Raw genomic sequence first — 72,089 nt, forward strand, 5'->3', positions numbered from 1 at the left:
TCTTTAATGTTTTCCCGATATTGTCAATTTCTCCTTTTTATTGGGATATCTTGATTGTAAACGTCTATTATGAGAAATCGTCTTTGTGGAAGTTGTTACCATGAAAACTTGAGAATTGTATCTTGTTCATGGAAAGTTTGCTGCAGTTTTCGTACTACGTTTCTTATGTTGCAGTTCTTAGAATTTGAATCCCAGAAATTATGACCACAGTCTATTAGTATGGTAGTTTTAATAGTTATGCATCATTTGTCTTAAAATTCTTTTGTTTAACAGACTAACCAGCGCAACAAGGCATCGAGGGAAAAAAAGGGATGCCAAGGGACTCTTGTTCTGTTATTGCACTATGGAGCAAAATGTTCTTCGTCGTGGGATCTTTGATCATGCTGCTAGCGAACACTCTGCTAAGGTCTACTCCATTTTCTCAACCTGGTGCATTTTTCCTACATTTACTGAGGCAGAGTGTGACCATGTCTCTTGTTGTAATGATGACGTGACTGATGCTGGTATGTCTAATGATCCACAAAGTTGCCATGGTAAGAAGAAGAAGAAGAAGTTGAAGAAGGCTGCTGGTCATTGAGTGTTGCTGGTTGTGGGCTGTTCTTTAAACACTGTTTCTTTAATGTTATCTTTCATGTTAAAACTTCTGGAGCTGTTAAAATTTGGTGATCTTTTTAGACTTGTGACTGTTTGTGTTGCTTATCTTGTTAGACTTGTGACTGCTTGTGTTGCTTATATAGACTAGTTGTGATGAGATTTGTTTATGCGTCTGCAAAAGTCTTCATAGTTATTTGATGTTGGCCTAGGATTGGCAATGGATCGGGTTTAGACCTGTCAAACGGGTCGATCAGGCGGGTTACGGGGCAAAATATGGGTCGGGTTCATTTAGAGATTGTAAAATACGGGTTTATACGGGTCGGGTTTATACGGGTTTCAAGTCGAGTTTTCGGGTTAAAACGGATTTGATTAACGCCTTTTTACAAATGTTTCAATCATATTTGTAGTCATTGACTCAATTACTTTGTTCCCTCGATAACCATTTTCTTAATGCAAGTCTAATTTCTCAAACTCTTTGAAAGTACAAATTTGCAGTAGGATTGTTTCTTCCTAAAAAAGCGTCAGTGGCCCTTTTAAAAATAATGTTAGTCTCTCACATATGTCACTGGCCATTAGGCACCACAAATTTATCCTTCCCACTTTTACAGACTTTCGACTTCAATCTGCTCTGAGCTTCCATTTCCCTTTCCTTGCCTAAATCGCTGACTAGTGACTGCAACTTTCCTTTGTTTTTTTTTTTAACTTGTAGGATGACTTCAAATCCTTATCATTGGTAAAAAAAATTGGAAAGATGTTTACTATGTAATGACAATGATGCAGTTGAATCATTTTTCTATGTTGTTCGAAGTTTTTTTGTTTTTTCAAGTGTGCACTCCCATTCTTAAACCCCTGGGTTCGCCACTGATTACAAGCATCTTCAAATTTGTCATACCTACTTGGTGTTGCTACACAATAAGCAATCACATTACGAACTTTCTTAATTGCTTTACCTATAGTTTGCAACCCGTCGCTGGCAACCAAATTTAATATATGTGCGTAACATCTCTTGAGTAAATGAGAGCCTTTCAAATAAGCTTATTAAGCTCTAGTTTCTTAGGGAGCACATCCATAATAGCATCGTTAGTTGAACAATTATCAACCGTAATAGTTGATACTTTCTCATCCAGATCAAAACTTTTCAAACTTGCCACAATAGCTTTACTAATTATGTCAGCATTATGTGGACATGGGACATACATGAACCTAACAATAATAATGAAATATTATTTAATTCTTATAAAACTGACACGACGTTAAACTTCTAATTAAATAAGTAAAAGTAAAAGTAAAGTAAAATTAACTTATGAGTATGTTTTGCAAGACCCATTCATCATCTACAAAGTGTGCTATAACGGCCATGTAACACAAGACTCATTTCCAGCCAGTGCTCTCATCAAAAAAGCTCTTTCCTCCTTATAAGCTCTTAGAATATCGGCCTTCAAAGTATTTCGAGTAACTACCTTAAACTCAAGGCTTAAACTCGCTGAATATCTCTTAAACCCTATGTGATGAACCATGGCAAGAGGATACTCATGCAACATAATCATATTAGATAACTAGTTTGAAAGCTCGTACTTCGTACGGGTTAATAACCTTGATTATTTTAAAACTAAGTTATAGAACATCATCGAATAGGTGTTTTGAAATTCAAATCCGGGTGTCACATAATTCTAAAAAAAAAATGAAATATCCTAATCCTTTATGGTCTCTTGATATGTACTTGATTTTAAGCATTAAGTAGCTTCTAAAACTTTGTTATCTCGAATTCAAGCAAAATTTATTAAACACTAATCATCATACACAAATTCTTATTATAGATGGACACTATCCGTCTATAATGAAAGACGGGCCAAATATAATACTATTTTTCTAATAGGACAAACAACAAGTGGGGTATTGGGGACAAAAAATTTCACCACTTTCATTGTATTTGACCCGTCTATAGCAATAGACGGATATACTCGTCTATAGCAAGACTAATTGATCATTATAAGTGTAAGACAATCGGGCCGCTTGGATAGCCCATATGATTAATATAAAGATAGGTGTTTCGAAGTTCAAATCCGGGTGTCACATAATTCTAAGAAAATGAAATATCCTAATCCCTTATGGTCTCTTGATACGTACATGATTCTAAGCATTAAGTAGCCATTAAAGCTTTGTTATCTCGAATTCTAGCAAAATTTATCAAGTACTAATCATCATAAGTGTAAGTCAATGGGGGCGCTTTGATAACCCTTATGATTAATACAAAGATAGGTGTGAAATTAGTGAATAGTATACATTTGCTTTACATTTGCTATATTTTGATAGAGATAATAAAGCAAATGTAAACTATTGACTGGGACGGAGGGAGTATATATTTTGTTTGAACCATATACCTACCCTTAAAATATGGACAATTTACTTACACATGTCATTCTTATAAGTTAGTCATTTCAAAAAAAAAAAAATCAATTAATAAGACCGTCTTACATAAACATAAACATAATAAACATAATATATATATATATATATATATATATATATATATATATATATATATATATATATATAAAAGAGTTTTTTCGAGCGATCTTAGAGCGTCCACATCATCAAAAATCAATTTAGGAAAGTATAATTTTGATGTAAAAAATAAAGTGGAAAATCTTTTAATTATTATAATATGTATATTTCCTAAATTATATTCAAGTGATATTTCCAATTTTTATATCAAACTTTTACATTTCATTTGGCAAAAAAATATCGTTAAAAAAATTATGAAAATAATATAATTAGCTTTGTGGTAAAAAATGCTATCATTAGAGTATAGATTTCATATTATTTGCACATTATAGATTGTTTTAAAGAGCTCTTAAGATTTTCTATCATTATCTACGATATGATATAAAAAATAAAACTAAAATTTTTACTAATAGAGCGTTAATGAGTCGTTATATGTACGATGTAGAGATTTTTATTTAATGATCGAGATTAAGTGGTTTTACCTTCAAAGAAAAATAATATGTATACAATAGTGATTTTTTTAATAAGAGACATGTATTTCTTGGTATGTTATATCTTTCACATTGAAAAATAATGTAGGCATGATGAACATAATACGCCTAAATAATTAAATTATATATCTCACATTGAAATAATAGCATACGGTAAGGTGATTCTATAAATATAAATAGGAGGCATCCTTGAAACTTAAGTATTAACCCAAAATTTTAAGGTAAAATAGAAGAACATTTCATTCAATCATCGTCTCATTACACTATAACAATAAGGAGCAATACTAATTATTTAGAATTACACATACAATTGTTCATCATTAAACTATTACAAAATATTACAAGTAATACAATATGTAGAAGTTGTGTAGAAGTGAGCTAGATAACCCGTCCACGAGACCACGAGTTAGTTAAATATGTAGAAGTTGTGTAACTGATGTGTATTTCATTAATTAACAATAACGTACATATATAGGAGAGGCAATACAATAACCTAAAGATACAAAAATTCTAGGGCAAGCAAAGTATACAAAATACAATAGGCTGGCATCTGTTCGTCCCCTCCCACCTCATAAGGCCATAAGTCCATTCTATAAATATAAAAGATATGTACTTTTTAGTATGTTATATGTCCCACATTGAAAAATAATGTAAGTGTGGTGAATATATTATGTATAAATAATAGAACTGTCTCATACATATACATTTTCTATATTATATAAAAGTGATGTTTATAATTTTGATATCAAAACTTTATATTTCATTTGACAAATAAGTATCGTATGAAAATTATATAATTAGATTGGGACAAAAAAATGTTATCATTAGAGTGTAGATTGTATTGTATTGTATTGTATTGTATTTTCTCATTATTAAATCGGGTTGATGTCAAAGTAGGTGCATAAAAAATGGTGTACTTAGTATGTTATTTGTCCTACATTGAAAAGTAATGCAAGTGTGGTGAATATACTATATGTATATAAATATTAGAATTGACCCACATCGGAAGATTACCATAAGGCAGGGTGATCTTATGATTATAAATAGAAGTCATAACCCAAAATCTTTTGATTCTCTTAAGTATTGTCGGAGAGAGCTCTTCAAAGAGTTTGTATTACTGTCTCTACAATAATGATTTCTAACCTAAGTTAATCTTTGGAAAATCTTTTAGTTATTATAATATATACTCTGTATTTCTTATTTTATATTCAAGTGATGTTTCTAATTTTTATATAAAAACTTTTACATTTCATTTGGCAAAATAATGTCGGTAAAAAAATTATGAAAATAATATTAGTAGATTCATGGTAAGAAATGCTATCATTAGAGTATATATAGATTTCATATAATTTGCACATATTAAAGATGGTGTATTTCATAGTATGTTATATGTCTCACATTGAAAAATAATATAGGTGTGATAAATATACTACATATAAAAAATAGAATTTTCTCACATCGAAATATAGCATAAGGTGGGTGATTCTATGATTATAAATAGTAGGCATCCTTGGAACTTAGGCATCAACCCAAAATCTTTTGAGTCTTTTAAGTATTGTCTTAGAGAGCTCTTAAAAGATTATATCATTATATTTTCTACATATAGATTTTATATGTCTCATATTGAAAAATAATATAGGTGTGGTAAATATACTACTTTTAAATAATATAATTAGAATTGTGTTAAAAAAAAATTTTATCATTAGAGTATAGGTTCCTATCATTTGCACATATTTTAATTATGATAAAAAAAATAGAAAATAAACGTCCATGGTAGCATGTGTAATCTATCAAAGTTCAAGGTTACCATGAGAAATTTCCAATATTATAATGATATAGTTAATTAAATTTTCATTTAAAAGAGAGAGATATCCGTACCAACAAAATAATAAATGGGGTATTATTTTTTAATTGTTATTTTATTGCCACGGCATCAAACATAACGTCCATTTAACAGCCTTTACATTAGGGGGTACCATGGGTAAAAAAATGGAACCTCAAGGGTACCATAGGCAGATTCTTAAAAGTAGGGGTAACATGAAAAATCTGACAAAATTAAGGGGTACCACGGGAAATTTCCATATCTCAATTATGTTAAATTTTTTTTGAAGAAAAACAACGTACAAATATTAATGGAGAGTACTTGATCATATTATTAAATTTAAATATAACTATTAGATATAATGAGTAGCAATTGTCTGTATTCGGTATTCGAGATCTGGTTGGATGTCGAACTAAGTGCAAAAAAGATGGTGTAATTCTGAATATGTTATTTGTCCCACATTGAAAAACAATGCAGGTTTGATGAATATATATTACGTATAAATAGTAGAATTGTCCCACATCAGAAAAAAAAATCCAAGTTTTGTGAATATATTACTTATAAATAGCAGAATTGTCCCACATCGAAAGATTATTATAAGGTGGGGTGATTATATGATTATAAATAAGAGTTAACCCACGTATATATTAATCTTTTATTTTTTTTGAAAGAGATATTTTAATAATATGTAAACAAGTCATAAGACATAGAATGTAAATATTAAACCCTTATAAAGTTTTTTTTTTGCATTATAAATAAGTTAATTACTCTGTTGCAACGCACGAGCATTCAAACTAGTAATAATATTAAGAATAAGAAAAAGAAGTTAAGTTTGGGAAGATTTTCAACATTATATCACTAATTATGGTAAATATGAGTTTTATCTCTAATTTGTCATAATATATTCTCAACAAACCTTCCCTAATTAGTTTATTATCATGTGCCATAAGGGCACATGTTAGAAAATCCGTAATAATAATAATAATAATAATAATAATAATAATAATTAATCTTCTAATTACTTATACATAGAGTTCATTTTTATGTTCTTTCTTTCACAAAGCACATGTAATGTATACTCCTATGATCATCTTATTGCTAACATTCCACCGTAAAGGCGTAAAAAATAAACCCGTCTATGTTTTTTGCCACTATAAGAAAACATGCAATTTATTGACAACAAAATTATAGTTTCTTAAATTTTAATTTTAAGCGTTAATAATAGAAACTCTTAAGAGCTTTCTTTCACAATAGTTAAGTAACTCAAAAGATTTTGGCTGGATTCTCAAGTGTCAAGGATAACTTATGTTTATAATCATAAGATCACCCTACCTTATGCATGTTAATCTTTCAATGTGGGGCAAATCTATTATTTATACGTAATATATTCATAACACCTCAATTATTTTTCAATATGGGGCAAATAACATACTAATAAATACACCATCTTTTTCACACCTAGCTCGACATCCAACCCAAATCCCAAAATACGGTCAATTACCACTACTACAAAAAATCCCTAAGAGACCGGTTGAAAATGGCCTAAGAAACCGGATTACAACCGGTCTATATCTTATTGGTGTTTTAGCTTAAGAGACCGGCTGAGAAGGTGGTCTCTTTGGTGAAATTGAAAGACCAGTTATTACCCAAAACCGGTCTCTTTGCTCTACTTAAAACACTGGTTGTTGGTTATAACCGGTCTCTTTGAGCGGTCATAAAAGATCCGTTTCACAAACGGACCGGTCTCTTATTTATTAACTAAAATAAAAAAAATACCATTCAAAAAAATTAAAAACAATAAAATTTCAATCAAAAATTACAATTACTAAAAATATTAAAATTTCAAATTACATTATCGCCATCAACTATCGGAGTCGATCAATTTCAAAGTTATATTTGGTTTCAAATAAACTGATACTTCATATATATAATTATAAAACAAATAAATTAAACAAAATAAAAAACCCTCTAAGTTGACTACGTCGTCGGAATATATAACTTGTACTCGAACTCAAATCCAATACAATGGCCTCGCTCCTGTACAAAGGGGGGAATACAAGTATTAAAAACATCATTAGGTATGAAAGATGAAAAAGAAAAAGTTTCCTCCATAATACCCAAAGAATACCATCAATAAAATTAAAAACCAGTAATGTCGTAGTCTCAGATCATCGTCGGTTGCTTAAATTCTTGTATAATATTACTCTCTTAAATGTTGTTTAAGATATGATAAAATCAAATAGTAGTATAGCTAATAGTCTAGCAGTGTAATGCGGCTTGGAACGAACTAGTATAGCAAATAGTATGGCAAATAATATGAAATCTAGCCATTAACATATCATAAAAAAAAAACTAAAGTTAAAAAATAAAATTAATAAATTAATTACCAAACACTTCATCAAATGTTTACACCATTCAACTATGAAGATCTAAACATCACACGAGATACCAAAATGGGTGAAACAATTGTTATTAGAAAATCCACCATTAATTTCAAAACCATAATAAAAACTAAACAAGAATCCGGTGAGTAAGAACACGGACCTCCCACTCGGACCCAAGAAATGAATCGGGCCTAAAACCCTAGACTGAGGTGACTCGGTGCAGGTTAAGGAATAGGTCCGAGATGGAGAACTTGGTGCAGGTTTGAGGGATCGGTTCCTCAATTAAATGAATTCCATTGTCTCAGATGCACGCAGTTGATATAAAATACAGTGGAAGAAAAAATGGCGGCCAAATGCATATTCGAGTTTCTTAATTTTTTTTTACCTAAAGATGAATTAGAAAGAGATGAATTAAAGAAGATGATTAATTAAAAAAAGATGGATTAGGGAATAAAATGAATAATTGTGGTAACATTTTCTTAATTTTTTGTTGTATATCCCACGATCCCACAGATTAATAATCGTGGACAAATTAGGGAAGAAAAGATATAGGCCTTTATTGGGCTTTATCAATATCTATCTATCTATATTATTAAAGGAAGCTTTTTTCGAGCGATATTAGAGTCTCCAAATTGTTAAAAAGTCTAATGCTTACATGCTACTTTATACAAGATAAAAATTGGAAAAGAAGATAAAAATTGGAAAAGATTATGGGAAAAAAATTCAGTTATTATTAAAAGTAATGCCTACTACAAAGTTAGCATAGTACGGAGTTCCGTTTTATTAAAAAATTATGGGAAAAAATTCAGTTATTATTAAAATTAGGAAAAATTACAAATAACCACCACGTATTTGCGTATTTTTACAAATTACCACCATGTATTTGTTTTTTTACAAATAACCCCCACACTTTCACGTATATTCCCCAAACACCACCGTATATTTGACCCGGGACTCATTTCTCATATTTTCCGACTCCTTAATTAACGGTTTATCTGAAATACCCATATTACCCTCGTGTTTTTCTGAAAATTCAACTAATAATCAATCCAACCCATATGTTTCTATGGAAATTCAATCTTCATCTTCTTCAACTACTTCTTCATAATTATAATTCCAACTATTAATTATTATTATCATTTTTAATCAACATTATTCAAAAATCTCTCACTACTTTCTCTTTAGTTCATCAATGGAGGAAACCTTCATACCTCCATTGATACACAAACAACAACATCCAGCAAAATCCTTATCTAATACCAATATTAATACTCAATTGATTCGTTGAATTCTAATCAAAACGTTTCTTCAAATTGGACTATTTTTAAGTGATCTGTTTATTTCGTTAAGACCATTCACAATCTGATTTTTTTTCGGTGTCGAAAACCCCGCCATCGTCGTCTTCTTCGGGGAGTTATGTGGTTCGGGGAGATGGGTCGGGGGTGTCTACTGCGATGTTGAAGGCAGCGTTGTTTGGGTCGGAATCTGGGTTGTTTTATCCGGGTAGAGCGAATAAATGGTCGGAAAACAATTGTGCAAACATAAATTCAGAATAGGAAAGCTCTGCCAAAAATTGTACAAGCTTGATTGCAATTGAATTGATAAAATTGTACAAACTTGATTGCAATTGAATTGATTTTTGGTGTTGGAATATTTTGGGCTCAACAATTTGGGAAAGTAGAAAAATAGCCATAAAGGAGTAAAGAAGTACGGAGTATGAAGTTTGGATGTTTGGTGCCTATTACTAATGGTGAAAGAAATATCGAGTGACTTAGAAAAATTGATTGAACAATGAAGTTGATTGTGGGAAATTGATCGATAAAATTAGGGATTTACTGATTTAGGGAATTGGGAACTTAGGGTTTGTGAGAAATAAGGGAGTATTATCATTTGTCCTTCCTTTTAAGTATGTCGAAAGTTTATGGAATCAAACACACGAGTTTTGTTACCTTTAGGAGAATGCTAGCCTAACAAATCAGTGTCCTTGAAACTCCACTCAATTTGGTAAAGACAATAATATTACGAATAAAGTTCTCAAGAAGAGATCAACTCATTTTATTTTATTTTTTGAGGGAGATCAACCCTCTTGGAGTTTTATTACTACATACCAAAAAGTTAGGACTAAAACTATCAACGTATGGCTTAAGATGAATCTTTTTATTTGTGTTAGTTTCATCTCTCTTATCTAACATAATAAATATTAATACAATATTAATAATACCATTAATCAAGGCTCTAATAAGATTATGTTTTATTTGTAATTAGTTGATTAAAATAGTAATCTCATATTGGAGTAGTACACCAAGTATCATATAGTTTTGTTTGTGAAAACATTTATTAGTTATGACATTATACACGACAGATGATTACAAATAGGCCCGTGCATCGCACGGCCATTAAATCTAGTCTAGTATATATATATATAAAAGAGGTTTTTTTCAGGCAATTCTAGAGACTCCAACTTTTTTAAAACACGATTTTTATTTTTAATAATAAACTCAGTTGAAGATAATTAATGATTTTTATTTTTAATAATAAACTCAGCTGAAGATAATTATTTTGAGCTAATCAACTAATCAAATAAAAGATATAGTAAATTACAAAAAAAGATAATAATATGATCAACGAATCTCACGCACCAAATCCCTCCTCCAACGGCTCTTTGTGTATAATGCTAACAATATATCTTTCCCTCATTTGGAATATCTTGTACATATTAGTTGACTTTTGGTAGCTATATATATATATATGTATATTCTATTCATGTAAGGACACAATTGATTGAATAATATAATCTTCCATTCTCTTATGCGTAATATTCTACCTACTGCTACTGCAATTCATAATATGGTATCAGAATACAGGAAACTTTTATAATTTTTTTCATCCTTTTCTTCAATCTTATTCGTTCTCTTCCAATCATGACAAATTCCACACAACAATCTTCATCAAACACCTCTTCCGTGGTCTCGATTGTTCAAGTCGAGAATCCGGGAACCAAGATCTCACATATCATATTCAATGGCAACAATTATGACGAATGGTCTCGTGCTTTCCGTCTCGCCCTTCTCGCAAAAGATAAGATGGGTTATATCGACGGGTCTATTGTCAAACCATCGAGACTGCGGATGACTTCAAAATTTGGCGCTCTACCAATGCCCTAGTCACGGCTTGGATTTACGCCACCATCGAGGTCGACTTAGCAAAATCGATCTCTTATCGTCCTGAAGCCAAACAGGTTTGGGACAATATCAGACAACGATTCAACCAAGACAACGAGGCCCGTATATATCGCCTCAAGACAGCCATTACCACATGTCGACAGGCTCCCACCGAGTCTATCATGACGTATTACGGTCGCCTTACCAGTTTGTGGGACGAATTGATGGAGCACGACGCAGTTCCCTCTTGCTCGTGCAAAACCTGTCCGTGTGATTGGGTAAGTATTTTTGATACTCGTCGTGAAAAAGATCGGGTACGTGATTTTTTAATGGGTTTAGATGATCGATTCGATAATGCTCGTTCTCAAATTCTTGGCATCACCCCCCTTCCCAATCTTAATATTGTCTATAACCGGTTACTTCAAGAAGAAGGGGTCCGGTCTTTATCGAAACAGGTGACTGACACTCGTCCCGAACCGATGGCCTTCGCTGCCAAGGCCAATCATGGCTCAAAATCAGTACAGGGAGGGGGTAGGGATTCTGATCGTACACCAAACTCTAATCATTCACATAATAATAATCCAAATAGACCATACTGCATTGTGTGTAAAAAGCATGGCCACTATCTACGTACTTGCTTTCGGGTTACGGGAAATTGGCCCGACTATTGGGGAGATCGACCCCGTGATCGAGTCTATATTGACCCGAATGCGACGGACCTAAGTCAGGCCGTCTTTGTTCCTGATCCTCGTCGAACCAAGCAGGCAGGCAGCACACTCAATTCGGCTGGCACAATTCCTCGTGCTAATATGGCTGCTGCCAACGGCTCCTCAAATGGTAATGGTGCTTCTACCTCTCGCTCTTCTCTTAACAATTTTGACAGGATCGATTTCAATACTCTTGATGCTCGGGAGCTCGAAGAAATAAGTCAAATGTGGAAGAATCGTAAAACAGAGAATAATGATCGTCTCAGTGGTAACTTTTCTACTCACTCTTGGATTATCGACACCGGTGCTTCGCACCATATGTCGGGTTGTCTTTCTCATTTTAGCAATTTACATTTTATTCGGCCTTTATCTGTCGGCCTACCTAATGGAGACGTGGCCATCGCCAATCGTAGTGGCGATATTCATCTTTCCCCTCGTCTTATTTTACGTAATGTCTTATACGCTGAAAATTTACAATGTAATTTAATTTCTGTTTCCAACTTATTACTAGATACCTCTCTCACTATACAATTTTCCCAACAACTTTGTTTAATACAGGACCGTACCTCGAAGATGGTGATTGGTGCGGGTGAACAAAGTGAGGGGCTCTATTTCTTGAAGGGCGTTCGGAATGACAAGGTACATGCGCATACCATTGGCAATCTTGACACCCTTGAACTTTGGCATCGTCGTTTGGGGCATCCATCCTCCAACATTTCTCGTTTTCTTCCTTTTATTAATAAAGCAAACTCTTCTCATTCAAATTTTTATAGCAAACATTGTGACATTTGTATTCGCGCCAAGCAAACTCGCGCCCCCTTTCCCTTAAGCTCAAACACTGCTGCTAATATTTTTGACCTTTTACATTGTGATTTATGGGGTCCATATTCCGAGAATGCGTCATGTGGGTCAAAATATTTTCTTACTTTAGTTGACGATTTTTCTCGCTCTACTTGGGTCTATTTATTGCGTCGTAAAAGTGACACTCAACAAACTCTCCTAAATTTTTTTGCTATGATTGAGCGACAATTTCATAAACAAATCAAAATTCTTAGAAGCGACAATGGCACGGAATTCCATTGTCTTGACAATTTTTTTCGGCAAAATGGTATTATTTTTCAAACCTCTAATGTTGACACCCCCCAACAAAATGGCCGAGTCGAACGGAAACATCGTCATATTTTAAATGTTGCTCGTGCCCTCCTTTTTCAAGCAAGTCTACCTATTCGGTTTTGGGGGGAGTGCATTTTAGGTGCCGTTTACCTTCTTAATCGTACCCCATCTACTATTCACAATGGTAAGACCCCGTATGAGATGTTATTTAACGAACCCCCGCCCATGTCCCATATCCGAACTTTTGGGTGTCTATGCTATGCGAGAAACATAAACCGTTCCCATGACAAATTCGCCCCTCGTGGTCGAAAATGCGTGTTCCTCGGCTACCCCTTTGGTAAAAAGGGATGGCTAGTCTACGATTTAGATACGGGTATCTATTTTTCTTCACGAGATGTCATTTTTATCGAACACGAGTTCCCATATCAATCTCTCAATCTTCACGACACACCATCCACACCCAACTCCTTCCTCGATGACACTTTTACACCAATCGAACATGTCATCATTTCCACACCTCCGCCCATCAATACCAATACCTCCACATCCACAACCGGCTCCACATCAGCCGCCACACCCAACTCAACAACCGAGGACACACCCGACTCAACACCCGAGGACACACCAGACAATCATCCCACCTCCTCGCCCTCGGTGACACACACTACACCCTCCTCTCAACCTCAGCCAACGACCACAACCGAGCCCATGGGAAAGGGCCACCGTCCTAAAATCCCAAACACCCGCCTGTCTGGTTACGTTCGCCCTCCCATAGGCCCCTCTACTCAACTTGTCTCCGCATCATCATCTTCATCAGGTACTCGATATCCTCTCTCCAATTTTCTTAAGTATGATAAATTTTCATCTAACCATCGACTTTTTCTAGCGGCCGTGACCGACAATCACGAGCCAAACTCTTTTAAAGAAGCTATGCAGGTACCACAATGGCGCGAGGCAATGCAAAGTGAGATCGATGCTCTCGAACGCAACAACACGTGGACCATTGAACCTCTTCCGCCTCACAAAAACGCTATTGGTTCTAAGTGGGTCTACAAAATAAAGTATCACGCTGATGGTTCAATAGAGCGCTACAAAGCTCGTCTTGTCATCATGGGCAATCGTCAAATAGAAGGGGTTGATTTTCAAGAGACGTTTGCTCCTACTATCAAGATGGTCACCGTCCGTACTCTCTTGACCATCGCTGCCGCAAAGAATTGGGATGTCCATCAAATGGACGTTCACAATGCATTTCTTCATGGCGATCTTGAAGAGGAGGTTTACATGAAACCCCCACCAGGTTTTCTTTCCAATTTAAATGGCAAAGTCTGTCGCCTTCGAAAGTCTCTTTATGGACTTCGTCAAGCTCCCCGGTGCTGGTATGCTACGCTCGCTTCCGCTCTCAAACAATATGGCTTTACCCAATTTCCCTATGACCACTCCCTTTTCTCCATCGTCAAACCCGAGGCCGAAATCCATGTTCTAGTCTACGTCGATGACCTAGTCATATGTGGAAATAATTCAACTATGATTCAACAATTCAAAAATTACCTAAGTAATTGTTTCCACATGAAAGACCTAGGTCCCCTCAAATACTTCCTTGGTTTGGAAATTGCAAGAAACTCGAGTGGGATTTATGTCTCACAACGAAAATACACTTTAGACATCCTTCATGAAACCGGCCTTTCGGGCTCAAAACCCGCGTCCGTACCTATGGAACCCAATCACAATCTCCCAGAATCCGACTCACCTGTTCTCAAAGATGCTCAACCATATCGACGTCTTGTGGGTCGTCTCGTTTACCTCACCATCACCAGGCCCGAGCTTACCTATTCGGTCCACATCCTAGCTCAGTTCATGAATTCTCCAAGACAAGATCATTGGCAAGCAGCCCTTCAAGTAGTGCGATATATAAAATCCAACCCCGGCCAAGGATTACTTTTTCGCTCCAATACTCACCTCCTTCTTCACGCCTATTGCGACTCTGACTATGCCGCATGTCCATCCAGTCGTCGTTCCCTCTCGACCTACATTGTCTTCCTCGGGAGTTCTCCAATTTCGTGGAAGACCAAGAAGCAAAATACGGTTTCCAAATCATCTGCTGAGGCCGAATATCGTGCCATGGCATATACCGTATGTGAACTCAAGTGGCTCAAAGGCCTTATTACCTCTCTCGGTATATCCCATCGCCCGCCCATTGCTCTTTCCTGTGACAATCAATCGGCTCTACACATTGCTCGCAATCCCGTCTTTCATGAACGCACCAAACACATTGAGGTGGATTGCCACTTTGTAAGGGACGAAATTTTGAATGGGCTTATCAAACCGAACTATGTCCCTACCAAAGTACAATTGGCAGATATTTTTACGAAGGCCCTTGGGCGATCCTCGTTCGATGACCTTCTATCCAAGTTAGGCGTAGTCAATTTACACGCCCCAACTTGAGGGGGGGTAATATGATCAACGAATCTCACGCACCAAATCCCTCCTCCAACGGCTCTTTGTGTATAATGCTAACAATATATCTTTCCCTCATTTGGAATATCTTGTACATATTAGTTGACTTTTGGTAGCTATATATATATGTATATTCTATTCATGTAAGGACACAATTGATTGAATAATATAATCTTCCATTCTCTTATGCGTAATATTCTACCTACTGCTACTGCAATTCATAATAGATAAAGATTGAGTTTTATTTTTGAATCCTAACTAAAATTGAATCCTAACTAAGATAAATCTCCAAAGAATCATACATATATATATATACAACTTTGTTTTTAATTGCATGTGCAACGTCAATCTCAATTCTTTCTGGTGAAGAGGACCACATCGTTGCACCACTAATAGCAAACCATTACAACGCCCTAAAATGAAGTATCCATGTGCAGCACCCGTTTTCTTAAATATACGACCGGTTTTTTCAAGAGTGTTTGCCTGAACAACTGTCAAAGAGCACCTCTTTTCTCTATTGCTGACCGAGTTCTTAAGGACTAAAAGTTTTTTATCCTTGTCGCAGTTAAGACGGCTATATTTAAGATGCAAGGATACGAAATAAGGATCATCAATAATGGAGCACCAATATTTACAAACGCACCTGAATCGGACTAGGGATTTCGCTGGCAAATTTGTGAGAATTTGAGTCAGTACTTCTGGTGGCATGTATTTGGATTCAGACGGCGAGAAATTTGAGTTCAAGATTTTATGAGGTGATTTGCAATTTGTTGTCATTATTGTTTCCGGATCAATAAGTTTTGCATCGAACAGCAAGAAATTGATGAGGGACAAATTACAAGCGATTGGGTGAACAGCAAGAAATTATCAGGGACGAACTATTGTTTATATACTGTTGCTATCTTGTGGTGGAAGCTTCAACTTTGCCTTCCAATCTTGTGAACTAAACCGCAGCAAGGAAGAACAATCAGTAAAAGACGTCACTTTTCATCTTACAAGAAAAACATATGAACAAGAAACTAAGAAGATAGTTCAGTCGAGGAGGATAATAAATACTGGCCAATAGCTAACTGCATATTACCCTCAAAAAAGGTATATGATCTGATAGGAAGTTCATCAAAGGTGAATTAACAATCTCCAACAAAAGTTTAAAGCGATGCAACATTACTGAAATGAAAAGAGTTCATCTCCAACCAAACGATACATTACATAAACCGAAAAGCACATTTTCAATACCCATAAGACATCAATGACAGACCAAAGATGTGTAATATACAGGCAGACATAGGTGCATAAGTAATATAATTAGCTTGATCACAGTCGATGCATTAGAATTCGAACCGTGTAAGTTAAGAGCCTATGAAAAAAATGTCAAAGATGATATGTTTACGGTTCTACTATCGATCTCTGAGGCAATCAAAGTGATTGAGATTTGACAAAAATAACTAGATACACCATGGTTCCCTATTTGTTCCACGTAGCTCATATATATGAGCAAGTAATTGCAAAAGATATTAAAATTTAATGTATATAGACAACGTTCTATCCTTATACGGAGTATATGTCTTAAATTTAAAACGGGTCAAATATTTTTGACATTTTCTTGGCAACTTTGCCATGCCATTTTGTATGTATTTAACCCAACTTAAAGTTTAAGACATAAATTTAGTCTTAAACAAGAATTTGTGATGGAGTATATGCTAACACTATAACACAAACTCTAGAATTCTCTATTCTTGCTAAGTCTAGGCTAACACAAATCACAGGTTGCTGAAATTGAGTTTGAACATAGTAAAAATATCAATTCTTATACCATACACCCAGGTGTATGGTACTTCCTACTCCCAATATAAAAAAAAAAAATTAACAAAAATTAAATAACAAAAGTCTTTCCATAAACTCCCCCACTACTTAACAGTTATCACTTTCCATAAACTCTTTCTTTCTTCTATTTCAAACTACGTCTTCCGTTTCTATCAAAAAAAATCGTCCATAAAATTTAATTTTTCATCCAACACAGTGGTTTTGTAATCTTGATTCGAGTTTTGATTAATTAAATTCTAACTTATCAGGTATGTGTTAAAATTACTTCGTGTTTTGATTAATTAAATTCTAATTTATCGGGTTTGCGTTGAAATTACATAAACCCTAAAAGTTGTATAATACCGTAAATTAAATTGAGTTTTTATATTCTTTTTGATTAATTAAATTCTTTTTTATATCTCTGATGTTATTTCTCTAATAATTTTATTTTTCGTCCCCTGCATCACCAGTAAATAAATCTTTTACTTACATTTTCCCGTCCCCAAAAACATAGTAATTCTTTCGAATTACTCTATTTACCATCTTTAGCCGATTTTTCAGTCGGTCCATATCTATTTTGGACATAGTCATTAAATATCAGTCTTAAATTTAAAACGGGTTAAATAGAATAGACGAGAATTGATCAAGCAAGAAATAGAATGCGTATTGAGTAAAGTGGGGATTATTTGACCCGTATTAATGTTAAGACGGAAATAATGCGTAAATGGGAGAATGAAGAAGAGAGAGACCTCTTTGAGTGGTTCAAGGCCGAAGGAAGAAGGAGGAGCAGATGGGTTAGTGTAGTATGCGTCGTATGTTTCAAGGCAAAGGTGTTTGGTCATCGTTTTGTTGAAATGGAAATTATTTGCCATTGTTATTGCAGAATGCACACCACTGTAACAATGGAGTTTGTTTGTCTTATTATTACTGCAATTTTAGGCAATTCATACATGTTAAATTCGAATACGGGTCAGACTACAAAATTTAGATAATTACCACACGACTTTGAGGCAAGGTTTGCTAAACTACTCAAACGGGCTGGATGGGTCGGCCGGTGAGGTTTGCTAGACCACTCAAACGGGTTGGATGGGTCGGCTGGTGAGGCGGCTCATACATGTTAAACTCGAATACGGGTCAGACTAAATATGGGTGGGTTTATACGGGTCACGCCGTCACGGGTCGAGGTAGAATCAGAATACATGTCAAAATATAGATTGGTATGGTATATTTCATTTGTCAAAAGCAATCATATTCAATAATAATAATATTATAATTAATAGGGTTTTTTGATAACTACTACCTTTCTACTACACTGTTTTAAGAACTACTACCAAAATAATTTTCGTTTAAAAACTACTACCAATAAGTTTGATTTTTATTAAAAATACTACCAAGTCTCATCCAAACCTCAATAAAACACAATCTTAGCCCTTTATTTTTGAGTTTTCATCTTAAGTTGTACATTTTATCCCTTTTACACTACCAATATTACCGTTTGCCAATCATTTTAGGGCAAAATCACTTTAACCTAGGTTCATCTAATTCACCTATCTAAGGTAAAAAAATTGCTTAAACTTTGTCAAAGTAAGTGGTTAAAGGGTTAAAAATTACTACTTAAGATGGAGATTCAAAAATAAATGGCTGAGATTGTGTTTTAATTGGTTTAGATGAGATTTGGTAGTATTTTTAAAAAAAACCAAACTTACTGGTAGTAGTTTTTAAACGAAAATTATTTTGGTAGTAGTTCTTAAAACAGTGTAGTACAAAGGTAGTAGTTATCAAAAAACCAATATTACTTACCATACTTATAGTGAAGAATTTATAAAAATTATATTAATTTAATAAAATATATAAACTTGATTTCTCAATTATTTTTGTAATTTAAAATATTTAAAATAATAATAATTTATAATTATTCTTCAAAGATAACATATAACATACTCCGTATAATATATGAGTATTAGTATTGAATTAGTCAAGACCTTTTTTTAACTCATTAAATATTTATTCTACGAAGAAAAACTTAAATTTTCCAGATGCAAAAAAAAACTACATTTGTACAAGCTCACTTACAAACAGAACGCTATTTAGTTACTCGTGCATGGCGATTATAACTTTTATATACGCAAATCATAAAAAAAATGTTAATTTATTTGTATATACTCATATTCTTAAAAAAAATATTTCAATGTATTTGTAATGTTAAGAAAGTAAACATAGCTTCTCAATTGCGAAGATACAATTAGAAACGAATCAATATTATAACCCGTACAACGTACGGGCACAAAATCTAGTTGCTATGAATACATAACGAAGGCTGTTTGCTATATTTCAAGAGACCAGTTATGATAGGTAACTGGTTTCTCATAATTAAAAAACTGGTTTTATATTGTGTCCGGTGTGTTAAAGATAACTAGTTTTAAACCCGTGCAAAATTGCACGGGTATGTATTTGGGCGGTATTAATGTTTTTGGATGTATTTTTTTTTCTTTTTGCATTTTTATTGTATTTGTTCGGAATGTATAAAATTATTTCATAGTATTATTTCATAGAATTTGTTCCAAGACGGAATTTGTCGCATGTTTGTACAGCCGGGATTCTGAAGAAATAAATACATTGCACACTAATGGGTCCCACCATAACATGATTTTTTTTTTAAAAAAAAAGTTGAATTAATGACGTGGCACGCCCTGGATTGAGTATTGTCTTCTGAATTAATAAAGATAAGATTTTAAGAGACCGGTTGTAATAAATAAATGGTCTCCTATATTAAGAAGTCAGACAACCCAACAGGTCTATTATTAATGATCCCTTTGAGCATTTATGTAGTAGTGTACTACTCATTATATCTAATAATAATTATATTTAATATTTAATAATATGAGCAAATACTATATGTTAATATTCGTACATTCAACATCCAATCCGATTAATAATGAGCAAATACTAACAAACTAATTTTATCTAGAGTCTAAAGTTTTTGCTCAATAAATTTTATGAACGAACTTCAGGGACGAAGTTCCTTTTTTGAGGGGTAGATAACATCGTGATATAAAAGTTCGTTTAAATCAAAGTTTCTTTGCGCGTCACCTTCTTTTCTGTGTTCATCTTTTCCTTCTATGTTGTCACGAAGTTAATGTTTGTACCCTACGTTAGAATTGGACGGTATATCTGGGTAATGTTGTCGCAAACCTTGTAGGGGTCAAAATCTTGTGCATCTTGTGTGTTTTGTAGTGGTGCATCTTATGTGTTTTTTAGTGGTCGGAGTCTTGTGCATCTTTTGTGTCATATCGAACTGCGCCTAGATGGTTATCCTCGCGGTTGGGACGTATGGGTTGAACATCGAGGACGAAGTTACTTTTAAGGGGGGAAGATTGTAACATCCACGATGTTTATCGACCCTTTTGACCGACCCTTTGTGACACCCTTAATTCTAGCCTTAATTATATACGTACATTCTACAGAAAAACTGGTAGGATATGTTTGTAAATGGTTCAACTAGTCCAAAAACCTGCAATTTCAAAACATTTTCTAACTAAACCATTCACAACCAATTCCAACTCAAGAAGAGTGTCAAAAAAAAACCTGCAACAACTGATAAACTAATTTACATACATAACTTAAGACGCGGAAATATAGTGATACAAACCCAAAATAGAAAAGGGAGACATATGTCCCTTCAAATTATATACAAACCAAAAGGGTAAAAGGTTTACTAATAGAATAGCCAAAACTAGGTCCAAGGTTCCTTGCTCACTAGCTCGTCTGTGACCCCCAACAAAGCATCAACAACCTGTCAATCGCATTTTATACAAACACGAAAGCCACAATTCAGTGGGGAGTAACTTCGAGTCCTCCCAGCCACGAATCGTCAAAATTAATGTAACATGTAATGTAACATGTAAACAATTTGATAAACCATTTACTTATCATGTGATTCATATAACAAATAGTAATCCAAACTTTATCAACTGTAACCGGCTTACATCTCACCTATTACAGTTCATAAAATCACCATACAAGAAAGGGCAATATATCAAAGACAGGCATAAGTTCTTAGTACGGTCAATAGTCACTTTGTAACTCAAGTCTATACCACGAGGTAGGGAAGGTAATCGAACCGGTATCTTGGCTCGGATTTACTATTAAGAAAACATGGCCAAGAGACAACACAACCCTAGCCTAAAATCTGCGCAGACCTAGACATGCGGATACACACCACCGCACCCAAGACCCACAACTTTTTTTAAAACAAAGTGAAGTGAGTACCCTAAGGACACCACCGAAGGGTTGGCTAGTACTTAAGCTGACCCCATACTATCAAAATTAGTACATGAGGTCATGCCCCAACTTGGATAAACATCCACTAGTCAGGAACACAAAGGCTATCAAGCAGTGAACATATACTCGTCAAAGACTATAAAGACCTATCTATGATGAAGGCCGAAATACTCACCTAGGACCTAGTCACGGCTAGTCCCGACTTGAATATTTTAGCCCACACCACCCAAGACTCACCACATAAGTCAAGTAAGACACCCACTTAACCTTAAGAGGGCAAAAAGTCCTACTTACCAACATAAATTCTAACATTCTATCATGTGAAAGCTATATAAATGTCTATTTACAGCATACAATCCCAACAGTTCCTCAATAAGAATTCAATACTAACTTCCAATTCTAGCAATTTTAACAATATTAAAGGCTTTAGGGGAATTTAGGGCCATTACTACAAAATAAGAAGCTATTTAAATTCAACTAACTAAATAAGAAGCTATTTAAATTCAACTAACTACACATGTGAAATAGAGATATAATAAATGGCCTAAAACAAGAAAAAGGCCGATTATCTAAATCATTCAACCGAATTTTTACCCGCAACCCCAGCCTGCGACAGTGCGGGTCAAATTGCGGTGACCAATCACTCAATTAACTGACATCGCATCAGTCAAAGGGACTAAGGCTCAGTTTTCGACACAATCAACAAAACATTACAATTATCGCTATAAAATTCATTTTGTAAACTATCCTAACATGTGATAACTATTAATATAAGCACAATTTTACCATTAACATATTTTTTTTTATTACTAGAATGATTCAATTCAAATTACTACCCTTTTGTTACTTATTCTATTCTAATATTAATTAGCCCGAAAAGACCAAGATTGTACGAAAACCCGCGAAACAAGCACGGACCGACCCGGGCCAACCGTGGGCCTGCCACGGCCTGCCACGGGCCTGCCACGGCCTGCCACGGGCCTGCCACGGCCTGCCGGCCTGCTGCCCGTCACCCTATACCTCTTAATTTTCCGTTTTTTCTTCATTTTAACTCGTTTTAACATCATCCAATCATTAATTAATCGTTCCATTACTCATATCCTAACTTAAACTAACCAAAAGGCTTAAATTAAGCATGCATGCAACCATATTTTAACATGTGAAAATTATTACTTAAACCAAAAATCACAAAACATCCAAAACAACAAAGATTGTGACGATAATCCGTCGAGTAACTCGAAATATGTTACCTTAAGCTAGAAAAAGAGCAATTAGCACCTCAAAACCCAAACCCTAACAACAACTAGCCGCTATCCTCTACGATATACGAGTCCCCGAACTCGTCTTCCAAATCTTCACCTAATTAAACAATAAAAACACAATAATTAAGCACAAATACCGAATTTCCGAAAATTGGTCTAAAAAAAACTTAATGAAAACTGAAATTAGAACATACTAAGTTGTAGATCGTGGCGAGGGGATTCCGGAAAGGTAAATTTCGCGAAAAACGGACAAGAAACGAAGGAGTTGTGACGATTTCTAGCTTAGAATTATGAGAAATGGTGTTTTTCTTATGGAGAAGATGAAGATAGGATAAATCAGAAAAAAAGAAAGAATAGGGGGGTGTGGTCCGCGTAAGGGAGGAAGGAAAGGAAGAAAGGAGGTGCGGGATTTTTAGTCGGGATTTTTACGAGTCGGTTTTGACTCGTTTCAATAATAATTAAATCCGTAAGTCAAACGCAAATTCCGTCAAGACCAAAGTCTTTAAACACGAGATTACAATAAAATTGAGTATTCATACGACCCATTACCAAATTCGTTTACCCAACGTTCAAACGAATTGTCATTCTCCCCCCGATACACCGTTATTTCGAAATAAAAGATTTTACACGGTTTAAACTATTTTTAAACCTTTCAAAACTATCAAAATAAATACTTTTCTTCAAAATATAATAAAATTATATTTCTTTGAATTATTTTTACTTTAAATACATAATGTCAAATTTTACTTGATTAATTAATTATTTTCGAAACATATTAACGGTCCGGAATTTACGGGCGTTACAATCACCCCTCCTTTTAAAAAGTTTCGCCCTCGAAACTTAGAAGGAGAAATTATAGTTATAAGAAAATATAGGTATCTTTTCAATGAAACGGTGATACTCTTGTTGATCAGACAAGAACATCCATATTCATATCAAGATATAAAAATATTTCTACACCAATAAATGAGAAAACCCATTATTGGGACGTCACCAACAACGAGATTTAACATTCACTAATGTTAAAACCATTGAAAATCATAAAAGCATTTTCAAACTTTCAGTTTAATATTCTATAGTAAGAATACTATCTTTACTAAATATGATTATACAAAGCTTAGAAACTCGGAAAAAGAGTAAGAAAAAGAATACCTTACGAGAATAATTCAGGATATTTAGCTAACATAGAAGCTTCAGTTTCCCAAGTCTCTTCTTCGACATTTCCACAACGCCAAAAAACACGGACTAGAGGTACAACTTTGCTCCTAAGTTGCTTGTTGGCTTTATCAAGAATCCGAATTGGCCTTTCTTCAACCACCAAGTTAGGCTCCAATTCAAGAATTTCTTCTTGGATTATATGGCTAGGGTCACTAATATACTTCCTCAATTGAGAAACATGGAAGACATTATGAACCTTGCTCGATTTGGAGGCAATTCTAAGCGATAGCAATCGGACCAATCTTTTCAATCACCTGAAAAGGTCCAATATATTTAGGGCTCAGCTTCCCTTTAACGCCAAACCGTTTCACCCCTTTCATAGGTGACACTTTAAGAAATACTTGATCATCAACCTCAAAGGAAAGTGGTCGACGACGGACATCAGCATATGACTTTTGACGGTCCTGAGCGGCTTTCATCCGCTCCCGAACGATCTTAACTTGTTCAATGGACTCGGTCACCAAATCAGGACCTAACATTGGAACATTTTGGGTTTGATCCCAACATACAGGAGTACGGCATTTTCTACCATACAGAGCTTCATATGGTGCCATTTTAATGGAAGCTTGATAGCTGTTTTTTTTTTTTTTTTTTTTGGTAAAAATGTGAGTGTAACTATATATATCAAGAAAACAATCCGTTTACAAAAGTATCAAAAATAAACGATCTCTACTGACTAATCTTTTATCAAAAACGAGTCCAGTCCCTTGCGTTTAACTGCTGATGCTTTCCTCTACTATCATAAAATTTTCGAATTTGTTGTTGCACCACTATCTTCATTTGTTCTGCCACTAGCACAGGCCTTACAATACTGAACTGGGTTCGAGCAAGGTTGCGTTGATGCCATACTGTGTACTTGTAGCAGGATAGTACCATGGTAAGAGCCTTCCAATTCACGCTGCTGTCTAGTACCCTCAGCATCTCATTATCAGTGGGAAATGGTCGTTTTATCCACTCTTCAACATACTTCTGAACTTGACAGCTGAATTTGCATTCAGCAAAAAGATGCTCCTTAGTTTCAGGCTGCTCTGCACAGAGGATACACAGGTCATCCTCACAGCATCCATACGAAAAGAGTTTGTCTTTAGTATTCAGACCACCTTGCATGATGGGCCAGGAATTGAAGGAGTGTTTGGGTACATTCCAGTCATTCCAAACTAATTTAGTCCACTGATGAGTAGGTGGTGATCCCATAAGCCATTCATAACCATGGCTAATTGTGTATCCTTTTTGATGAGGAGTCCAAGAACTTTCACTGAATCCACTCTTAATCTTCTCCTTCACCTTACAGCTTGATAGCTGTTGTTATAAGAGAATTCAACCAAAGGTAAACATTTCTCCCAAGAAGTTTGGAAATCTAAGGCACAGGCACGAAGAAGATCCTCTAAAGTTTGAATTGTTCTCTCAGTTTGACCATCAGTGGCGGCATGAAAAGCAGTGCTCATTAATAGTTTACTACCCAAGGCCTTCTGTAATGCAGTCCAGAAATGAGAACAAAATCGAGGATCCCGATCTGAAACTATATCTTTAGGAACCCCATGATAGCGCACTATCTCATCCACATAGGTACGAGCTAGAACTTCTAAACTCCAGGTTTCTTTGATGGGAATAAACCGAGCACATTTAGTCAATCGGTCCACAACCACCCAAATAGCATTCTTCCCAGTGGAAGTCCTGGGTAAAGCCATTACAAAATCCATGGAAATAGACTCCCATTTCCAAAGAGGAACATCCAAGGGTTGAAGTAAACCCCCGGGCTTTTGATGGTAAAAATAATAATTAAATCCGTATGTCAAACGCAAATTCCGTCAAGACCAAAGTCTTTAAACACGAGATTACAATAAAATTGAGTATTCATACGACCCATTACCAAATTCGTTTACCCAACGTTCAAACGAATTGTCATTCTCCCCCCGATACACCCTTATTTCGAAATAAAAGATTTTACACGGTTTAAACTATTTTTAAACCTTTCAAAACTATCAAAATAAATACTTTTCTTCAAAATATAATAAAATTATATTTCTTTGAATTATTTTTACTTTAAATACATAATGTCAAATTTTACTTGATTAATTAATTATTTTCGAAACATATTAACGGTCCGGAATTTACGGGCGTTACACCCTTTAACCATGGAAGACCCTAGGAGGGGATAGGCGAGAGGCTAAGGGAAGATAAATGTCTTACAGGAGTGGTTGCTCGACCTAGTAGAGACTACTCGATCGAGTAGTGTGAATAATCGACCGAGTAGGGCTTAATCGGCCGAGTATGATAGTACTCGACCGAGTATAGCTGCTGTTGACGCGTTATTCTAAAACGCAAGTTCGCAAGTCTTATTTCATTTTTTCGACGGTTCCATTTCACTATAACCCTAATTTATCCCTCTCTCACCTCTCATCCACCTTCCCCTACACTCTTATATAGCCTAGACTTTAACCATGGAAGGGGACGAGTTTACATATGAAGGATGCGTTCAAAGATGGCGTCGTTGTTGTGACACCCTTAAAAAAATAGCGTTATCTAATTACTTAAATGCGTAATTTCTACGGAAAAACTGGTAGGATATGTTTGTAATTGGTTCAACTAGCCAAAAACCTGTAATTTCAAAATATTTTTCTAAACCAATCACAACATTTCCAACGTTCCCAATAGACGGGTGTCAAAACCTGCAATTGCTAACAATCTAACTTACTTACACCGCTAAAGGTAAGAAAATACATAATGATACAACCCAAAATAGAAAAGGGAGACATATGTCCCTTCAAATTATATACAAAACCAAAAGTTAAAAGGTTATATACATAACCAAAAGATAAAAGGTTTCTACAAAAGAAAGCCAAACTAGGTCCAAGGTTCCTTGCTCACTAGCTCGTCTGTGACCCCAACTAAGCATCAACAACCTGTCAATCGCATTTTATACAAACACGAAAGCCACAATTCAGTGGGGAGTAACTTCGAGTCCTCCCAGCCACGAATCGTCATAATTAATGTAACATGTAGTAAATCATGTAAACAATATGATAAACCATGTAATTATCATGTAATCTAACCTATGACCCCTATACTGACCAAACTAAACTATCATGTGAATCATATAATTCAAATAGTAATCCAAACTTTATCAATCAGAACGGCTTACATCTCACCTATTACGATTCATAAAATCACCATACAAGAAAGGGCAATATATCAAAGACAGGCATAAGTTCTTAGTACGGTCAATAGTCACTTTGTAACTCGAGTCTATACCACGAGGTAGGGAAGGTAATCGAACCGGTATCTTGGCTCAGCGGTTAATATTAATAAAACATGGCCAAGAGACAACACAACCCTAGCCTAAAATCTGCGCAGACCTAGACATGCGGATACACACCACCGCACCCAAGACCCACAATTTTTCTAAAAACAAAGTGAGTACCCTAAGGATTCCACCAAAGGGTTGGCTAGTACTTAAGCTGACCCCATACTATCAAAATAAGTACCGAGGTCATGCCCCAACTTGGATATAAATCCACCAATCGGGAACACAAAGGCTATCAAGCAAGAACATATACTCGTCAGAGACTATAAAGACCTATCTATGATGAAGGCCGAAATACTCACCTAGGACCTAGTCCCACTAGTCCCACTTGAATACTTTAGCCCACACCACACAAGACTCACCACACAAGTCAAGTAAGACACCCACTTAACCTTAAGAGGGCAAAAAGTCCTACTTACCAACATAAATTCTAACATTCTATCATGTGAAAGGCTATATAAATGTCTATTCAGCAGATAAACCAACAGAATCCTCAATACAATTTCCAATTCTAACAATATTAACCAAATTAAAGGCTTCAGGGAATCTAGGGCCGTTTCTACAATATAAGAAGCTACTTAAATTCAACTAACTACACATGTGAAATAGAGATATAATAAATGGCCTAAAACAAGAAAAAGGCCGACTATCTAATTCATTCAAAATTTCATCCAACCGAATTTTTACCCGCAACCCCAGCCCTGCGACAGGTACGGGTTAAATTGCGGCTGACCAATCACTCAGTTAACTGACATCGCATCAGTCAAAGGGACTAAGGCTCAGTTTTCGGCACAATCAACAAAACATTACAATTATCCCTATACAATTCATTCTGAGCCTATTATTTACAATTTCATTTTGTAAACTATCCTAACATGTGATAACTATTAATATAAGCATAGTTTTACCATTAACATAATTTTTCTTACTAATATGATTCAATTCCTAAAGTGTACTCATACTAACTATGTCATTAATAAACCTGAAATGACAAATTTTGCATGGAAAACCGCGAAACAAGCAACGGACCGACCCGGGCCAGCCGTGGCTAGCCGTGGGCTGCCACGGCTCTGCCGCCTGCTGCCCGTCCCCCTACACCACCATTTTTTTCCATTTTTGTTTAGTAAAAGACCGTCTGAACATCAATTAATCGTTCCCAATTCAACTTTGTTAATTTAAACTAACAAAAGGCATAAATTAAACATGCATGCAACAAATTTTACATGTGAAAACTACTATTCAAACAAAAATCACCAAACATACAAAAACAACAAAGATTGTGACGATAATTCGTCGAGTAACTCGAAATATGTTACCTTAAGCTAGAAAATGAGCAATTAGCACCTCAAAACCGAAACCCTGACAACAACTAGTCGCTATCCTCTACAATATACGAGTCCCCGAACTCGTCTTCCAAATCTTCACCTAATTAAACAATAAAAACACCATAAATAAGCACAAATACCGAAAATACCGAAATTTCGTCTTAAAACAACTTAATGAAAACTGAAATTAGAACATACTAAGTTGTAGATCCCGTCGAGAGGATTACGGAAAGGTAAATTTCGTGAAAAACCGCTAAGAAATGAAGGAGTTGTGTCAAAAATAAGCTTGATTTTATGAAAATGGTGTTTTGGAACAAGGAAGAAGATGAAGGAAGGATGAAAATCAGAAAAAAAAAAAGAAAAGAAAGGGGAAGGGAGCCGGGTAAGGGAGAAAGGAAAGGAGGGAGTCGGGTTTGAGTCGGGATTTTTCGAGTCGGTTTTAACTCGTTTTGATAATAATTAAATCCGTAAGTCAAATGCAAATTCCGTCAAGACCAAAGTTTTTAAACACGAGATTACAAGAAAATTGAATATTCATACTACCCATTTCCAAATTCGTTTACCCAACGTTCAAAAGAATTGTCATTTTTCCCCCGATACGCCCATAATTCGAAATAAAAGATTTACACGGTTTAAACTATTTTTAAACATTTCGAAACTATCAAAATAAATACTTTTCTTCAAAATATAATAAAATTATATTTCTTTGAATTATTTTTACTTTAAATACATTAATGTCAAATTTTACTTAATTAATTAATTATTTTCGAAATATATTAACGGTCCGAAATTTACGGGGCGTTACAGTTGTCACCGTCGGTCTGCGTCACTAGGATGCGTCTCGGAGTCTTGCTTGGCTATTTGTGGATGCATTTTCATGGCTTGGCGATAAGGTAGGGTTTCCTTACTCAGTTACTGTTTAATTGATTTAAGATTGTATTGCGATTGTGGTAGTTGTTATTGTGATTATCTGTTGATCTTGGAGTTGGAGTTGGGAGTTGGAGTTGTGAGTTGGAGCTGATGATGTTCGCGTGGTGCGTCCTCGGTTGAGTGGAGTCACTTGCGGGAGTGGCACCACGCCCTAGTTTTGCCCTCTGTGGAACCCGCCACAGGAGGGGATGTGAACATTAATGGACAGAGTTATCGCCCGTTGATGAGTGGGGCTTAGGTGGGGATTAGCTGCGGTCCCCCACTGGCGGCGAGGATTACCTGTTGCGATGGGTAATATGGTAGGGCTACACACTTCGGTGTGTAGTCGCTTACGGTGCGAGAATGGGAGATCGGAAGTGGATGTTGATCAGCTGTTTGTTTTCTCTTGTACTTGTCTTACTTTGGTTAATCAGTATCTGACCCCGTGTTGTGTTTTCAAAACTGTGGTGATCCATTCGGGGATGGTGAGTAGTTGGTTTAGCAGGTACAGTTGGTATGTTTGCTGAGGGGCTTGGAGGGGAATCGAGTCACCACGCTACTGAGGGGCTTGGAGGGGAATCGAGTCACCACGCTACTGGAGTAGAATTCCCGACGCATGCGCTTAGTAATTGTCATAGCTAGCACCTTGTATTCCGTTACGTTGTCTTGTGTTGCAAAGATGATATTGTCGTTTTGTACCAAAAATAAACCTAATTATAACTAACAAAGAAGCTAGCGATAAGCAGGGCCGATCTCCACAGGGAGGCAAGATATCTGTTAAAGGGTCCGTCTATTTGGTCACAAATGGGGGGTTTGAATTTTAATTTCTAAACTAATAAAGGCTTAAAGGAAAGAGCAGTAAAGAAAGAGCAATAAAAGACAGAAAATGTAATAACGGTGATCAAATGAGAGAGAAGATGTCAGGGCTTCGGTTCACCATGCTAGTCTAGCGACTCAACTGTGAATAGCCTAGATAATCTATTGTGAGACGGATACATGAAAGGTCCTTCCGGTCCACTTTCTATCCTAGATTTCCACTAACTTAACTTCCGTTCTCGTCAGGGTAGTCTACTGTTCATAGTAGGTCTATTTAATCCAATCTTCCGATCCATGAGTAAATTTAGCCAGATTAAAGATAACTTAGAAGCGTGCACTCAACTAAGTCGGTATTATAATTAAATTGCCATGGGTACAGATTCTCATAAATAAATCATCTAGCCTATTCACTACATCGTCACTATCCTACCATGGATTCCCTAGTCCCAACATGAATGGATTTAGCTACTCATATTACTAATGTTGTCAATAATAATAATGATGAATAAACTAATTAGAGACATGATACGATAACAATGATTAAGCATAAAACAGATTAGGGCAGAAATTAATTAAGAGAAGAACAAGGAATTGAAGCAATAAATAACAAGATTAAGATTAATAAAGGAAGAAAGATTACAATCACAAGCGATCCGGCGTAAAGAACAAACCAAAATCCGAGCAAGAGATTGAAGAGCAAAGTTACAGTAGAATGTTTTAGGGAGAGATTAAGAGAAAAAGTGGCGTTCTTAAGATGAGTAAAACGTAATTAATAACCTAATTATGAATGCTTAAATAGAAAAACAAAAGGCTATCACGAAATAGGTCCAACACGGGTTAATTAGGCCCGTGTAATCACCAAAACCTCTCGATCGAGCAGTATTTAACCACTCGATCGAGGACTTCAAGAGATAATCCTCTCGATCGAGGACTAATTCCTCTCGATCGAGGAAACCCAATAAACAGCATTTCGATCGAGTACAATAAAGTGCTCGATCGAACTCTTCAGCACTCCAAACCACTCGATCGACCAAATAAACCATTCGATCAAGTGTTCTTCGTCCAAGTCAGCCTCGAAATCATCTTTGACCGCTTCGTTGACCATCCTTCACGCATCCCAATGCAGTACTCTCGCTCTAACATTCCCGTCTCCTCAACTCCGCTTCGTTGACCATCTTTGACCGCTTCGTTGACTATTCGATCACTCTCTCCACTTCAGCTTTAGCTGCAGTTTACTACCAACTCCATGGCTCCTCGTTTATATTGTCCTTCTTTGCGTCAGATGGTCAACAATTATATCCTTGACAATCGATTTCTCCAATAATATATAAAGATTTGATATGTAAAATCTGCCAAATATTTTCAGTAGAGAGTAACTGTATTTAGAGCTGTACTAGGAGAAATTTTTTGTGTCACAGCTTACCACCAAGGTTTATTGAGAACCTATAAATTGGATGGACGGATTAATTGTTTACATACCATATTATCTGTCCAGGTCCGAGTTGATGTTAAGGCGAGGAACCCCGGGAAAGTTCAGGCTTCACTCACAGAAACAAGAAGGGCTCTGACGGAGTTGTCTTTGGAGCCTCTAAGAGAGGAAATATATTATTAGGTTAGCCACCAACTAGATTTGCTATCAATGAGTATGTCTGTTTTGTAACACTTTATGTTTGTAGTCTCATCGTTTGCTAATTGTTGCAGAAAAGGGAATCCTTCTCACCCATGTCGCTTCTGAAAAGCTTGATGGGACTGATGGTGGGCTTCATGGTCATAGTTGTTTTCGTGATGCCCAAACTAATGGATAACTTTGGTACGTGTTCTGAACTCAGGATGACAAAAATCATTGTCTTTACATTATGAATTAAACTTGTCAGAAATACACAAGCTTTATAGAATATGAGACAGTCTTACATGTGAAGGCAACCCATAAAACTATAATCAGGGAATATACACTGGCTCATACAATTCTCACTGAATGATCTTACATGTTTACTTTTTCCATGGCAGAGCCCGAGGAAATGAGACTAGCTCAAGAGCAAATTAGGGGTCAGCGTGAGCTAACTTTTTAGGTGGGGCCCAAAGGTGCTAATCGGAACTGAGCTTTGACAATTTTTGGGCGGACAGATTTGAAAGACGCCTGAAGCCTGGGTGATGAACTGAACACTTGTATGCATTAGTTGTTGTGTCCAGTCAAAGAAACCGTTCTCAGTTTTCTACTTAAAATGGCAGTAGTGTGAGCTAACTTTTGACTATATGCTTTTTCTATAATTGGTTTCACTTTTTTTGATGTTTTTTTTTTTTGTACTTTCTTAGTTGTTGTTGTGGTGGTTGTTGCTGTGTTGTTGTTTTGTGGGCAAATTGGAGTTCAGTTTGTTAAAGCGTTACGCTTTTTGTGTACTCCCTTCATCCGGTCTACCTTTGAATCTTTGATTAAAATACCCCGAATAAAAAAGGTAAACAAATGAGTGATACATAGGGACTGCGTTTTAGGGTATAAAAATTGTGTCATGCGTGTTTGTTAGGGTTGGGTTTGTGAGGAAATGCTTGAATTGGATTTCACTTAATCATGGATGGATGTAGGAAAAATGTTGACTTTGTTTGGTGCTTAGTGGAAAAAAATGCTGGAATTAAGAAATATAGTATTAGTAGTAATAGTACTAGCTCCTGAGCATAATTAATAGGCAAGTGTGTTTTATGTAGCCATGATTCCTAAAATATTCACTTGTGTCGTTATTCTTGGACGTGCACAACTCGGATGGAAAGGGCACAACGCTTGTGGGTAGCTGGCAGGTGACTCTCATGAGTAAGATTGTCTCATGTAAGTTTTTGTATTATAGGACACAAGGTAAACCAGTCTAACGGCGGGACAGTCTATTGAAGTTTTAAGGTGAAAACTTGGTAGATTGCCTACTATTGAACGAGTGAACTTTTGAGGTTCTGGATTGAAAAATTCACCCTAAGATTTTGTAACCTTCCTATTTTAGTGTACTAGTTTTCTTGCCCGTGCGTTGCACGGATATTAAAATAATGTGTGATAAATTTCACAATAAAATGAAATATAGACATATAATACATCGCTCATATCTAAGATTTTATGTATGCTGCATGACCAGCAAATAATTCCCGTTAACATAATATTGACATAAGAATAAAAGAGTGTTTGATTAATAAAATACTTTTTTTTTGGGAAAATAAAACCAATATGAAATTTATATATATGATACTTGGACTGATAGTTTTTAGAATTTGTTCATTAATACTTGTTTGTTTTTCAATTGGTCAAGGAAAACAATAATATCTACTCTGTATAATCAACTCAATGATACAACAAATCTTCTTCTTTCGAATAACAACCATAATTTAACTATTGCTGGATCAAATTGTAATATGTAAAAATATTTAGAGGTAGTTAGAATGTTATATCTCCCGGTCAAACTATAGAAGTACGTTTGAATGTGATCCAAATTCCGACGCAATACTACATGGCTATGGCTGCTTTTGACCCCCCACTAGAGGTAGTTAGAATGTTATATCTCCCGGTCAAACTATAGAAGTACGTTTGAATGTGATCCAAATTCCGACGCAATACTACATGGCCAGTGCTGCTTTTGAACCCCCCACCCATCTTCTCATTTGAAACAAAATCTTTCACGCAGACCTCTATTTTTCTTCTCTATTCACACACATGATCTAAAACAATCTTATCCTTTGAAAGATCGATCCTTGTCTCCGAAACTTATCTCAAATTTATCCAAGCAAGTGAAAAACTAAACCCCTACTTCTAGAAAAAAAAAACCACCATCCAATGGAAACTAACCCTTGCTCTCGACAATGTTATTTTTTAGGAAAATAAAATCAATATGAAGTTTATATATATGATACTTGAGACTGAGAGTTTTTAGATTTTGTTCATTAATACCTGTTTGTTTTTCAATTGGTCAAGGAAAACAATAATATCTACTTTGCATAACCAACTCAATGATGCAACAAATCTCTTTCTTTAGAATAACAATCATAATTTAATCATTGTTGGGTCAAATGGTAGTTACGTAAAAATATTTATAGGTAGTTAAATGTTATATCTCCCGGTCAAACTATAGACGTACCTTTGAATGTGAACCAAATTCCAACGCAATACTACATGGTTGGGGCTGCTTATGACACCCCCTATAACAATAGTCTTGCCCCCCCCCCCCCATCTTCTCATTTGAAACAAAATCCTTCACGCAGACCCCTATTTTTCTTCCTTATTCACACACATGATCTTAAACAATTTCATCCCTTGAAAGATCGATCCTTGTCTTCAAAACTTCTCTCAAATTTATCCAACCAAGTGAAAAACTAAACCCCTACTTCTAGAAAATCCACAATCCAATGGAAACTAACCCTTGCTCTCGACAATATTGTTAGAATTAAAATTTTATTTTAATTTGGATTGATGGGGTCAAGATTAAGTTTATCAGTAGTTTCTTGTTATTATTCATGTTACCTATACGTTTTAATGCAAGCGATATTTTACTGATAAATAACCTTATTTATTATCACTATCCTCGTTAAACTCATCACCCTCCTCAAATCCACCCTCCCTCCACCCCACTAATTTAACCGCGAAATAAAACATCAGCCACTGTGATTAGTTCTTACTATTTGAAACAACCTCCATTCCACTACCACTATCACTACCTTTATGCCACGTTTTACATCTAAGAAGTCATAAATCACATTCACCTCCATGAAACATCAATCTTTACTCCAAATGATATGGATCCTCATCTTCCTTATCGAAGACAATTTATTTCTCCTTCAACAAAGAAAAGTTTAAGAAGCAATCTTCCCTCTTATCTCTCTCCCTTTTCCCTTCCTAGTCTTTTTCCCGTTCCCTCCCCTACCTCCATTCCAGATACTCAAACAAAGTGTTTAGGTACTATGTTTGTAAACTGAATAAGTTTGAATATTATATATATACACGAACTTTTCTATTTATTTCATTTTGCATAAATAAATCTTACTACCTCCATCTCATTTTTATTGTCCTTTTTTCTTCAAATTTTATTATCTCATAATTATTATCCTCTTTCTAGATATAGTAAGGAAAAACTTTAGTCAACCAACTCATCGCAATCAACCTCATTCCCACTTGAAACAACCTTTAGCCCACTACTTAATCCCTCCGGTTCACACATAAAACGGTCTAAAATGCAAAGCTTCCATCTCTCTCTTGAAAAATCCATCTAACTAACAGAAAACTAACCGCTACTTTCTGAACTTCATCATTTTTACATCCCGTGAAGATTAAGTTGAACACGACAAAAAAAATGCAGAATCTTAGGTTTTGTTTGATAATGACAAATTTAACATTTTTTTTTTAGCATTTTGAGAGTTTTTACACTATTTAAATAACAAATGTGCTATTTTGAGTGTTGATCATTGGCATATTGAAATAGTAGATTGTGGTGTAATTTCCTGTTTTACATTATGACCTTTAATTAGTATATTGTAAGAAAATAAAAATTGAGTTTTTTTTTATCTTTGAGGAAATTAAAGATCAAACTTTATCTTTATCATATTTATAATTAATATTCTTCACTTAAAATATATAAATTTAAGCAAGTTAGCTAAAAGTTATAAATAACAAATTGTACGAAGCAGTGTAATCATTTTTTTTATTAATATGAAATAAATGTCATAAACTTCATGAGAATATTAATGCGGCAGAGAACTATAGAAGAGTTGGCAAGTATGTGACCTCCTTTTAGGTTTAAATTTTTTCATTTATTTTTATATTTTTGCCTAAAGGTGGGTTAAAGCATCGTATTATGCATGACGAATATGTGTCACCCTTCCGCAATTCGTATTTCTCCCTAAATTATAGTGATGATGTGCTCAATTTACACAAAAATATATATATATATATAGCATCAACAATAATTTGTTTGCTCCATATAATTGAATAGTACCGTTTTTTTATGCATGTAAATTTGTCAGAAGAAAAGCTTGAGAGACATGGTCTTCACTATGTTAGGGAAAGACTACTATTACCCTTTTATGTGTTTTTCATTAATTTTTTTTAATGTTGATAGTTGCTTGAATTGAATCTTAACCTTATACATATTTTTATAATAAGTGTATCTACTAATTTTCCTTCAAGCCTCATTCAAATCTATTTTATTACTCGTGGTACCATTTTTACTTTAAATTGTAAAACAATCGTACAATAAAGTTTTTCAAAACATTTACTCATTTGTCATAATATGATATTTCAATTCGCAAATTAGCAGCAACTTTCTTTATCTTTTAATACTCCTTGAAAAATAGATATCAAACTTTGTACTTATCAATAATTTGTGAATATCTTATTTAAATTTTGATTAATTTACTTTTATATAATGACAAATGAATATAAATAATATGTAATAAATTATAAATAGAAGTTGAAGTTTATTGTGAGAGAAATAACTTTAAAATTAGTAGGAGAAATACATATGACATTTGAAAAATAAATTTCGTATTATGTATAATTAAATACGACATTAGCAATAACAAAAGACGTAAGGGCATATTTCAGCGTTCATTTTACTCTTTACATGAGTAAATTCCATGTAGTACGTATTATGCATGCACATTTGTCATAACCAAGTTCGACCTACGGCCTTTTAGCCTCATAATACCTCATTTTTTTAATCGAAAGTTGTTATAAAATTGGATATTATAAATATATCAAATGTTTTTTGCCTTCTAATTTAATAAAAAGTGAACAAATACTAAAGAATAATTTTTTAATATTAATAAATTGTAGATAATTAATTTATTTCCCGTTTCTAATAATAAAATTGTAAAATAATTAATTAATTCTCATTTCTAATAGGAAAATCATATTCCTAATTATAATAGGAATTTTTTAAATAATTATTATCTCCTAATTCTAATAGTATAATTAGGAAAAAAAAAAGACTTAATAAATTGATAATTTATTTCCTATTTCTAATAGAAAAATTATAAAATAATTAATTAATTCTCATTTCTAGTAGGAAAATTATATTCCTAATTATAATAGAAAAATTTTAAATAATTAATAATCTCCTAATACTAATGTTAATAGTATAATTAGAAAAAAAAAGCCTCCTTTAGTTATATATATTGATTTTCATCAAAGATTCGCTAAACTCACTTTAGTTTGTCCAATCAATATTTAATATCCTAATACACCCCTCACTCGAATGCCCTTTGGGCTTGATTAGTGCACAGGCTTCGCTCTGATACCATGTTGATAAGACCATCTCAACCAAAACCCTAAGGTGATGGTTGAGGTCCAATCAATACTTAATATCCTAATAGTTTTATTATTCATTTTTCATTTTATCACAGTCGTGAACTCATAATGTGCATAGTTCGATTCTATTTGGTTAATATATTCAGTTTCTTTAATTCCAGGCTAAGGATGTTGAAGACCTCATGGCGTAGAGGTCCTTGGTCGCCAAGCAGTTAGATGACTTCATACAGGATAACGCTCTACTCAGGTCATGTTTGCTTCCTCATATCTTGTGTCTCTAGCTGTGGTGTAGTCCTTTTTTCTGTAGGCTTGGCTGGGAGGTCAATTCAAGTTGAGTCGTTTGGGTTGGGTCAGTTTACGTTTACCCCAGGGTTTAATTTAGTGCAACATTTTCCTTTCTTTCGATTTAAAGAGCTTTTATCTTGTATTGAAGTAATGATAATGATAATATGTCAAAGAGAAGGGTATTATAAAAGAAATAGAAGTAAAAAGTAGTGAAATTGCATAGTAGTGCACCTCGGCGGCTGTCTGTAAGTCGCACACTTAAGCCTTTTAAGGCCAACCAAGGCGTCTTGTCCAATGCTTCACTTTTCCTTGGGAATTGGGATTAAGTGCACCCAATCGCGCTTTTTAATCTAACTCCAAGGGCAACCCAATTTCTTTCTTTCTAACTGAGTTTGGTTATGCAGCTCACTAATTGTGACTTAATTTGTAATCATGCAGGTCAGAGTCAGAAAAGTGATGGAAAATAAGGTGTACATGGAGAGTAAGGCCATATTGGTGAGTTGTTGCACTACTATAGTTTGTCACCATAGATCGATCGGTATTTATATTTTTTGGATTAAGTTTTAACTTACATTAGTTCCCAAATGCTCCCGTTTATAAAGGCAATTTGATAAGCATTTGCACTGTTTCGAACAATTTCCAATGATTTTGCAAATTCAACAGAAAACCCATTCAACGAATCACTTCATACATCAGCATTTGCACTGTTTCGAACAATTTCCGATGATTTTGCAAAATGATTAGAAAAACCTAGATGCTCAATTTTAGTAAAACCCAGTTACGGTTTTCAATTTCTTCACCTTCAACTCTTCAAGTGAGAAATGGTCTTAACGAATTACGCCGCCGAATTTTGATAAGTGATAAAAAAAAACCAGTCGCTGATTGTTGATGTCAATTTTGCCAATTTTCAATGTACACTAGTATGAAAGGGTGGAAAACTCAGGGGGATGGAGTGCGTACCAGCTGGAGTATTCCCTCTCGCCTATACTCGGGAATTGATATAGCGAAATTGGCCTTAGCATAGAACACTTACTACCTTAGCTCTGCCAGGCACTGGACACGGGTTAGCTTTGTAAATGTGTAAAGCCAGGTGTAGTCTGGTGTACCCCATCACCGCTACTGGACCACTCCAGTGCTTCGGGTACTACGGACCCTCTGCCATCCTCATTGCATCAAAGCCGTTTCAGTTCTTTGAATCAAACGTTGAATAAAATCGCACCTAGTACCCCTCTTGTGCAGTACGATGCTCCATCTCTGACAATTGTACATATACACGTCAAAGGGTGCAGTCCAACTTTTGAGATAAAAATGCTCTGATATTGTTTTTAGTCATATCCATATCCCATGTTTTAAGAGTATGGTAACTTGAAATCTTATAATGGTGTACACATTTTTGTCAGCCAGAGTGTCCATGTTCCAACACGACAGTTATGCCAATGCAGGTTTGAATTACAGTTATGGTGTTGGTCGTTGGGGGGCACAAAGGACAACACAATTACAAAATACGGGATTTGAACCTTCACCCTACCTATATAGGTTCTCAGTCTCAATTACTAGGGAAAAATGTCATTGGCATAGGGGCCATAGAAATGTGTAAAATGTTCCAGTGACGTCATTAGTGAATCTGGTTATGGCTCCTGTACGCCGGCAGTAAATTTACCGCATAACAAATGAGGTAAGGCCAGGGGATTGTGATAAAGGTAAAAGGGAGGGAGACAGTAGTGATTTCATTGTTAGCTGCTCCCATTAAGATTGATGTTGTTCCCTTATGCTAACCATTATCAGCAATTTCGTAATTTACCAGTATGTTAACCATGGCCTATTATTTAATTATTTCCTTTAAGATTGATGCTACGTCTAGGTGTCAGCCTTTTGTAAGAACAAGGGTAGTTATGAAGAACTGAAGATTGCCGATGAGTGGATAAAGGTACTGAAATAATGTCGTGTAGAAATTGACAGTTATACTCTCAATATTATAGGATGTGGGTGGCCAGAAAACGATAAGAGCTTACTGGAGAAACTACTCTGAGCAGACTGATGTTTTGATATGGGTAGTTGAACTTCAAAATTTGCTGAAAAAAGAGATACATATCTCTCACACGCTCTTCTTTCTTCTTCTATCTGCCACATTTTTGGTGTGACAAATTTGTGTCCGCTCATAATGTGATTATGTTGTAACTATTGTCTAGTTGATGGTACTCTTTAATTCTGCACAATTTCAAGGCATGTTGGACCTCTATGATCTGGGTGCTACTTTTATTTTTCGGAATAATGATTGAAATGCCACCCAGTAATTTAGATTGATGTCGCTCACTTTATTATAACTTCCTTAGATCTTAGATCAGGGCCCCCTTTAGTACCAATAAATATTATGAATAGTAACTCCGAATCCTTAACTACTAAAATGTGCAAACATCTCCTTTTGGGATCCTTATGAACAGTGAGCACTTAGCAACAGCCCACAACAGTAGTTTGCAACATCCAGGCCACTCATACCTCTTTCCACTTACCTCAAACTTAATCTCAAGCACATGGACTTGGAACAGTAGGCAACAGTTTTATGCAGCATCCTCAATATCGGTCCGTCTTATTATAGACGGACACTATCCGTCTATAGCTATAGACGGATAGTGTTTCTCTCACAAATTAAAGTGGGTAGTGCAAGTGGGGGTATCCATTTTCCACCCACTTGCACTACCCACTTTAATTTGTGAGAGGGACACTATCCGTCTATAGTTATAGACGGATAGTGCCCGTCTATAATAAGAATTTGTGCCTCAATATTCATTCCCAATTGTCTGCCAATACTTTACCCTCTCAATTGTTCACCTAATTCCCAACCGCCCTCTCAATTGTTCAACTGATTCTCTCTACAAGGATGGTCTTCCAGCAATTTAAACATCTTTAAATCGGTTTCTACTGGAGAATAATCCGGGCCTTAAATCGGTGTACCGGTGCTTTACTCGGTGTAGAAAAAGCAGCTGCCTACGAAATTCGCAGGTGAACTGTTCATTGATAAGTCCCTAACCTCTCTGATCTAATCTCGCTCTCTACAAGGATGATACTCCAACAATTTCGCGGCCTCAAATTGTGTCAACTTCGCGAATACACTGGTAGAAAACTCAATAAAGATGGTTCAATTGTCGCGGAAATTCACGGGTAAGGTTTTCAGTAATGATAAGCCGGATTTGTCGCTTATCTAACTGTTTTTATATTGTTTGGCTGAAAATTTTTCATTGGTTGTGCTTTTGGCGGTTTCTGTGTGTCCATGTCGTACCCAGATTTCGGAAATTCGCGGGTATTCGTGAAGTCATTATCAGTCGGATTAGTAGCTGATCTAACTGTTTTAATATTGTTTAGCTGAAAAATTGAGATTTTTTGTGCTTTTGGCGGTTTCTGTGTGTCCGTGTCGTTGCCATATAGCATTACTACTGATTGTGGCTATGTTTCTTTTCTAAAATATAGACTTGTTCTTGTTGAGCAAATAAAATAAATGGCCTACTGACTGTTTCGGTGAGAGGATGTGTAATAGTGTGCTTTTTCAGGGGTAGTTCATCTTTTCTTGCTCATTGGACTGTTTCATTGGTAGTTCACCTAGGGATGGCAGTCCCACCCTTACCCTGTGGATATCCATCCACCCGAAATTAAATGGGTGGGATATGGATGACGAGTTTTTTTCGAATTTAGGGTAGGATATGGATATGGGTGAATTTAGGGTGGGATATGGATTATCGTCTCTCACCCGCTTAATCACCCTGTGGATATCCGAAATTAATATTTATAATTAATTTTCTATTAAGTTAATAATTATTTAGGTCATTAATGATTTCCCTTCAAAAGTATTTTTTTTTTATCATAAATTTTACTTAATTTTAATATCATACTGTTATTTAAGAAAAGTAAAACTTGTGTTTATGTGGATATTGTTATTTTCACTAATCAAAGTAACTTACTTTTGGTAGTTTAATCAATAATATAATGCGTTGATGGTTTCTTTGTAGTTGGCGTGGCGTATTTGTATGGTCACTTGCTTTGTAAAGACATTTTGTTGTTGGATATATAATGGGTTGCTATTTGCTAAGACATATTGTTACTTGATTTATGTATGCCTTTTAATTTTATCGCCACAATTTTTTTACGATAAATTATCTTTAAATTTTATAAGCAGTGAAAATATCCAACGGGTACCCGCTCCACCCGCTTCACCCGATGGATATGGATATGGATGGATGAAAAAATATTAAATGGATGAGGGTGGGATATGGATGACCATAAATTAAATGGATATGGATATGGATATGGCTCCACCCCATCCATATCCCACCCATTGCCATCCCTAAGTTCACCCCTCAAAGCAAATCAGATACGAAGCAGTGCTTGGTTGTCGAGATGTGTTTCCTAGAATAGAATAACGCGCTGCTTACGAAACTCTCTCTGTTTTAGAGCTACCACTAGATAAGTGGTTGTGTTAATACTTGGGTTATCACTAATATCTCAAGTAATTTCCACGTACCTGTTTGTATCCTACAACTATAACCATTTGTCTTCTAAGCTTTGTACTAATGCTGTTGATCTTGCTTTTCAGTCTAGCGATCTCCCATACAATGATTGAAACAGCATAACGGTCCGTGAACTTCAGTATGGAATTTAACAATCAGTCCCACACATCAGGTAACTGGTTTACTAATTTTTAAAATGTTGGATGGTACTCCTAGGCTATTCTGTGGTTGCTCACATGAGCCGACTCACAATTAGTTGTTTTCCAGTGTGATGGAACAAAGTGAAATGATTGATTATTAAGCATCTTCTGTGAGGAGTCTTCCATGAGGAATTTGTGATACCGTGAACCTAAATATGAGGTTAGCCTTCAAATTGCTCGCACTCTTAAATTATGCATGGCCATTTAATAAGTTCTATAGTTGGGTCATTGTAATTATACGTTTATGATGTTTGGCCTTATTGTTACTGATACCATTTTTAAATACAGTAGCACAGTCTCACCTTGTCTTGCGATTCTATTGCCTGAATAGGAATTAGGTAGACATGGATCTCCTTAATAAGGGTGTTATTACGTATGCACATTTTGGCAATGTCAGATTAGGATATATATAACTAAACGCTTACTAATGAATTTTGCGATACGTGCTCATCAAAACAAATTGTAGCTACAATATGACGAACGCCATACTTATTGGTTGTTACCCGCAATCCCACATTCTGGGTATAATTTGTGCCCAGGAATGAACTTAACTTTATTGCCATATAATTCCTGTTATATGCTACAAGATTTCAAATCAGAATGAACTTAGGTCAAATTTTGCTTGTGGGGTTCATTAAAGTTTGCAACGTATACTAAATATTGTGGAGTTATGGAATGGGATTTATTTCAAATTATTATGGCGCTCCAGGACCTGGGTCTATTACTTTTGCGTCTTATTTAACAGAAGTACAATCAGAAATACATCAAATTTTGTTTCAGGCCATTCAGCTAAGGCCTTCAGCAATGGATTGGGAATTCCAATTAAATATGGAACTTTGCCGTGAGTGATAGGAACTGGTATAATGAGTCCAATTGTGCCTGCTCACTATGCCACTGCAATGGCACAACCTGTCCAATCTTACGGTGAGCAGGGAACGCCCAGGTATATTGAAAAGTCTTCCTACAACAATTAGTAAAAAAATGTGGCAACACCTTCTTATATTATTGTTCTACAATTCTTAGGATAACCGTACACGATTTTTTTTAAAAACAAAATAAACATGTTACTTGTTTTGGCGAGGTGCCTTCTATCCAAAGCTTAAAGCATAAGAAGGTGAAAATATAAGTGAAAACTTAACAGCAAAATTATTATCCTTAACTACTAAAATGCATGAAGTTCTCCTTTGGATCTCTTATGAACAGTGCCGCGCTTAGGAATAGTAATGAAGAGTAAATTGTGAAATCTGAGCCACTCATTCACTTGGTTCCTCAACTTGCATCTAAGCCACTCATTCCCTTTGTTCCTCAACCGACTTTTGTTTTTCTCAGTTTCCTCCATTTGTTCATCTCATTTCCTCCTCCCTCCATGGCTCCTCCATCTCTTCATCTCTTCATCTCTTCAAAGCGACCTGTTCCCACACCCTCCTATCCTCTCACTTGACCCAATATCAGTGTTAACTGTTCTCCGTTTCTATCTTTATGGGGATTAACTGGTGGGTTTATAAGAAGAATTCATTGTCTGAGCTTTTCCTCATTGTCATTCTACTTTCCCAAATTTTGTTTATTTGTGTATTTAAGTACTCCATGTTTGCAATTTTTGTTGAAGACCATGCCATAGCCAAACACATTGAGCTCGGAGGTATGCAATTGCTTCCAATGTTGCCCAAATTTTCAAGCTTTTTTTTCTTTTTGGGTTACCCAATTAAGCCCGGAGGTATGCAATTGCTTGGTCCTAAATTCTTCTACACCTTCATTTAGTTTTGCTTTTTTGGGTGCTGTGCTTGATTCAATATCCAACATGTTTTTGTATTACAGTTCCCTTCAATGTCTTCCATGAGTAGGGCTGTGACTAATATTGGCGCTCCATGAGGTGCATTGCATTCTTATATGTATGTCAGAGTGGTGCTAGATATTGATGATTCTTAGGTTTATGCAAAGCTAGGATTGTATTTAGGTAAAATGGTTATTATGACCCTTGAACAGAGTCAACAGACAGTCGCTTTTAACAATTCTTCATTTTATCCACGTTCTTGTTCTTTCTATCTGTTTGTATGTGTGCGCATTCGTGCGTGTCTTTAAGTTTTAATCAAGAGGAGAACGCTAGAAAAGTTAGTGAATTTGTGATAGTAGCGATCAATGAGTCAAGAGAAAGGGTGCACTGAGCTTACCAGGATACTTCAATGGCTTGATATCATTTCATTTGTCAGTGTCATTAATTCGTTTTGTTCTACTACCAAGTTACCTCACTAAAATCAGTCACTTGTAGTTACTAGGAAATAAATCATTTTTCCAGTACCAGCATCCCCCTTAAACTAAAAGAATAAGAGATTCTCAAGTTTTCCCGCCTAAATGAGTTGCTCTATATTGGGCTTTGGGCTTCATTATATCTTATCTTTGACTAGGCCATATTGATTTATTTCATACAATAAATAATTTTATGACATTTAAAAAGGAGACAATATTTTTTCAACTTGCATTCCCCTTTATTTATTTACTACTAAGAAAATAAAAAATTTCAATAGTTTTCCCTCCAAAAAGAAGTTGGCTAAATAAGGAAACAAAACTCTATTTTTATTAAATTATTATCTTTTAGTTAAGATATAATCTTTAATCATTATAAATTTTTTTAATTAAAGTATAATCTTTTAATTTTAAAAATAAAACAAAACTGGTATAAATCTAAAATTCGTATATGAAAAACCGAAAAATTTGATATTATTAGTTTCGCATAATTTTTTTTACCAATACGAGTATTTAGTTCGTATAAAAAATTATGAACTTATATTATTAATTTCTTGACAAAAAAAATAACAATTATTTGAAATAATTTATAAATTGAAATCATTAGTTTTGTGATGAAAAATTTCATTAAAATATACATTTCATGAATTTACTTAATTCTTTTAATTAAATTTCCATTTCAATTTTTTATCCTCATATTAAAATATGAAAAATTAATAATACGTCAATTTTAAATCTTAAATAATACATTATAAAGTAAGTAAAAGATCTATGAATACCGCGCATGTATGCGCGGGATCCATACTAGTTACTAATTAAGGATTTTTATATAGGACTAAACCAGAATAGTGAATTTGTAGTTTATTAGTATCAAAAAAATTATTGGATGTATTATAAGCTACCTTTTCTATGGACTGAAAGTGTTGTGATGCACATTGCACAATCCTTGACTTTACCTCGAGACTAACATGTTCCACTGCAACTGGGTATATTTAATTTCAGGATAAAGAAATTAGCTGAAATGGAGGCTTTGGGGCTTTCACGACTAAAACTCATTGTACTCGATATGCACACTGATGTTAAAGGCTACTCGTTGTTTACCCTTCCTCAAGTCAGGTTTGGCTGTCCATCATATTTTCACTTCACTACATGATTTACCGAGTGTTCGACAAAATGCGCAAGAGAAATCCCAGCAAACACCAAAAAGAAAGCTTGTGAGCTAAACATTACAGGTACTGTCAGATGGTACATTGCTTTTCCCTATTATGAATTTCCATTGTCCGATTTATCGCGTTTCAAACACGCCTTTTTTAAGTTCAGACAAAGTGGAGCAAATCGTTGATCCCAAATGTAGCGGCGACTTTCCTCCAAAAGCCGGGGCAAAAGGTGGTAGCTTTAATATGGTTGAGCCTTCAATATGAGCCAGATTTCAGGCCAAACATGACAATTATGTTCAAGGGTCTAGAGTCACTGATTGCAGAAAGTTCTTATGCCTCTATTTTTCGTACTTACTACAAGGCTGGTCAACTCCTGTGAAGAAACTGTATACGAGTAATGCACAGGATTCAGATGCTGATTTTGCAGCTCAGGTATATTTTTAGACGTGAAGAAAAGAATCGATTTGATTTTCCCATTGCATCAAACTGTCTTTACAGCCTTTTTCCACTGGTTTGTTGCAGATGTCAATAGTTTCGTTTCTACAGGATGATAACCTTATGGAGCTATTGGGATACTGTTTGGAAGAAAATAACATAATTCTCATTTATGAGTTCGCAACAATAGGTTCTTTGCATGATGTGTTATATGATAGTTTCAGTTTCTCAGACAAAATTACAAGTCATTTGACTTAGTCGACCTAAAATCATCTAAAGAGACATTTTTCCCGAGCATTTATGTGTTCACTAAAGTCTTCAATTTTCCTGAACAGGGAGGAAACAAGTTTACGGCGCAGAGCCAGGACCAGATCTTACGTGGAATCAGAGAGTTAGAATTGCGTATGGTGCAGCGAAAGGTCTTAAGTATCTCCGCGAGACAGTTGACCCACTCACCCACCTATTGTTCACGGCGGTGTTAGATCAAGCAATGTCCTCGTGTTCGACAGTTTAATACCAGGCAGTTACTACTCTAAATTGCAGACTTCAATTTGACAGATGCATTTTTAGACATCACACAAGAGCTTGGGTATGTCCTCCTCCATATCATCATTTCTGAAACAAACAATCTTCTGCAGAACATTCTGATGTGTAATTAGATTCAGACAAGGGCTTGTTTCACAAACGATGACTGGTGAGGGGAGATGAGGGGGAGCGCGAAAGAAAGGGGGACGAAAAAAAGGGTTTGAGTAATTGAGGTCTTACATTATCAGGCGTATATATAGTAGGCTTATCTGAAATTTTAATCTCTCTATGTTATCCATTTGTTTTCAGTCGCCCGTTCTATCACACCCTCACCCATGACAGTTTTTCCCCACCCTTGGAAACCCTTGTGCCGCTATGCACGATTATCTAACCAATGATAGCATCGTCTTAAACAAATCCTACTCGAATTGTATGTTTTCTTTACTAATTTTAATCATTTTCACCGTCTCCCTCACTTGTGTACACCAGCGATAACTTGCTAGAGAAAAGGACTCGGAAGATTTAAAAACCCGGAAGTTTGATTTTACATCTAGAAGAAAGATGAGAAGTTCATATGATTTATTTTCATTTGTAAATTGTAAATTGAATAACTTTTTGGTTTTCACTTTTCGGGTAGCGAAAATGGCAGGGTTGTGTGTTCAAGATGACCCTGACCTGAGGCCTGGCATATCAACTGTTTCCGAGGCTCTGGAATCGTGATCTATATGACCGATGATTTGTGATACGAGAAGATTATTACTACTACAGTTGCTAATCTTTAGGTTCAGGATTTATCATTTTAACCTGTTAATGTAGAGTAGTTCAGTTATGAGGTACATGACTTAGATATTTACGTCAGTCGATGAAGACAACATTGGCGACTGACGAGGATGCTGATTTTAATCTACCGTATCTATATTACTCCGGTTTTTATTTGGCTTCATTAGCTTGTACTATTGTATTTTTCTATCCTCCTTTTTAAGATATCTTTTGCGTGGTTTTTATTATTGCATTTACCATTTATGTACATTACACACCTTGACCATTTCTGTCCGTCTTGCTTCAAACCGCAAGATATGTCTGAAATAATAAGACTTCTCACAAGTGGAAATCACATGGGTGGTGGGACACCCCATGTGCTTTCCCACTCACTTCCTAAATGAGTATTTTGTGAGAGGAAACGGTCCGTCTTATTATTTCAGACGAATCTTGCGGACTGAAATAAGAATTTGTGTGACCATTTTGTTTGTTAAAAGTTAAAACCCAACCCATTTCATCCGTTCAGAACACATCTTCCTACCAAGATCTGGAATATTCGAAAATTGTTGTTATGCAGTCTGCCAGTCTCTCTCCGAGAGCGAACATAGTCATTGTTGTTGGAAGTACATAAAGTCTTTGGTATGAATACGTAGAGGGAGGCTGGGAGGGGGAGGAGAAAGCTAAAGAGATGACAGATTTTATTGATCGTAACAATCCTTCCATGTACTATTGATCGTAATTGACTGTTCAGATAATTTTGTGTTGTATTCTTGTATGTTACAGGAATTTGCACTTATGAGTCAAAATTGTGCATGCTTCTTCAGGGAGGAAATAAGTTTTCAGTCCTTTTATCTTTTGGGATATATACCTGATTCAGTGTAGTGGTGCTGTGGCTTGGTTCGGCTCATTGGTGTTAAATCACCCACACTAAAATTCGTTGCATTCATATCCTGCTAATCTCGCTTTCAAGAATGCTCTGGTAATGTCTCTAGATAATATTTCGAACCGGCTTCCGTGGACAGTTAAGACGAAATGTGATCAAGTTGGAATGAGCTAACCTTCAAATCGACAATTGAGGTTGTTCATTAGTGATGTTATTAGGGTATTAGGCGATATTCGGACCCGGATTCAATGATGCATGGACTATCTACGATCCCAAATTCCCAATAAACAGTTGAGGGGTTTATCATCAACATAAACAGAGATAATCATCTCCATGCTTTGCTTGTACTTTCGTTTACCTTCTACGTTCTTATGTGAGTTATGTCTATATAAGTAGTACTTCCAGAAATTGTTTTGAGGAAGTAATGTTAACTTCTTCGAGAATTTTCTTTGTCGTTGATTAACTTCACCTCAAGTTGATCGATGTTGTACGTGGCCAGGCGCGTCCAGGCGATTATTTTAGCCGCTGGTTGAAGAAAAATGCATGTTCATTTCTAATTCATTTTTTTCTGTAAAGAGAAATAGAGGGCTCAACAACAATTCTAATGAGTGAAAATTATAACTAGTAATTGTAAGATAGTAAGAGGGAGATTATGACTAAATGAATTGATTAACATTCATAAAAAGAAAAAAAAAAATATATATACCGGATGTATTACCTCCCATTTTTTTGTTTTTGAGCTTATTACCTCAATTTTTTTTTTTTTTGAGTATGTGTATTTTTTTTTTTTGAACTTATTAAAGTTTATAAGTTATATTTTATTTTATTTTTCCGTCAAAACTCAAATTTAACTAAATTTATATGTAATATTTGAGTTTTATTGTAATTTTTTAGAGTTTAATGTTTAAGTGAATAAACTCATAAACTTTTTATAGTAAAACTCATAATTTTTAAAACAAAACTCAAAAACTTTATTATAATAATGCTCATAAACTATAGAACTGGTGTTAATATATCAGATGTATAATTCACATACTTGATACTCCACATACTGTGATAAAAACGGTTACAATTTATAGTAGTGAACTAGTGATACCTTGAAGAACAAACCACGGGTCTTACATTTCTTAACTATAATTGTTGATAATACCACGGTAGATTGTCGGTAGATGAGCCGAGTTAATTGTTTTCGACGCTTTTACTGAATGTAGTGCCTTGCGTGTCGAGATCGTGCCATTGGACAAGACACCTAGAACACTAAGAAGACTAATTGTGCACAAGAGTCGAAACCGTTCGGCAGACACACTAAATGGACATCTTTTAATTGTTGTACCAATTGATCTCCTTGTGACGGGTTACCATTTGTGGCGGATATTTTGTGAGATAAAATGGTAATAAAATGGGTTAGAGGAGAAAGGGGACCACATAAACAGTGTTGCAGAGAGAGAAAAAGTGGGCTTTGTGAGGTAAAATGGTATCCGTCACTCAAGAGTGACGGATATGTGCCGTCACAAACAAGAATTTGTGTTGTTGTACATTCGTCTTGAAAAATTAGAATTATACTTTAACTCATTCTATTCTAGTCAATAGTTTACATTTGTTTTAAGGAAAAGCAATCAAAACAACAAAGATATATTTCTACCCACAAAATCTCATTGAAGACGGCACGTATCCGTCACTTTGGAGTGACGGATACCATTTCCTCTCACAAATGACCCAAATAGAGGAGAGAGGGAAGCACATGGGGGAGCTCCCACCTTGTCCCCCCTATCCGTTTTGTGAGTGACATTACCCGTCACTTGCTCCGACCCGTCTTCAGCAAGACTAACTGATTTCTACCGTTGTGATCAAAACTACAAATGAATTTATTAGCATTTGTTTTACATTTTCAATTCGTAATTGAAAATGTTAACATGTGACAAAAAGCTCGTTTGAGCTTGAGCCCATTCAAGTCTATAATGACATGAATTGGCCTATCAAACAAGCTCAAAGTGAAGGTCCGACCCAACGCACATGAATGGGCTGTTTTTCTACCGTTGTGATAAACATGCTGTCCTCTAGGTATGCAATATTACTCTGCCAAGGTGGTAATCTGGTCACTCGAGGTGTTACAAGTCAAGTTAAGGCGTTTTGGGTTATGTCGGATTCAAGTTTGATCGGGTTAGGTTTTTATTTTGTTCGAGTTGGGTTTACGTTGAGTCACTTATGATTGGGGTTAATCGAGTCAATAACTACAACATGTCGGTATGCTTGATGAGGTTGAGTTTGGTTTGGGTTCAGGTCAATCATGGGTCGAGTCATTTGTATTGTTGGGTGCAGTTTATAAGTTCAACAACAAGAATCAGGAATAATGACAATAAAAATTTATGTTTTTCAATAAATAAATAAATAAAACAAAAAATGTTATCCCTTCTTTTTCTACCTCTTCTTCAATTTTTACACTAACGATTTCTTTTATATTTTCCGATTTTTTGTAAAGTACTTTAAAAATATTGTTTATACCATGACACTTTTTGTTATTTTTTTTCAAAAGTATCTAATTTTTAAGTAAATAAAACGCTTTTCTTGAAACCGCCCGATTCGACAATAAAAACTAACATTATATTGAATTTCAAATTTGACATGAAAATCAAATATTTGAAATGTTTAAAAATTAAAGTTAGCGCCAAGACGAATTTTCACTTTCCAACATGATTTCAAGACATATATACAATTTTCGACTTTGTGCCAATGCTCGAAATTCAATTCTCTACCTTGGCAGTTGACGCCAACTTTGGAAATTTAAATTCGGTATGTCGAAACTCAAAATATGTCTTATCATGATAACTAAAAGTGAACATTATATGTTTTGTTATTGAAAATTTAAATGGGAAAATGCACATGGTGCCCTTGAGGTTTGTCATTTTGCACGATATACCCAAAATTTTGATCCGGAAAACTTTAAGAGGTCATAACTCGTGCTTAAGAGATTGGAATGTGACGGGTTTTTTTTTCAAATCGATCGTCTTTTCGAGAACTACGATTTGGAAAAAAAAATTGTCGCATTTGGATCCCGTGGCTAGGAGTTTTTGTATGCCAAAGTTTTTTTGACCGAACAAACTTTGAGTAACCATATCTCTTGGTAATGAATTCCAAACTCGAATTTTTTTTTTTTTCAAATCGTAGTTCTCGAAAAGACGATCGATTTGAAAAAAAACCCGTCACATTTCGATCTCTTAAACACGAGTTATGACCTTTTAAAGTTTTCCGGATCAAAATTTTGGGTATATCGTGCAAAATGGCAAACTCAAGGGCACCATGTGCATTTTCCCTATTTTAAATTTTATATTTTCAAATTAACATTTTAATGTGTTTGGAGTATGGTTATTTATTTAAATAAACAAATAGTCAACAAAAATATATGTTGTTCGTCACCTATTAACAATTTACATCTCACCTGTAAATTTATGAAACTATTTCAAACTCGTATGCTTCACACAAGCTTCCATGACTATTTATTAACAATACTCGATACTAAGTACCACATTTCATTCACTTCCCGTCTCATTGTAACGTTGTTAATCAACCAATAACATGTTATAATGTCGTTTGTTGAACCCGAATCGTGTTTCAACGTCTGTAGTACATTGTAAAAGTGTTGCATCATCTTTTTAAATTTTATTCAAATTGTCACGTCATCAAATGTACGCCACCGTCTTGATCTGCATGTCACCACCTCGATCTGTGCACCAGGAATACTATACATAATTTACTACCAGTAACATCTCTAAATTTTTTTATTATGAGATTACATTTTGTCTTGTAAAAAAAATAACAAATATTTTTTTTATCAAATTTATATACCAAAAAAAATTACAAGCAAATTTTAGTTTATTTTAAAATTTTGTCTGACTATGGGTTGGGTGGAATGAAAATGGGTTCAAGATCAAGTTACAGGTCAGTTCAGTTTGGTTCGGGTCGGGTTGGGTGAAATCGCGCTTGTGGCGATTCGGGATTCAGGTCGAGTCACAAGTTGGTTGGTTCTTTTCATTTCGGGTTCTATTAGTTTATCGGTTAACCTTCGGATATGTTCAGACCTATTTAAGTTCATCAAATTTCCGCGTTTTATCAAGTCGGTTCTCGGATAAGTCAGGTCGATTCTTTGAGTTGGGTCTAATTTTTCCAGCTCTAGTTGCAACTTGCGAGTAAGTCTCTAAACCGCAGCCCAAATCAGAATACAAAGCCCAACTGAAAAGATCCCTACGGAAATGTCCAAAACATTTTTCAGTATTAAACCAAGCTGAACTTGTTGCCTTGGAGGGCAAGGCTAAAACTGAAACAGTAAAGAGACAGCTGCCTTGCATTTATTTGTTGTGCAGAAAGCTAGATAGAGAGAGAGAGAGAGAAAGCTTGCAGAAAGTACAACAATGGTGAAGTACGAACTCACGATCACAGCTGAAATGGAAAACGTCTCAACTCTTCAACTTATGGGCGGCCTGCAGGACCCTAACTTCCGCTACTTCTTCAAGGTGATCTCTTTTTTCCTACATTCTCTACTTTTTTTCGGAATTCTCTGTTTTTTTTTTTTTTTTTTTTTTTTTTTGTTCTGGAATTCTCTTCATTATCGTAAATTCTTTTGTTTCGTTTGTTCCTCCATTTTTCCGAAATTCTCTTAGGTTTTTTTGTTCTGTTTATCCTTCGTCATGAATATTTCGCTGCACTTGTTTCCAAATTCTCCTCTTCATCGTACATTATTGTGTTTCATCTATGAAATCTTGGCGGAAATTGTGAAAGTTGTGATTTTTGTTGTTGTTGTTGTTGTTGTTGTTGTTGTTGTTGTTGTTGTTGTTGTTGTTGTTGTTGTTGTTTCAGAGTCATAGTGATTTTATGTGTGTTTGTGCGCAGATGGAATGTGAGAGCTGCGGATCAGTGACGGAGAAGGAAAGCTGGGTGTGCTTGAACAAGCAAGTTCTCGTTCCTAAAATCCAGCGCCATGTTCATCTTCATCAGAAGGTTTATTTCTCTGTCTATAAATTGTTTTCTTCTTCTTCTTCTCGTTACATTCTGTTTTTATCGCTAATTTTTAAATGATTACCAGGTTATTATGTATATTTCTCAAGCAGTTCATAGATCTACTGCATCTTCTTTGTATTATTGCTTTCAATAATCGTTTTCTTAGGGTTTTCATATTAATTGCGTCTATGTTGGTTATTATTCTGTTATTCATTGTGAATATAATATTCATACAATCATACTCTGCTCGTATTGTGTTTGATGTTGATCTACCATGCAGTTAGGTTGTTTTTTGTGTGGTAATATACAGTTTAGGTGATTTTTGTGATGTTTTGTTGCAGTCGCTTGTAACTTGTAATGTTTACCTGAACCATAAATTATGTTCTCGTCTTTTGAAATGTTGAAATTATGTGGTGCTATAACATACGCCGTAATATTCATGTTTCAAATGTTTACTTGTCAACAGCCTTTGTAATTTTTGAGTTTGTTGTGGACTGTGTTATTGTTTCAGATGAAATTTATGCTCTTGCGTTTGTGTTTAGGTGTCGGTGGTTGATGTTAGACCTGGTTTTCGTGTCATTTTGCAGAGTATTTCTCCTTATTTGAATTGATTGTTGTTTGCTGAGTTGTGGCAAACCAATTGTCTTTCTAATTTATTCCTGTAAAAAATTCCCTGATATTTTGAATGCAGGCTGTTTATACCTGTGTTGATGTTTATGACTGAAAATTTTGTGTAAACCTGATTGAATGGTACAAAATATTACTATGTGTTTTCTTTGTCCGCTGTAATCTTTGTGAGTTGTGCTGAAATTATTATAGTTCTATTAATCCCCGAATCTCCTAGTTGCTGTAATAATTGAGCTGCATTTTATTTGCCTATCTCGCATCATGTAGCCATATAGGAAGATCTGTCTTGTTCAATTGTGAAGATAATCATCAGATTGCAAACTTTTCATCTTCTCATTGGTGGCAGCTTCGTTTTGAGTAGTGATGCTAGTGGTGATGTGCTTTTCAATGTAAAACACTAGTTAACTAGAAGGGTATTGAAGTCCCTGAACATATTAGATGCAATTTTCTATGAAATAGTGCTTTCTTATTGGGGCTCTGTATGTACATAGTGTTGACAACATCGCAACCTTCATTCTTCTCTCTTGTTTTGGGTTTCAGTGCAGGGACTGTGAGAGGGAGGGTATAATAAGAATGGTACCAATACCACTACAGAAAGATCCTGAGTGGCGATGCTGGGATGAAGCAACTCCCTATACTGATTATCACTATCGAAGAGGGTTGCCTGTTCCTTTGATGAAGTTTGAATGTGAAGGTCTGGTGCCATTTGATTTCATCCTTAAGGGTCCTCATTGGAGAGTAGAATCAGTAAGTCAACTCTTTACACTTTTTATGTGCTTTTTGTTTTGTCATTGGAGTACATCATTTAGTTATCTCAGTCCTATAATAAATATTTATTATTTGATGCTGTAGGCAGTAAGTATAATATGCAGTCCAATCAAACACCTTTAACTTCCCCTTTGATCACTGTAATTCCTTGTTTAATTTCCATTTATACAAGGTTACATGCTTGCTAACACCAGAATATGTTCTTTTTATTATCAAAAAAGACTTTAAAGAAAAACCTGTAGTCCTCTTTGGATCAACTCCATTTTTCATTTTGAAAGATTTCAATCAATTGACCAGACTTACACTTTGGGTAATCCCCATATAACCCACAAAACCACTCTCATTTGAGCATGATTCCCAATATTGAAGTAATTGTTATACTTGACCTAATCGTATTTTCATGCCTATTGGTTTATAACTTGTGCAGAAATCTGGGATTGTTTTTGAGAATATTGACCTGTCAGAGGGAGATTGGGCTGAGTGGGATGAGAAGATGAATGCGCCTGTGGCAATTACAAACTTCAAATGGAATCCAGATGTGGTGAAGGGATGGGTGTGGTACAGAACTCGCTACTGGAAGTGATCGACAACAACACTACTAATCAAGTGAAGTGAAATAAGCAGCCCATGAAATGAAAAGAAGTAACATCAGCTCAAACTTCGTCACTTTAATGTGTTTAACAATTGTGTCCTATGACCTGTGTTATTGGTGTTATTTGCTGTCGACTTTTATCAGCTATGAAAGTGGTGCTTTAAGACTCTTTTGCTGGTGCTGTGGTTACTCGATTGTTTTGAATGTTTTCTACTTCAGGATTTTCCTGAACATTAGAGACCTTAGAGTAGATCCCAAGAGGCAAGAGTCACGACTCGCTCGCCCTTGCCTCGCAATACTGGGTAGGCCTTGGGTATCTTTAGGGTGATCATATTAGCGGAGGGGATTTGGCTTCTCTTTCGACAATCTGGTACTCAAGCAATTGGTGTTGCGCAATCTTTTGAAAACAAAAAATTCCACTCATACAACTTACTAGATTTCATGCCCGAGTAGTATCCTAATAGCGGCCGTCAAGAATTTATCGGCGTTGCGCATGTCATATTGTAAGTTGTAACGCTGAGTTAAGGTGGATTAATACTTTGTCCGGTGTTATCAAATAAAGGGCACCCGTGAAAACGCAAAAATACGCATAATTGTTAGTACAAACTAATTAAAGCTCAAATAATCTAAATTAGACATAATAATAAGTATTGAAAAATAATACTCTTCTTTAATTTGCTTGCCTACAAATTTCCAACACTCCTACGAAGTAATTTAATATAGAACTTATGTGTATATAGCTTGATTAGGTCTCTTGAGATACGAGCTCTTTGTAAATTTATTGAGAGACTATTTTATAATTTTAAGAAAAAGTAGTACTAAAGATAATAAAACAGGTACAAATCATAATTAAAGATAAAATGGGTACATTTATTATGTAAATAGGTACGAAATTACTATCTCACGAACTCATGAATAACAACAAAAGTATCGCGAAATACAAATGAAGTGGTTGAACCTACGTGTATATAACTTTAGCTTAGACCATCCTCAAGCAAAAGATCGACTTAATCGGGTCAATCAAAATTTTTACTCTTAATCACCCCTTATTAACTTGACCCATTTTCACCCTCTCAACCAGAGGGTCGCCCTAATCTTTAGCTTAATATTGGATTAAGATGACCTTCCACAAATTGACACCCCCCAATTAACCTTGCTCGGGGGTGGTCTTAGGTGGTTGAAACTTTAAATGTACAACCGAACAAAGCAAGGGCTGGAGCCTGGAGGGGCATATTACTCCGTCTGATAGACTGATAGAGGATGTACGAAGTCTGATGAAAATGAGGTTAGCTTTTGGCTTAAACTATGCTAAGTCAAGGCATGATGAAAATTGGATCCGAGCTTGTATTATTTAATTTTCTGTTTAGAGATCCGTAAAATGTACGGTTAGTTGTAGACGTGGCAAAAGCAACCCGACCCGATTGACCCGACTCGAAAAAGCTGACCCGAGACCCGAAGTGACCCGAACTACATCACCCGAATGTAACCCGAAAACCCGAATTGACCCGACCCGACCCGAACATGACCCGAGCTTTCTTGACCTGAACTGGCCTGATCCGAAAATGACCCGATCCGAAACCACCAAACCCGAAAATGACCCGACAAAATATAACTCTAATTGAACCGAAAAGACTTGAAATGACAAGTTCTCTATCATTCATTGACCCGAAAATGACACGACTCGAAACAACCCGACCCGCTTGACCTGGAACTGACCCGACAACAAACCCGAAACAGACCCGAAACCCGAAATGACCCGTCCCGACCCGAGTTAACCCAAAATCAATGAGAAACCCGAGCTGACCCGACCCGAATCGACCCGACCCGAACCCGACCCGTTGACCCGTTTTGCCAGGTCTACTTAGTTGGTAGTTTGTAGTTTGTATTCACTTGTTAAGTTTTAATGAGAAGTTTACCTTTCACCAAAAAAAAAAAATTGAGATCTATATTACACGTGTATTCGTCTGTAGATTGATACAACTATAGTTTCACTATTTACGCTCTTTGATGAGCTTGTATGAGTACTCTTAATATCATTTACCCCTCCGTTCCGGTCAATTGTTGTTCTTTGCTTTTGGCACAAAGACGAAGGAATGGGAAGATAGCCAATTATAAGATGACAAGTGGCCCAAATTGGGGGTGAAGGATCAAATTACTCATCAAATGCAATCCTAAAATAGAAAAGACAACAATTGACTGAGACACCCAAAATAGAAACGGGCAGCAAATGACCGGGACAGATGAAATATCATCTATGTAAGTGTTAAACCATAGGAGTGAGTATATGATTTGTAGTTTATCAAACACAAGTACTCTATAAGTAGCTCAACTTTACACTAATAGAATCAAAGTACATGATACGGAGTACAACTTTATAGTTTCACTATTTACGCTCTTTGATGAGCTTGTATTAGTACTCTTATTATCATCTATCGTTTATGTTTTTTTTTTAATTAACGGAGTTGTTCATTACAAAAGTTAAGGCTTACTCAAGGTAGTGGTCTACGAAAAGCAAAACTCTAAGTCAAATACATGTGAAATACATACATATATTCATGTACTCGGTATTACTTAGTACTCCGTACTTGAATTGGTTACAATTTAAATATGACGCAACTTTTAATTACTCTCTTCGTCACTACCATCTATAATTATAAGGTCATATGCATACGGCTTCCATCGATATTGAGTAGAAAAAAAGAAGTCAATGAATCATATGTACCTGAAATTTGATGGGAGCATACCATTCTTGCAAAAATACAATACATATTCCCTCTGTCCCGGTCATTTGTTGTCCTTTTTTTATTTTGGGGTGTCTCAATCATTTGTTGTCCTTTCTATTTTAAGAATGAACTTGATGAGTAATTTAATCATTCTCATTCACTTTGTTCCACTTCTCAATTGGTTATTAGCCCTCTCCTCTTTCCTTGGTCTTTGTGCCAAAATTAAAAGACAACAATTGACCGGAACGAGGGAGTACAATTTATCACATAAATAAAGCATTAAATATGAACAAACTACATAATACTCCTTGGGGGATGGATTAGGTAGAATATGAGTTTTAGCTTGTCTAGAATACTACTCCCTTCTATTCTAAATAATTCTCCCTATTTCTTTTTTCGTCTATTCACAATACTCTCCCTATTTTTTTATTTGGTAAAGTTTTTTGTTATGAAATGACCATCTTACCCTTACTACTTTTCAATAATTACCACCCAACCCACCCTTAACCCATCCTATTATAACACTAACCCAGCCCACTAATCTAACAATCCACTAATCTAACCCAGCCCACCCACACTTAACCCTAATTACTCCCGCCTAATATTTTCCGTCCCCTCACAGAAACCCTAACATTCTCTCTCTTTCGCCATTATCCTCCCTCTCATAACCTCTCTTCCGTCGTTATCTTACCTTCTTATCTTGATCAATCACTAATTTCTTCATCTTATCTTCATCTTTGTCACCATATAATCAATCTATACCATCATCTACATCATTACCATCGATTAAATTCAAAAAAAACATGAAAAAAATTGGGGCTTTTTTGTCTGAAATTGATCTGCGTTATATGGAGAAGTTATATGAAGATTTATATATGGGTGATGAGGAAATGGGGATGAAAGATGACGAAGTTGATGTTGGATTGATTGACGAGGTTGTTGCATGTGCTTCTGATGTTGTTCATTTGACAGTTGGGGATGAGGAGAGGGACAGGAAGCAAAAGAGGAGAGAAAATGAGAGAAAGGCTAACAGGTGGTTAGCAAGGCGTAAAAAGGATGAGAGTAGAAGACGGTTTATGGAGGATCTATGTAAATATTGGCCTCAGTTTGAAGTTTTAATGGAGTATGAAGTTGAGGAGATTGCAAGTGATAAGGTTTCTGAGATTGCATGTTGTTCAGATGTTTCTAATTCAGGATGATGAATTAGATCCGGTTGCGATACGAGAAAGCCCGTTGATTACAAAATGGTTTATTGGGGTTCTTTCAAAATATTGGCCTGGTTTTGCTTGATTTACATGAAGATGAAGGGCAAGGGAGGTCGATTTCTTGATCTTTATCTCTAATTAATTACTGTTTTTTTTGTTTGAATGGACTAGTGATGATAACTGTTTTCGAAAAAAAAATTGACTTTCATCTAAGTGAAACTGCCCAATGATCACTTGTTGAGGGTAGTGTTTAGCCTTCAACGTTGATGTACACGCACTACGCCACCACCATTTGTTGTGAAGAGGCTGTGCATGTACAACAATATTGAGAGTATTGTTTACTAAAGCTGATTGACTGAATTGCTCATGTTTCATGTTAATATCCATAGTGCCATAAACCGAATAATAGAAAAGTAGTGCAAAGTTCAAAATGAAATGCTTCAACAGACTTTACAAAATGTGTTTTTGCTTGATTCATGCTTGCTTTTGCTTTGGTTTGTTTGTCTTTTTTCGCATGATTCTTTCTTTGTTTCCACATTCTTCTTTGCTTTTTCTCTGGATTGTTTGCTTTGATCTTCTGGAATGTTTACTTGTTTTTCTCCTTTCTTCATCTCGAATCTACGCCGACAAAGAGTACACATCTAATCTTTGACATACAAAAAACTGTCCAAAAGTTGTCAAAATCTTTGTTGCTTTGGATTGTTTACTTAGTAATGTTACCAACAGGGGCATTGTTCCCCTGTTGGTTCATTACTACCCCGCCTATGTTCGATAATGTTACCAACAGTGCATTGTCTCCTGTTGGTTCATTACTGGTTCCACTGCTGCTTGCTATATCCCCTGCATTCTCTGATAATATGCTTAATGAATTCACCAATTCACTTATGGTGGTTGCATCACCAACATTCTGAACATATTGTATGCATTCTTTCACTAAATCCATGTTAGCATTAAGATATTCAGGAAGTAAACCAGCTGCTGCTAGTTTAGTCTTATGCATATGTGGCACTGAATAATCTATGCCATCTTTTTTTTTCATAATTTCAAGCATACATGCCTGCACTGTAATCCAAACATATTTGAGTTTGAGTGAATCTTGTTCTATATATGCAGTCAATGTGTTTTGAATAAGTTCATCCAACTTGATTGACTTTTTTTTTTGTTGGAGTGATTGTATTGATTTAAAAAATCCCAAATCCAAGACATTTAAGTCTGGTGAATTGGGTGTCTGATAAACCAATTCAATACGCCAACCATCTGTTGTTGCTGCCTTCTTAAAATCAGGATCATCATTGTTAATATGTGGTCGTGCATTATCTTGTTGAATGATAACATGTTTACCTAGACATGAAGGCCATTTAGCCTTTATTGCTGGCAACACTGAGTTAATAACCATATCTCTAGTAACTTGCTTGTTTATAGACTCTATGCACTTGGTTTCAAGTGTTCCTGCTGCTCTATTTTTTGAATTTCTAACTGCTGGAACTTGGCTAACAAATGGCCAAATTCCTAACTTCCCATCAAAAATGAGATCACCATTTGCAGCATACTTTGGTCTAGCAACAGCACACATGAACATTACCTTTTCAATGAATGTTTTAGATTGCACACATCTATGGGGTTCAATTTCCCCCTTAGCCAAGTAAAACCTTGTTGATGGTTTAGTTTTAGAAAACCATTTTTCATCCATATGAATGATATTGCTTTGATCTTTGAAAACCACTCTTTTAGTTACTTCATGATATTGTAAATGTTGAAGACTGAAAATTAATCTAGCAAGTTTGTTTTTATCAGTCAAACCTGGTTTCAATGCATTTGTGTGCCCCCTTATTTGCTTTGACATGACCCATCTTGATATGGTTGACTGGCTTACCCCTAATTGTTCAGAAAGTGAGTGTTGTGTGGTTCTCTTAAGAAGCTCAATTGACATGAGCTTCTCATTGTCTAACACCACCCTGCCAATTTTTCTGCTTCCTTTCTTTAGGCTGTTGACATTGACTAGTATATTTGACCTCCTCTGTGACCTTGCTAGATTCCACACCTCAGTTATAGTCTTCCCGCAAACCGAGTATTTTGTCGCGCTTTCTTCATTACCCCATAGTGTGGTTTTCCATCAGTGCTGTTTTCTAAAAGTGTTTCAAGAATTTTAGATTTTTCTAAGTTAGTGAGATTTTTCATTGAATGCTCCTGATTTTTTTGTTTGAAAGGTGTTTATGTGAAAGGTATTCTTTGGACTCTTGCTGATAAATGACCCCCCCTAAATATCCATTCTATTTATAGCACAAAGAACTTTTCACTATTTTAAAATTTTGGTTTAGGCGCAAAAATGAAACTTGTTTGTATTTTGGCTCCATATTTGAATTTTGGTGCCAAATTTCAGACTTGGTGCAAGGATATGTAACATTTGACAGAGTTTTTGGGTTAACTTAGCTTAAGGGACTACTCAAATGGGCCATTCAAGAAATGATGAAGGAAATCTATGGTTAATCTGAAGTCCATCTGTTACTAATTCTTGTAAAAAAAATCTGAAGTCCATATTGTTCTGTAATTTTAATTTTACGCTTAATGTAATTTTATTAGTTCATGTAATTTTATTAGTTCATGTAATTTTTTTTTTTTTTTTGTGAAATGTGAAAATTATATTAATAATTAAGATAAAGTCATACATTCACCAATAGTCACAAACATAGTAACCCTACTATAAACTGCTAACCAACTAACATATTACATCCAAGGAGACCAACTCATACATTGATACTTAGAAGTCCACTTCCATTGCTGACCTCTATTTTGCACTATTTGTTGCACTGACATAACAACACTTGCAGGAGAAGGGAGGTAACAGTCCACCCTGCACACATTACGGGCCCTCCACAACTGATACACCAAAGCCAAAACCGCAGCACAGACAATCCTTTTTTTCATGAGAGACCTGCATCTCCAAGAGCTACACCACTCAAGTATCCCACTTCCAGGCAAAGCCACATCCAACCAGACTTTAAGCAAAGCCCAACATTGGCTACTGAATCTGCACTGATATAGCAAATGAGAATGATCTTCAGCATGGTCCAGACACATATCACACGTACCATCCTGAATAACCCCAAAACGTACTAGTCTATCCTTAGTGAGTAGTCTACCTTGGATAGCTAGCCATCCAATAAACGCATGCTTGGGCATATTGAAACGGTTCCATACCACAGGATGCCAAGGAACTTTGACCTGATCACCTTGAAGCCAACTGTAACCCTCAGAGATAGTATATCTCCCTGCATTAAACCTCCATTGCCCATTACAGTATGCAGGTTTAAGTTGCTCCTTGATCTGGCAAAGCTTCCTCCATGTCCAGCTTGAACTAACAGTTGGAACATAATCCATCCAATGCTGGTCTTTAATATACATGTGATTCACCCATCGTATCCATAAGTGATCCGCCTTCATGGCAAGCCACCATACATACTTGCCAAGCATAGCCACATTCCACAGTTTACAGTTAATAATTCCAAGACCACCAGATTTTTTTCCAGTGCATACCTTAGTCCATGCTACAGGAGCAGTTTTCAGAAATTCCTCAGAACCACTCCACAAATAATTTCGACAAATAAGCTCTATAATCATAGCTCAATTAGTCCGTATGTAATTTAATTAAGTTTTAGAATTTGTAATAATTTGAACATCATGTAATTTTAATTTTACGCTTCACCGTTTGTGTTTCGAAACTGTGATGGAAACAATGCATCAGCAGTTGAGTGTATGAAAAGGGAGGGAAACTGAAATCTGGGTAAAAAAGGGAGGGAGTAATTAGTTTCTTAATTTCTCAATTAACAATCTAATTCATAACACCCTCTCTCCAATCTCCTACCCCCACACACATACTTTACAATATAATACTCCCTTCCTTAAATCTAGTGCCCCCTCCAAAGGGGAGAGTTATCTAGAATAGGAGGGAGTATTATATATGTGATAAACATGGCAATTTATCTTGTATTTTTAATACGTAATTTGGTGATTGTTTTTTTAATTTATTTGGATTATGAGAAGTAGTACTTCATAATATAGATTTTACGACTACAGTACACACCAAATCACTAATCACTATGATTTCATCTTATCATAAGCACCATAAGGTATAAAGAAACGAAGTCATCCCCTATTTACTAAATGAATACGTAATTTCGCCAGTTTCTCCTTCAAAAAGTATCTTCATAAATAAGGAAGCTAATAACACTTAATTGCATTTGCTAAATAAGGAACTAATAATTACTCCCTCTTGTTCACTATATTCTTCCCATTTCCTTTTTGCACAAGAAATAAGCAAGTTTTTGGAACACACAAAACACAATACCCTACATGCAATTGAATTTGGACCACACAAATCAACCCAATAAAGAAAATAGGGAAGAAAACCTGAATAATTCGAACAAGGAAATAAGGAAGAATATAGTGAATAGGAGAGAGTATATTTTATTCCATTAACTTACTATCTTTTCATTAAAATTAATATTTTCATCAAATTATATTATTTTCACTAAATCTAAACTTAATATCTTAATTGCTAAATATATTTATACTATTATACTATTATTTGAGAATAACTTAATCCATACTATAAAACAAAACTGTAAATCGCTTTTATTACTTCCGTGCCCAAAAAAAAAAATTAAGAGAATTTAAAAATTGAAATCATTAGCTTTGTGGTATAGAAAAATATTTTGATTAAAATACATTTAAGCACATAACTCAATTCTCTTGATTAATTATCAATTACAACTATTTTTTCTTCAAAGCAAAATACAATGACAAAAAGTATGAACAATTAGTAAGATACCACTAATATAAGTAATTTATTAAAAATAAAAAATACTCTATATACCGTGCATTTACTGCACGGGTCTAAACTAGTTATGTCACAAGTAAATAAGGCAATATTATCTAGTATCTACTATACTTTTATACATAATAAAAGCCGTGAGAAATATAAACGGTCATGATAGAGGAGGTATAATAAGAGCAACCACAATACAGAGAAGGTTACCGTCCTCTTATTTTTTTCATTTACTCTCTATTTTGATGACACCTCAGTTTCTTTTTACGGTTTTTCTAACCTATGCCCACTAGGCATTGAATATATGTGAGATTTTGATAGGTTTAAATAGTGTGATAAGGAGTATGTATCTACATAGTAACACATTGATCGCGAGTACATTTAAATAATCAAAATAAAAGTAATGATTATTAAGTAATATAGTATTATAAACGCCATGAAAAAGTAGAAATTACTTACATTTTTCTTTAATATCTTCAATTAAATATGTATGCGTCAAGTATAAAATATAGATTATGACTAACTAAATATTACTTTTAGTTAAATATTTTATATGTTATCTTTTAAATACTTCGAAGTTAAACCTCAATTTTTTTTTTTTGAGAAAATTCAATCTATTTTATTTACAGGTAATTTATTAAATATCATTGTAGAAAATAATATAATTGATAGTTGTTTAAAAAACAAAAGATGTAAATTTCTTATAGATATGTTTGACACATAGCACTTGCAGCACACAATCAAAAGAATTCAATAAGCTGGGTTTGGACGTTATATGTTTGATACATAAATATCACATGTTATATTATATAAAATTATATAAATTACATAAAATTATATTCACATCATTTTGAACAAATATTAACTAAATCGGGACACGTTAACTAATATAATGTGAGAACTCAATGTCCATCGTTGCGTTATTCGAATAAATTTTATTTTAATTAATATGATATTAGATAAGTAACAAATTTATTTATAAAACATTGATCATGGATAATTAATTATCACTTATTAGCTTTAATAACTAAAATTGTATGTATTTTATTTTAAAACATTGAAGTTAAACCTAAAAAAATTAAATTTGAGAAAATTTAATTTATTTTTATTTTTAAATAAAAATATTAAAGATCATATATGAATTATATTATTTTTCTTCAATTAAAATAATAAAATTTTAAAACAGGTCGCGCAAAACGCGGATACTACCTATTTCATTATATTGGGAATTAGATTGTTAGTAACTAGAAGACCTCCATGGCTCATATACGATGTCTATTATAACATGAGTAAATAGTGTTCCAAATCGATCTATATATACCAGGAATTGTAAACTGCTAAATCTGTACAGCTACACCCCATGATTCAAACACACTATTTATATGAAAAAAAAAAGTTACAAAATTATAGAATCACCCATAATGGCAACTCTTACTGCAGTTTGAGACCTATATATCATCTGATGTGATCTGTAAGTAGACCTGGAAATCAGATCTGGGATGGAATGGGTCATTTTGGGTACGGGTTGCTCCTACTGATGCGAAACAATTGCTGCTGTTTTACCTATACAATTACAACCGTGTTTACTCATCAGGCTATTCTTCGAAAGTAAACAAGGCAATCAAGATCTTGTACGAGGCATGTGAGAATAGCTTAAATCCTCGTGTATGAGTTAACTGCCTAGTCTCATATGATGCACGACAGTTAACTCATACAATCACAACCGTGTTTGCTCATTAGGTTAACTGTCTAGTCTCATATGGAACCATCTCAGCAGTTTTTGTAGAGCAAGCTTACCTTTTACGCTTGCTCTTCACTGCAGTTGAACTTGAAGGATTACTGTGCCAATTTCTCTTCCTTTGATTGATGAACCAATTGTTAATCTGCTTTAGCTGCAACCCTGTTTCCTGCACCAATCTTGCCTTGTCTTCCTCCTACAATTAGAATCAACATAGTAAGGTGATTTCACTCTGCAATATCGTAAAATTTTGAAGGAAGGGAATGTATTTTTAAGGAATGGGTTTACTGGGTTACATTGTTGCTTAAGAAGAACTATGATGAATTAGGAGTTCTTTCCTTTCTTCATGCTATTGCAACAATTTGGCACTTTCGCAAAGCAGTAGCTTTTAGAGGGGCAAAACCTAGTTTAGTTGGTATCTGTTTCTCTAATATTTAAAACTTTGGTGATAAAGAGTAAGAACAAGAGGAATTTTTAAGCAAGTGGATGACTCTCAAAGGGATGGAAGTAATTATAGAATCCGGGTGAGAAATTCACTCCGTCATCCTAATTTGAGATAAATGGCAAGTATCGGATTAAGTTGACATGGCTTGGTCCAAAAATCGCAAGGTGGCAGCAGGTTAGGCAGTGTGTGATGATTAAGGAGCCGAATTTGCGTTTAAGGGCATCGTTTATGGGCAGAGAAAGCTCTGCAAAGGAACCAAAAAGACTCACATGTGAGCTGGAATGGGTTCTAAAGAAGCACTTGTGAGCTGTGGCACGCCAATGTGCTATCTGGTTGCCTCCTTTCTCTCTCTAGTTACTTTCATAGCTTATTTAGTAGGAGTAGTTTCTATTCCCATACCCTCAAGTCCTTAACGAGAAAGCACGTATCTTAGCTGAAAGCGCTAAGAATATATTTATGTAAGATACGGGATTAACTGGGCAAAACAAAAACAAAAGTAGAACCATGTCTTCTTTCTAATAATGGCTAGACTTGAGAATTAACAGCTTTCATATTTAAATGGTGTCAACTTTTAAACGGTCTTATTGTTGAGGTTGTTTTTTGAGAGACTTGTTTGGTATATCTTATACGATATTTGGTTAGCTAACATGTGGTTTTACAATAATGCTTAACCATGGTTCAGACTTATTTCTGATCTTTTCTTGCAGACAAGAGAGATGGAAAAAAAAAGGAGCACACTGAGACGTTCATAGAGCACCATAGCGTATGCCATTACGCCACGCTTACAACCCAACATATTCATGCAGCATTGCATTTAAAAACTCTCAGATGCTTTAAAAATCTACTACATGTAAGAATTTCAGCCATGACCCTCTAAATTCATTCAGATGTGAAATTTTGACACAAACATTGGAGCTTTAAATAAGCAGAACAAAAATCAGCAAATCCACTGAATCGGCCAAATTGCTTGAACTCGCAATATATGTTTCCCTTAAAGCAAACAGGTTTTACAGGTAACATGCAGATGAACTTATAAAAGCAAAATAGCAATGCCAACTGATACCAGGGTTTAGAAAACATACTGTTGGCCTGTTGGGTATGGCCACTAGGAATGAGACTGCCACCAAGCCTTTAAAACAGAGGTGGTATCACCGGGGAGTTTCCCAGCTCTTCTCTTACGCAAGATTTCTTCCCTTATGTCCACAATTTTCTCTTTGTAACCCTATACGCAAGCAACGTCAATTAAAAACAGTGAGTCTCCCAAGATGAATATAACATTATAATGTGCAGCCAATTAAACTAAAAACCTTCCCACCTACTATTAACCAACTAAAATTTTAAATTAAGGAATAATTTCTTCATTATATGAGTCAATTGCATGATAATTTTGATTACAAGACCATTTCCTGCGAGAATTAGTGAAAAATCAGTCATCAGAGTGCTTGACTGGTAATTTTTTTTACGAAATTTCAAGCAATATCACTTGCCTGTTTAAGTTCATGCTTAAGCTCTTGCCTTACACGCTCCATCAGTGACCTTTCACTCTCTGTCGGGATGAGTGGCCCAAATCCCATGGTGTCCGCAACATCCAAACTTCCATCAAATAGGTTACTATCCCCATCTACAGGATCATCATCATCAGACATAGTTGCACCTGTACCTTCACCAGGAGAAACTCCTGCACTCGAAAGGATGAGTTTCAGCAATTCGGAATACATAGCTATTATCCTAAGGCGTAAGGGCTAAAGAGTTGCCTTCAATTTTCCGATTCTCTAGAAACCAAAGTTTTCAGACGAATGTAGTCTATACAAGGTAAAGAGAAACATCTAGTTAATCCCATGGTGAAGGAACTAGGAAGGCGCTCCAGTTTCTTGGAATTCGTCAAAATAACAGAAAAAAGAAGCAATAGTGAAGCTATTTTATGTATTTCTAACTTCCTGTATGTTCCATTATGACTTTATGGTATTATAAACCGGTACTCCGGTAGACTGCCTCACATTTTGAAGATGACACGTATATAATTAATAATATTGTGGGAGTAGATGCATGTTGGAATTTTTAATATAATTTTAAATAAGAAATTACTTCAGTTATTAAAGGTACCTTTTCGTAACATTTATGTCCTGAAGTCATTCCTAGCAGTTTACCAGTCTGATTTTATAGGCGGTGAAGCAATCAAAAATACGACAAACATGAATGATCCTAGTAGAGAAAAGAAACGCTTATTTTCACACTCAATTGACCGGGACGGAGGGAGTATATCATGAATAAATAAATGGTTCCAAATCGATCTATATATACCAGGAATTGTAAACTGCTAAATCTGTACAGCTACACCCCATGATTCAAACACACTATTTATATGAAAAAAAAGTTACAAAATTATAGAATCACCCATAATGGTAACTCTTACTGCAGTTTCAGACCTATATATCATCTGATGTGATCTGCAAGTAGACCTGGAAATCGGATCTGGGATGGAATGGGTCATTTTGGGTACGGGTTGCTCCTACTGATGCGAAACAATTGCTGCTGTTTTACCTATACAATTACAACCGTGTTTACTCATCAGGCTATTCTTCGAAAGTAAACAAGGCAATCAAGATCTTGTACGAGGCATGTGAGACCAACTTAAATCCTCGTGTATGAGTTAACTGTCTAGTCTCATATGATGCATGACAGTTAACTCATACAATCACAACCGTGTTTGCTCATTAGGTTAACTGTCTAGTCTCATATGGGACCATCTCAGCAGTTTTTGTAGAGCAAGATTACCTTTTACGCTTGCTCTTCACTGCAGTTGAACTTGAAGGATTACTGTGCCAATTTCTCTTCCTTTGATTGATGAACCAATTGTTAATCTGCTTTAGCTGCAACCCTGTTTCCTGCACCAATCTTGCCTTGTCTTCCTCCTACAATTAGAATCAACATAGTAAGGTGATCTTACTCTGCAATATCGTAAAATTTCTTGGAAGATGATTTTAGACTACAGTATTGAAAAACTTCATTTTATTTAGCCTAACACGCATGATTATATGAAAGGACCATTTTTAAGAACATAAATACCCTTGTATAAGAACTAAAAGTTCACTTTATGCAAATACTAAAGTAGAACCATGTACTGGATTCATTACAACAACAACAACAACAACATCAGAGCCTTAATCCCAAAATGAATTGGGGTCGGCTGACATGAATCATCTTTTAGAACCGTCACTGGGTGAACGCACACCTCAAAATGCGAATAGAAAATGGAAAAGTGAAACACAAAAGGGAGAGCGAAAATGTAATATAAAGTCAAGGTAAACTTACTGGTTTTAAAATCGAATTCCGGATTTCTTTTATAAAAACTTAAAATTTAAATCGAGAGAAGAGATTAAAACGATTTGAAAACCGAAATAGAATTAAGGATCTGGAATGCCCTAAAGTAAACCAAGTAAAATATATAAGAAAGTGGTTGCTAAAAAAGTGTAATAAAGGAGAGAATAACAAATAATTTTTTTAAGAAAAATTAAATAAAAACACTAAATAAATATGTCAAAAAAAACATCAAATACTAAAAATCCACATGTATCATTTCCCTCCATTGTGCCCTCTCCGTCACCATACTCTCCTCGAGCCCCAAAAATTCTAGTCATTCTAGAATTAAAAGGAAAAAATTCTAGTCATTCCAATCTGCAAGGATGATATGTACTGGATTCACAGAAAATCAGGAAAAGTATAGTGAAAACAGTCGCTATAAATCGGCATTCTTAGTGCGCAAAGAAAAAATGTATGATGGAACTAAAGGACAAAAAGGCATTTGACTATATAGAAAACTTCCTTAGGAAAAGACTGGAAATTACCAGCTCCACTTGCTTGGGAGATTCTAATTTGGGAATTCGTACTGATTCGATTTCAATAGGGGAGGAGTTTAAGCGTAGGGACCTACCATTGTCACCTATGCCAGAATCCCAATTATGATGTTGCTAACAGACTGTGGGTGGGATCCGGGATGTCCATTAGGTATTACAAGTGCAATAGGAAGGGAATGTATTTTTAAGGAATGGGTTTAACTGTGTTACTTTGTTGCTTAAGAAGAACGATGATGAATTAGGAGTTCTTTCCTTTCTTCATGCTATTGCAACAATTTGGCACTTTCACAATGCAGTAGCTTTTAGAGGGGCAAAACCTAGTTTAGTTGGTATCTGTTTCTCTAATATTTAAAACTTTGGTGATAAAGAATAACTGAGTAAGGACAAGAGGAATTTTTAAGCAAGTGGATGACTCTCAAAGGGATGGATGTAAATATAGATTCCGGGTAAGAAATTCACCCCATCATCCTAATTTGAGATAAAGGGCAAGTATCCTACCCATCGGATTAGGTTGACATGGCTATGGCTTGGTCCAAAAAACGCAAGGTGGCAGCAGGTTACGCAGTGTATGATGATAAAGGAGCCGAAATTGCTTGCAAGGGTATTGTTTATGGCCAGAGGAAGCGCAGCAAATGGAACCAAAAGGACTCATATGTGAGCTGTGGCACGCCAATGTGCTATCTGGTTGCCTCCAACTTATTCTGCAGATCCTCAGCTAGGTGAAGTGCATTTGTGTTTTAGAAGTTTAGTGGAAGACATCCTTGTCTCGCTAGTAACTTTCATAGTTGATCTATTAGTTTTTATTCCCCCACCTTTAACGGGAAAGCTCATATCTTAGCTGAAAGGGCTAAGAATATGTTTATGTAATATCCTGGATTAAAAGCTGGCCAAAAAAAAGTAGAACCATGTCTCTTTTTTTAATAATGGCTTAGACTTGAGAATTAACAGCTTTCTTATTTAAACGGTTTCAACTGGCCGAAAAAAAAAAGGAGAACGCTGAGACGTTCTTAGAGCACCATAGCGTATGCCAGTACGCCACGCCTACAACCCAGCATATTCTTGCAGCAGCGCTTTTAAAAACTCTATAACATGTAAGAATTTCAACTATGACCCTCTAAATTCATTCAGATGTGAAATTTTGACACACATTGGACCTTTAAATTAGCAGAAGAAAAATCAGCAAATCCACTGAATCGGCCAAATTGCCTGAACTCACAATATATGTTTCCTTTAAAGCAAACAGGTTTTACAGGTAACATGCAGATGAACTTATAAAAGCAAAATAGCAATGCCAGCTGATACCAGGGTTTAGAAAACATACTGTTGGGTATGGCCACTTGGAATGAGACTGCCACCAAGCCTTTAAAACAGAGGTGGTATCACCGGGGAGTTTCCCAGCTCTTCTCTTACGCAAGATTTCTTCCCTTATGTCCACAATTTTCTCTTTGTAACCCTATTTGAAAACAAAGTCGATTAAAAACAGTTAGGGGGTGTTTGGTTGGGAAGTTTGGATTGGAATGGAATGGATTCAAGGCATTATAGTGTTTGGTTGGGGTATTTTGGAATGGAGTTAGAATCCTGATGGATTCTCATTCCACCCCAACCCCTTGGAATCCCATACCCACCTCCTTCCCATGGATTCAAACTCCATTCCTTCATGTTTATTTTTCTAATGAACCAAACATGTTTTGGAAGGTATGGAATTGGAACTCCATACTCCTATGGGTTCTCATTCCAATCCATTCCATTCCTAAGTAGTGAACCAAACGACCCCTTAGTCTCCCAAGATGCGTATAACATTAAAATGTGCGCCAATTAACCAAAAAACCTGCTCACATACTATTAACCAACTAAAATTTTAAATTAAAGGAATAATTTCTTCACTATATGGGTCAATTTCCTGAAATTTTTTATTAT

The 72,089-nt window shown here is 35.4% G+C and overlaps 5 protein-coding genes and 2 long non-coding RNA genes across 27 annotated transcripts in view; 2 read left to right on the plus strand and 5 right to left on the minus strand.

Annotated features, from left to right (window-relative positions):
• Window positions 1–20,619: 20,619 nt before the first annotated feature.
• On the minus strand, window positions 20,620–22,934 carry LOC141615278 (uncharacterized). The gene is made up of 3 exons (XR_012529772.1): window positions 22,772–22,934; window positions 22,566–22,674; window positions 20,620–20,827 (listed from the first exon to the last, which is right to left on the minus strand). It is a non-coding gene; the product is annotated as an uncharacterized LOC141615278 (long non-coding RNA).
• Window positions 22,935–24,482: 1,548 nt separating this feature from the next.
• Window positions 24,483–25,701, minus strand: LOC141614576 (uncharacterized). The gene is made up of 2 exons (XM_074433324.1): window positions 25,684–25,701; window positions 24,483–25,094 (listed from the first exon to the last, which is right to left on the minus strand). The coding sequence occupies exons 1-2, from the start codon at window positions 25,699–25,701 to the stop codon at window positions 24,483–24,485; spliced, it is 630 nt and encodes a 209-aa protein (XP_074289425.1).
• Window positions 25,702–31,327: 5,626 nt separating this feature from the next.
• Window positions 31,328–48,987, plus strand: LOC141612244 (uncharacterized). 21 transcript variants are annotated; one of them, XR_012529049.1, is made up of 14 exons: window positions 31,337–31,761; window positions 31,851–31,959; window positions 32,157–32,967; window positions 37,581–37,666; window positions 38,143–38,199; window positions 40,762–40,863; window positions 42,290–42,375; window positions 42,471–42,563; window positions 43,184–43,346; window positions 44,010–44,117; window positions 44,219–44,292; window positions 45,647–45,876; window positions 45,965–46,233; window positions 46,324–47,681. It is a non-coding gene; the product is annotated as an uncharacterized LOC141612244 (long non-coding RNA). The 21 variants fall into 21 exon arrangements; XR_012529047.1 differs by having other exon boundaries at window positions 31,338–31,761; window positions 44,219–44,273; XR_012529044.1 differs by having other exon boundaries at window positions 31,328–31,761; window positions 44,219–45,876.
• Window positions 48,988–52,695: 3,708 nt separating this feature from the next.
• Window positions 52,696–55,551, plus strand: LOC141612246 (uncharacterized). The gene is made up of 4 exons (XM_074430978.1): window positions 52,696–52,911; window positions 53,288–53,395; window positions 54,563–54,769; window positions 55,218–55,551. The coding sequence occupies exons 1-4, from the start codon at window positions 52,810–52,812 to the stop codon at window positions 55,371–55,373; spliced, it is 573 nt and encodes a 190-aa protein (XP_074287079.1). The 5' UTR covers window positions 52,696–52,809; the 3' UTR covers window positions 55,374–55,551.
• Window positions 55,552–60,013: 4,462 nt separating this feature from the next.
• On the minus strand, window positions 60,014–60,883 carry LOC141614577 (uncharacterized). The gene has a single exon (XM_074433325.1). The coding sequence runs from the start codon at window positions 60,881–60,883 to the stop codon at window positions 60,014–60,016; it is 870 nt and encodes a 289-aa protein (XP_074289426.1).
• A 1,151-nt stretch (window positions 60,884–62,034) lies between these two features.
• LOC141614578 (uncharacterized) lies at window positions 62,035–62,928 on the minus strand. The gene has a single exon (XM_074433326.1). The coding sequence runs from the start codon at window positions 62,926–62,928 to the stop codon at window positions 62,035–62,037; it is 894 nt and encodes a 297-aa protein (XP_074289427.1).
• A 4,978-nt stretch (window positions 62,929–67,906) lies between these two features.
• The window catches only part of LOC141614579 (homeobox protein knotted-1-like 3), a 9,097-nt gene continuing 4,914 nt past the window's right edge, over window positions 67,907–72,089 (minus strand). The window contains exons 5-8 of the mRNA XM_074433327.1: window positions 71,494–71,625; window positions 69,094–69,230; window positions 68,745–68,859; window positions 67,907–67,996 (exon numbers count right to left, since the gene is read on the minus strand). Of these exons, the coding sequence (XP_074289428.1) occupies window positions 68,856–68,859; window positions 69,094–69,230; window positions 71,494–71,625 (273 nt within the window). The 3' untranslated portion in view covers window positions 67,907–67,996; window positions 68,745–68,855. The remainder of the gene's footprint in view (window positions 67,997–68,744; window positions 68,860–69,093; window positions 69,231–71,493; window positions 71,626–72,089) is intronic.

Source organism: Silene latifolia, chromosome 11 (genome assembly GCF_048544455.1).
Source record: "Silene latifolia isolate original U9 population chromosome 11, ASM4854445v1, whole genome shotgun sequence".
Lineage (NCBI taxonomy): Eukaryota > Viridiplantae > Streptophyta > Magnoliopsida > Caryophyllales > Caryophyllaceae > Silene > Silene latifolia.

Bases quoted from the DNA above. Each gene is read 5' to 3' on its own strand.
- LOC141612246 (XM_074430978.1), top strand. From the start codon at position 52,810: ATGGTGAAGTACGAACTCACGATCACAGCTGAAATGGAAAACGTCTCA. The intron at 52,912-53,287 runs GTGATCTCTTTT...GTTTGTGCGCAG, and splicing joins ACTTCCGCTACTTCTTCAAG to ATGGAATGTGAGAGCTGCGG. The intron at 53,396-54,562 runs GTTTATTTCTCT...TTTGGGTTTCAG, and splicing joins ATGTTCATCTTCATCAGAAG to TGCAGGGACTGTGAGAGGGA.
- LOC141614577 (XM_074433325.1), bottom strand. From the start codon at position 60,883: ATGTGTGCTGTTGCTAGACCAAAGTATGCTGCAAATGGTGATCTCATT.
- LOC141614578 (XM_074433326.1), bottom strand. From the start codon at position 62,928: ATGATTATAGAGCTTATTTGTCGAAATTATTTGTGGAGTGGTTCTGAG.